This window comes from Salmo salar, chromosome ssa19, assembly GCF_905237065.1.
Source record: "Salmo salar chromosome ssa19, Ssal_v3.1, whole genome shotgun sequence".
NCBI lineage: Eukaryota > Metazoa > Chordata > Actinopteri > Salmoniformes > Salmonidae > Salmo > Salmo salar.
Window position 1 is genome coordinate 25,474,387 of NC_059460.1, and position 72,089 is coordinate 25,546,475.

At 43.4% G+C, this 72,089-nt stretch overlaps 1 protein-coding gene and 1 long non-coding RNA gene across 2 annotated transcripts; both read right to left on the minus strand.

Annotated features, from left to right (window-relative positions):
- Positions 1-264: 264 nt before the first annotated feature.
- LOC106578630 (coagulation factor XIII A chain) lies at positions 265-36,957 on the minus strand. Its single transcript, XM_014157638.2, has 12 exons — positions 36,690-36,957; positions 33,750-33,862; positions 33,499-33,606; positions 32,856-33,027; positions 15,356-15,503; positions 14,589-14,698; positions 8,125-8,213; positions 7,777-7,939; positions 6,795-7,073; positions 6,193-6,353; positions 3,235-3,371; positions 265-3,090 (listed from the first exon to the last, which is right to left on the minus strand). The coding sequence occupies exons 1-12, from the start codon at positions 36,955-36,957 to the stop codon at positions 2,949-2,951; spliced, it is 1,890 nt and encodes a 629-aa protein (XP_014013113.2). The 3' UTR covers positions 265-2,948.
- Positions 36,958-38,922: 1,965 nt separating this feature from the next.
- LOC123723990 (uncharacterized) lies at positions 38,923-45,660 on the minus strand. Its single transcript, XR_006760697.1, has 3 exons — positions 45,597-45,660; positions 42,588-42,773; positions 38,923-39,089 (listed from the first exon to the last, which is right to left on the minus strand). It is a non-coding gene; the product is annotated as an uncharacterized lncRNA (long non-coding RNA).
- Between the last annotated feature and the right edge of the window lie 26,429 nt (positions 45,661-72,089).

The following is a 72,089-nucleotide window of genomic DNA, read 5'->3' on the forward strand; positions in this document are numbered from 1 at the left end:
GTGGTTAATATGGAACCTGTGTCTAGTTATGGTCTGAATGTTTTTTAGCACTATGTGCAAGGTTGTTTTTTATTTTGGTCATGAAAAGGTTTGTTTGTAAGGTGTTTTAGAATTTTTTTATGAAATGGGACCAGTGAACATAACAATGATATTGGCAGTTAAGGGTGGCCTGTTCACTTTATCCCACTCCATCTGGAAATGTTTTAAAATACTAAATGATACAAAAAAATACAATGGTGTGACAACAGTATTGATTTTGAAAATGATTTTATTGTTAATCAAAAGCAGTGAACAGCTGAAATGTTATAAACAGTTAATGGCAGTGAATTAAAAGATTTGGTTTGATGCAAAGCCAAAAATGATGGTTTTCCAATATTACTGGTTATACAAAAAACTATCAGACAAAATAACTGAGGAATGGTGCCCATATATGGCTTTTACATTGTGATTTTTGCTTTTTTTACGTTATACAATTAAATTATTTATATAAGGATAATAGGTGGGTGATGTGCAACGTTTTGGCAACCAAAATCCCAGTCTAAAGAAACATTTTTCACGTTGTTTCCCAAACACACATAGCTTCTTTAAATGCAGTACCTTTTCTGCTTGATTAAAATCTACTGCAGATAACACTGGACCGTTGATTAGATTGAAGGTCATGATTGTATGAGAAATTTAGAGTCAGCAAAGGTTTGTAAGATCGAAAATAACAGAAACCGAATCTGAGTCGGCTGACTCAAAACCAAATGTAATCCCTGAGATATAAATGTAATATAATTAGAATGCATAAAAAACTCTATCCATCATATTCATGTGAATCATAACTTTTTAACGATTTTCATCCATGAGAGTCTTTGGTAACACTAGTGAAGGGTTAATTTTTATGAAAAAACTATGTCAACAACTGCAAGTTTACACAGGATGTTTAGAGTTGACATGCAAGTGATGATACTGTGACATATCAAAGAAGTCACAGCGGTCTAAGGCACTGCATCTCAGTGCAAGAGGCGTCACTACAGTCCCTGGTTCGTATCCAGACTGTATCACATCTGGCCGGGATTGGGAGTCCCATAGGGCGGCGCACAATTGGCCCAGCGTCGTCCGGGTTTGGCCGGGGTAGGCCGTCAGTGTAAATAAAAATGTGTTCTTAACTAACTTGCATAGTTAAATAAAGTCAGATTGCAGTTCTACTGATTATGAATGTGGCATTTATGGCTAATGAATGTGTGATGAAGTCCTTATGTAGGTGCCCTTCAACTTTAAGTCTCACCAATGCCTGAAAATTCATTGATTTGATTGATATTTGGCGATGCAGAACAAATAAAAAGATAAACTTATTGCGGTTTGGCCCTGCCTCTTCTGCCCAATTCCAAATCCACTCCTAGCCCCTAGCTCTAGGCATTTCTGTAAAAAATCTTATCGGTGTAAGCAATCCCTTACAGAAAAATCACATACATTTCACATGTGATAACATCTGTTTCACATGTGATCTTATGTGAAGTTAACAGGAGAACATGTGACAACATGTAAAAGCAACATCTGATAACATGAAACTACACATGTGAAAACATGATCTCGTGAAATAAATGTGACAACATGGGGATGCAAAATGTCTACGTATGATACCATGAAACTACACATTTGAGAGTTATATTTTCCTATGTGAACGTTTTCACACATGAAAAATAAATTCCACATGTGAGGTGAAAACATGTTATTCTCCTCATATGTGAAAAGGTGGTGTTAACATGTGAACTTTAAATTGAATACATGTGAACATGTGGTTTCATATGTGAACAACTGACCTCAAGTCTCTTTTTTTTGTGATTTTTCTTTTGTGAAAATGTGAACATTTCAGCTCAACATGTGAAAAAATATATTTCATATGTCAAAATGCGATTTTGCATGTCTTATTGTGTAAGGGAATCAAATGATATGTGGGTTTTAAAGTAAATGGTACACTATTCAGCTAAAATAGTGCACCAAATATTTCATCAATGATAACATGATTATTTTTGACATGATCACTTAGTAGTGACTTTTCAATATGACCCCACCTGGGATTAGAATTTACAACTTCTGGGTTACGCTGATCTTTCTGCTGCCCATCAAAGTCTATAGCATTCCTATACACATTCATTACCTATAATACATGTCTGCACTTAGCAAAAGAGTGCCATCTGCACTTCTATTTTATTTAATCTGATTATTCTCTCACCATAGATTTCATACAGTTATTTCAGAATAAGTATTGTTTTCTGAATAGTTGTCTACTGTTTGTGGAGGATATTACTCTGTTTTAATGTTACTCCTGAATCACTATGATAAATATAATAGTTTTTTATAATCGTGTATTTTTAACAAAGCTGATATTTATTTTACTTAAACCCAAAGTGTAGGAATACAGGTTCAATTTGTAATTGACACCGACTTGATGGTGTAGCAGGAAGGTCGGGATGCCGTGAACCAAGGAGTTTGTGAGTTTAAAACCCAGCTGTGCACATGTTGAATAATAATTACTGCATAAATAAACATACACAATGTAATCATGCATGTCAAATATGTATGTTGAAAACACTGTATGTTAAAAGCACTGTTTGTGTGTATCCTAACGACTCAATTTTGTTTGCAGGGCATCATCTGTGGAATCTCATTTGAAAAATATTCACGTGAAAGGTTGTGATCACATGTAAAATACACATGTAAACTTCAGTGTTCCAAAAAAACATGGTTTCATATGATTTCCCAGGAGGAAATTTCACCTGTGAATCATGTGTTTTTTCCGTAAGCGGTATGTTATTTGCTGAACCTCACCCTCTCATAGGCTAGATGGAATTGCTTATCCAGCAATCAAATCCTTTCAAATCTACACAAGAGCCTCTATTCGTCCATGGTTCTCCGGTCGATGGCAGGCGATTAGCAGGTGGGAAGGGCTTCCTGGGCAATGCTCAGGCCTGGACGTCGATGGCCCAATTGCCTTGCACATTCCCAAGGACCGAGCAGTCCAGGACAGCATAGATCATTGTATTCCCAGACCTCGTAGGGACACAGGACTCCATCCAGGTGATGGAGGTCCCGGTAGCGATCTCACTACAAACACACACACACAAAAACTCAAACACACAGATTGGCATACTAAACAGACTACATTGGATCTGTTTTTGTGAATGTGAGACTAATGTAAGTGTGAACATCATCCCTGATGTGAGGTCTTAGAGTTTTAAATCCTCTTACCTGTACAACTTTTCCCGGTATGAGATGAAATTAGGCCCTTGCATGGCCATCCTCACATCACGCAGGCTGAATGGGAACAGGTTGGTGAACTCCACCTTGACAAATACCTCCTGGTTCACCTTCGCTGGTCCACTTATCTGTTCAAATAGAGATAGTCCATTCACAACAATCTATGGTGATATAAGAAATGATAATAATCTAGGGATTATCAACTGCCCTGCGTTGGGAGCATGAATGTTTTTCGGAATGGCTGCTTGATCAAAGGCGAGGAGAGATGCAGCACTCCAGCAGCACAAATAAGGCTTTCATTCGGTACACTACTACATTAGTTCTTGGGGAAAAACGAAATATGTTTCACATATACTTTTACGGAACACTTTAAAGCAGGGGTGTCAAACGTCCGGCCCACGGGCCGGATCAGGCCCGCAAAAGGGTTTAATCCGGCCCGCGAGATGATTTTGTAAAGTATAAAAATGAGCTGCAATTTTTCAATAAAAGAAACTGCTGTTCCAATTGCGTCCACTGGATGGCAAAATAGCAATTGTGTTAAGCAAGCAAACTGTTTATACCGGAGCAGAGCAAGTAGGTCAAGCAAGTGCAGCCAGTCCAGATAAGCTACTTTGTTTTGCCCGCGATATTTATTACGGCTTCTACTTTTAACATTATGTGCTTTGGCACCCTCATTGCCCCAATATGTCTCTGTCAAAAAAGAGAAAAGTGGACGCAGAGTGCAGAGTGTTCCAAGAAAAATGGTCATCCTCCTATTTATTCACGGAATTGAATGGGAAAGCTGTATGTTTGGTGTGTTCACAGCATGTTGCAGTGCGGAAAGAGTATAACCTTCGTCGCCACTATGTGAGTCTTCATGCCGACAAATATGACAACTTTCAAGGACAGCGGAGAAGAGAGAAGGTGAATGAACTGTTGGCGGGTCTGAAGAAACAGCAGTCTGTGTTTACTCACAGCCGAGACATCAGTGACGCTGCAGTGAAAGCTAGCTACCTCATTGCTAATGAAATCGCAGTGGCTTCAAAACCATTTAGTGAGGGTGAATTTGTAAAAACATGCATGATGAAGACAGCGGAGATTGTGTGCCCTGAAAAGCGCCAGGCTTTTGCAAATATCAGCCTGACAAGAAACACAGTTGCAGACAGGATTTCCGATCTTTCAGTGGATTTGGACAGCCAGTTGGTGCCGATGACAGATACAACGACAGCAGCTGATATTTTCACCGCACTCGTCGGCACGCTGGACAGGGTCGGAGTGGACTGGTCCCGCGCTGTCAGCCTGGCTACAGATGGTGCGCCCTCAATGATCGGGAAAAAAGCAGGCGTTGTGACAAAGTTCAGAGAGAAAGTGCAATCTGCAAATGGAGGACGTGATTTTTGGACTTTTCACTGTATTTTGCACCAGGAGGCTTTGTGTTGCAAGTCATTAAAGATGGATAACGTCATGAAGGTGGTCATCCAAACTGTTAATTTCATCCAATCCAGAAGCCTGAATCACCGTCAGTTTGACAGCCTTCTCAGAGAGAAAGACCACATCTATGGCCTGCCATACCACACTGAGGTAAGATGGTTAAGCCGAGGTGCTGTGCTTAGGCGTTTCTTTGATTTACGAGAAGAAATTGAACAGTTCATGGAAGAAAAGGGCAAACCAGTGTTAGAATTTCATTCCGCAGAATGGATGCAGGACCTTGCATTTATGGTGGATGTTACAGAGCACCTGAATAACTTGAACAAACAGCTGCAAGGGTGCAACAAAGTCGTCACGCAGTATTATGACAGCATACGTTCTTTCAAGTTGAAGCTGTCATTGTGGGAGACGCAACTCGCCGGTGGTGATGCAGCTCACTTCCCCTGTCTGAAAAATGTGTGCGCGACCCATCATGTGGCAGACATGAAGCGGTTCAAAGATAAAATAACGGGACTGTTACGGGAGTTTGAGCAACGCTTTCAGATTTTTGGTGAACTGGAGAAAGACTTCAACGTTTTTTGCTCGCCATTCACCGTGAATCCCTCTGATCTGCCCGTCAGCATCCAACTTGAAATAACAGACTTGCAGTGTGACTCGGATATGAAGGGCAAATTTTCCGCAGCTGGCTTGGACACATTTTATCAGAATCTCTTGCCAGGTTACCCCAACTTGACAGCCCTCGCTGCAAAACTGTTGTGCATGTTTGGAACCACATATCTTTGTGAGCAAGTTTTCTCTGTAATGAGCATAAATTAAAAAAAAGCTGCGCTCAAGGCTCACGCACAAGCACTTGAATCACATCCTGAAGTTGGCTGCCACTCAGGATGTGACGCCTGATATTGATGCGCTGGTGAAAGCTAAAAGATGCCAGGTATCAGGAGTCAAATAAACTATGCAACCCCACTTAAAGTGCTGCATGAGACACCCTGATATAGTTCTGTGATCTGTGATATACTTCTGTGAATCACTCAGCCATTGTGTGTTTGTGTGTTCTTTTTCTTTAGAATTTTCAAATAAACTTGAGGTGTTTTATGATTAATAGTGATGTTGTGCTTGTACTATTGTGGACACACTGTCCTCAGGCTCCAACTTTATGTTTTATGTTGATCGTAGTAAAACAAAGCAAACAATCTGAAGTTGTTGTTTTTAAGTTATATATACCATGATTTTACCGGTCCGGCCCACTTGGGAATAGATTGTCCTCCATGTGGCCCCTGAGCTAAAATGAGTTTGACAACCCTGCTTTAAAGGATAGTTCCCTCAAATTACAAAATGACAGTTTTCCTTACCATGTCAGCAGTCTATGGACAATGTCAGAGGGCAATCCATGATTTGGTTTTGTGTACCTGGTCACTGTCACCAAATTACTGCTGACAGGGTAAGGAAACCAAGATGCCATTTTTTTATTTGGGCGAACTATCCCTTTAAAGGACTAAGGAAATACATCATATTAAAGAGGACTAATGAAACTTCCAGACCCACCGCAAAGGCCAGCTCGGGGCCTTTCAGGTTCACTATCTGCATTGCCGTCATGTCCTGGTTGTTCTCCAAGCTCTTGGCCGTCACCACGAAGCGGAGGTTGGATTGGGAACCCAGCCGGGGCATGTAGTTCTGGGCTAGCACGACCACCTGTATCCTCGACGCTGTTGGTTTTAGGGAGACAGAATTTTGACAACGAAACAAATTCAATCAACAACAGGAGCGTATCTTTGGCAGAACCTAACTTTTATAATTATTACCTGATAATTAATATTTGGATTATTTGGGATTCACTGTTACTTACCATTTGGTACCAGGTTGTTACCTGTAAAGTCTTTTGAGGTAAGTGCTAGAGAGTATCCCATCGTTACCTCACAATCTCTTACAATACAATACATACACATATACCTGCTGAAACAGGACGATACCATGAAGCTGTAAAAAGGACTGCAAAGCATTTTCTATAAGCAGTTGAGGATTTAATTTCAGAGGAAGGGTCTGAATGCTATGCAGGACAATCATACAAAGTTGTGATACATGGAGACAAGCCCAAAAAGACCTACAGTACAGTACGTATGTAAAGGGTCACCCTGGTTTCTACTCACTCTCCATGGGGTTCAGAGTGACGTCAAAGGTCTCCTGCTTGAACTGAGCCCTTTGGATGTTGGTGTAGTAGATCGTGGAGCCGACCAGGAGGCCATGGATGGTGCGTGTGTCTTCACTCAGGTTCCTGAAGACCACAGCCATCTGGAAGTTCTGGCCAATCTTCACACGCTCCTGCGGGATCTCCAGCATCATCTCCACACCCTGCTCGTCGTCATATTGCACATGCGTCTTGTAGGTTCTCTCAGCACTCTTCATGGTCTCTTCATCTTTACTACTGCCTGTGTGTGTGTGGGGAGTTGGAGGGGAATAGAGTTAACATGGGACTGGTGGCCTAGGGTGGTCTAGTGATCTAAACCGCTCTCTTCGGAACACATATATCGCTGTAGAAAGGAGTGGGACTTTAAGGAGTGGGACTGCCCCACTCCTTAAAAAAACAAACATGGGACTGATATGAAACTCATTGGCAATTTTATTTCACCTATAGGAATATACTGTATATATTGTACAGCCCAGGACCTCCACATTTGGCTTCTTCTGAGGCCAGCCACCCTGACAGCAGATGAAACTGAGGAGCATTTCTGTCTGTAATAAAGCTCTTTTGTGGAAAAACTCATTCTGATTGGCTGGGCCTGGCTCCCCAGTGGGTGGGCCCAGGTGCCCGAATGGGTGGGCCTATGCCCTCCCAGGCCCACCCATGGCTGCACTCCTGCCCAGTAATTTGAAATCAATAGATTAGGGCTAAATACATTTATTTAAGTTGACTGATTTCCTTATATGAACTGTAACTCAATAAAATCTTTGAAATTGTTGCATGTTGCGTTTATATTTGAAGTAATTTGAAAAGCAGTAATAGCAAAGTCATTTCTATACTTCATTCTTGTTGCATTAGTTTCATGAGACACTTTGCAAACTGCCAATAACAAACTTTAAACGAGCAGTTGCACCCTTGCCAGCCTACTCCATTGTCCAGGTGCCACATACCTTCTGGGTATTTGTACGTCTCTGTAATGTCCATTGGCTTATAATTGTTTCCACCAATGGACTTCGTCACGAGTTTCTTGCCGACATAAGTTGTGTCTACGTTTAGTAACTCAGTTTTCCCAGTTTTTGAATTTAGCTTGTATTTGTAAACGTCACTATTCACCTGAGGTTAAAAGAAAGAGATATATGTGAATATTATGATTGATTTTAATTAGATAAAATGTATTGCAAGTTATAAAGCATAACTGTGTTATGCTTCATAATGGCATGGAGTAAAGATGAAGGCATTATGGCTGAACATTCAACAAAATGTTACTGGTCAAGCATAAAGAAAACGTATTGTTTTACCTCAGCAAACACAAACGGGCCATCAAATTGATAGCCGAGCATTCCTTCCTTGATGGCTTTGACAGAGCATGGTCCACAGCGGAAATATCCTGCAAAAACAATATCAACAACCCATGACCCTGTCTGTTTGACTTTTAAAAGGATAGTTCACGTTTCAAAAATGTTTGCTTATTTTCGACTTCCCTAGGGTGCTGTTATTTCATCCAAACTGTTTTGATATTTTGTTAGCTGGTTATTTAGCATTGTCTAGAATATATTGGCTAGCATTTTTGGAGAATACAGCAATGCAATTGGAAGCGGATTGTATTAATTATCAGGGCAGTGCTACATTTTCAAGATGCAATGAATGCTTTTCAGAGCCATTTTATAAATTTTAAGAATTGCCTGTACAATTGTGGCCTAATATATTGGCACCCTTGCACTTTTTGAAAATAATTCCCAATTTCTTCTAAAATGAGTTTAAATTGAAAAAACTATTTGGTGAAATGACATGGACAAAATTATTATCACCCAAGAGCTAATATCTGGTTGCAGAGGCTTTGGCCAGATAACTGCCAACAAATGCTTCCTGTGGACATCAATGAGCTTGCTGCACCTTTTATTGGATCCCTAAAACTGCTGCAAACTGCTCCAATTCTGCGATATTTTAGGGATGCCTTCCACCAACTGCTGTTTTCAATTCTCGCCATAGCTTTTTGATGGGATTCAGATCTGGACTCAACACTGGCCACTCCCAAATAGTCCAGCTTTTCTTATTGAACCATTCCTGGATGCTTTCTGATGTGTGTTTTGGGTTGTTGTCCTGCTGGATAACCCAAATCCTTTGACGGAGACTCATTTTTTGGACACTGATGACTCACAAATGTCTCTAGCAGAGGCGATGCTGTAATTCCGTGTTATCATATTTATCTGCAATCTGTAGGGCTGATAATTTTAGTTATAATTTTGCATAGTAATGCATCTTAATCCCTTTTTCCATCAGTCACAATCCCTACAGCCCACAGACAAGTTTTTCCTTTTCATGACTCATCTTTCACTAGGTCTGAAGTAGAGGGATCTGGCCCACAGATTCAACATCCGCCAGCGGACTGTGCGCTGCATCGTGACAACATTGGGCAACTTTCTTAACCTGTTGGGGCTCGGGGGCAGTATTGAGACATTTTGAAAAAAATATGTGCCCATTTTTAACTGCCTCCTACACCAACTCAGAAGCTAGGATATGCATATTATTAACACATTCGGATAGAAAACACTCTGAATTTTCTAAAACAGTTTGAATGGTGTCTGTAAGTATAACAAAACTCATATTGCAGGCAAAAACCTGTGAAAAATAGATAAAAAAAAAAATGTGAATTTTGTGACTGTACTATTTAGTGTCATTGTTTTATAGATACCATAGTGAGAAAGGATTCATTTCGCAACACCTACGGCTTCCACTAGATGTCAACGATCTTTATAAAGTTGTTTGAAGCGTCTATGATAAACAGAGAGCAAATTAGAATCCAAGGAAGCGTGAGTTTGTCATCATTGTTTATCTAGACATAGGATAGGTAGTGTGAAAATATTACTGATGTTTAACGTTAAAAATGGACCAAAAGATTAATGCTAAACAACATTTGACATGTTTGAACGAACGTAAATAGATTATTTACTAGGTTTTTTTAGCTTTTCGGCGTGATTTTACACTCCCCCCACCACGTTTTGTGGGAGCATAATGAACGCTAAGTACTTGGTGTTATTTGGACATAAATTATGAACTTTGTCAAAAGAAACCACATTTGTTCCGGACCTGGGATGCCTTCCGGACCTGGGATGCCTGCCTTCTGATGGAGATAATCAAAGGTAAGGGGATATTTACAATGTTATTATCGATATTAGATGATGCTAACTGTATAGCATAGCTTATTGTTCTTAGCATAGCACCCCGTTTATTGCAAAATGTGATTTCCCAGTAAAGTTATTTTGAGATCTGGCCATTCGGTAGCAATTACGAGATGATAATATATTATTCTTTGAATGACAATATTATAATTTACCAATGTTTTCGAATAGTAATTTTGTTATGTTCACCGGAAGCATTTCAGAGAAGAAAAAATCTGAATTTCACGCTACTGTAAAATGCTGTTTTTGGATATAAATATGAACTTGATGGAACAAAAAATGCATGTATTGTATAACATAATGTCCTAGGAGTGTCATCTGATGGAGATTGACAAAGGTTAGTGCATAATTCTAGCTGGTTTCTGCTTTTGGTGACGCCTGACCTTGAATTGAAAATGGATGTTTGTACTTTTGTGGCTATGTACTGTCCTAACATAATCTAACTTTATGCTTTTGCCGTAAAGCCTCTTTGAAAATCGAACAATGTGGTTAGATTAAGGAGATGTTTATCTTTTAAATTGTGTAAAATAGTTGATTGTTTGAGAAATTGAAATTATTAGATTTTTGATGTTTTGAATTTCCAGCCTTGTTAGCAATCCCGACTCGGGGTTCATTGCTAACCTGTAGCCCCAACAGGTTTTAAGACATTTCTTTGTTTCAGCCCTATATGGAGGCTCTGTCTGTGAGAAGGAGATCCTGAAGCAGTCTGACATTGTTTCTCTGCTGAAACCAGCGATGGCCATAATGGTGGACAAAGGTTTCCTTTTGGATGACTGTGTGCCCTGTAATGTCTACAGACCAGCTTTCCTCTGAAAGAGAGCACAGACGCCAGCAGCAGAAGTCAGGGAGACGCAATACATCTCGGCTGATGGTCCCTGTGTAGCAGCTGATTTGCAGAGAGAAGGAGCACAAGCTGTTAGACACTGTCATCCCTCTCACCATCACTGGAAGCATCAACCAGCTCTACACCTCCCTCGTCGTCAACTACCAGAATGGGCCCCTGGTCAAAGCATGGGCAAAGGACTAGCGGTGCTGTCAATTTCAATACTATTAGACTGGTAACTGATTTCCTGGTTTTGTGCAATCTTTCATAATCATTTTTTAAATGTATTTTATTTCACCTTTATTTTACGAGGTAAGCTAGTTGAGAACAAGTTCTCATTCACAACTTCGACCTGGCCAAGATAAAGCAAAGCAGTGCGACACAAACAACAACACAGAGTTACACATGGAATAAACAAGCGTACATTCAATAACACTTTAGGAAATAATAACATCTGCTGAAATAATCACAGATATGGTGAAGACGTACAAAATGTGTTTAATCTTTTAAGATTAAAAATCATTAGAGAGAAACAACAAGAACTGGGACTATTACATAATGCTCATTCGGGAGCTAACATGGCTGCCATAGAATATTGTAGTGTTATGTGAAGGCTATGTATAATGCAGAAACCTCAATGTCCCAACTCTAAACACATGGCTCTGGACATAGCGTGTTTTGGTATGCAACAAGTGTGTTGGATATCTTGTTTTGCAACAAAACACATTCTAAAGCACATCTAAAGTAACTGTTTTAAAAGTATGAGAACAGCCATAAACATAGAAAGGGCCAAAGAACATTCATTTCAGATGAAAAAATACAAATGTGGAAAAATATACAGTGGGGTCCATAATTATTGGCACCCTTGAAAAAGATGAGCAAAAATACTGCATAAAATAAATTATTCTAATGCAAATACTGAGCTACTGTATATTGTTTAAAAATACATATATATTATACTAATACAATTGCTCAGAGAAAGAGAAAAAACGAGCTCTATTTTCATGTCATCTGACCATACAGTAGCACCACCTAGAGTTTAATAAATGGCATTGGCACATGGATTGGAACCAGTTGTCACGTCCTGACCAGTAAAAGGGGTTATTTGTTATTGTAGTTTGGTCAGGGCGTGGCAGGGGGTGTTTGTTTTGTGTGCTTCGGGGTTTGTGGTTTATGTTCTATGTTATCTATTTCTATGTGTTTATCTAGTTTTCTATTTCTATGTTGGGTTTTGGCAATGACCTCTAATTAGAGGCAGCTGGCTGTCGTTGTCTCTAATTGGAGGCCATATTTAGTTGGGTTTGTTTTCTCTAGTGTTTGCAGGTGGTTGTTTCTAGTGCAGTCTGTGCACCTTACTGGAATGTTTTTGTCGTTTGTTTATTTTGATTAAGTGTTTTTCTTTAATAAAATAAGAAAATGAGCACTTTACCCACTGCGTTTTGGTCCCCCTTCAACGATGCTTATGACACCAGTGCTATGGTCAGATGACATGAAAATGAAGCTCTTTGGCCACGCACACCAGTGGTGGGCTTGGTGTTGAAAAACAGAAGCATATGCATAAAAGTAGCTCATACCTATGGTAAAATAAGGTGGTGGACTTTTGATGTTTTGGGACTATTTTGCTTCCACTGGTCCTGGGGCCTTTAAGGTTAATGGCATCATGGACTTTACCAAGTACCAGGATATTTTATCCAAAAACCTGGTTGCTTCTGCCATGAGGCTAACACTTGGCCGCAAGTGGATCTTCCAGCAAGACAATAACCCCAAGCACTAATCAAAATCCACAAACAAATGGTTAATTGAGTACCTGGGGCCTTTGAATTGAAGAGTGCAGTCCATAAGCGCAGATGAAAGATATCAAGGATCTGGAGAGATTCTTTATGGAGGAATGGTGGTCTAAGATCACTCCCAACAAGTTTGTTCTCCAATCTCATAAAACATTGAAGAAAAAGGCTCAGTGGCGTTATCCTCGCAATGGTAGGGTGCTGGACTATTGAAAACAGGGATGCCAATAATTTTTACCCTTATCTTTTTTAGATTGTTTTGTATTACTTGTTAAATCAAATCTCTTTTGCTGAGCAATTGTATTAGTATAAAACAATGTAATGTTTTTGCATACAATATAGCTCAGTATTTGTATTTATTTAGCCTAGCAGTTATCAAGGGTGCAAATTATCATGGAACACAATGTATCTTAAATGGCTGCGTTTTCATGAATTTGATTATGCAATTTTGAAGCCCATTTTAACCTGTTGGGGATAGGGTGCAGTATTTGCACGGCCGGATAAAAAACGTACCCGATTTAATCTGGTTACTACTCCTGCTCAGTAACTAGAATATGCATATAATTGTTTGATTTGGATAGAAAACACCCTAAAGTTTCTAAAACTGTTTGAATGGTGTCTGTGAGTATAACAGAACTCATATGGCAGGCCAAAACCTGAGAAGATTCCAAACAGGAAGCGCCCTCTCTGACCATTTCTTGGCCTTCTTTGTCATCTCTATCCAAAACAAAGGATCTCTGCTGTAACGTGACACTTTCTAAGGCTCCCATAGGCTCTCAGAAGGCGCCAGAACGTTGAATGATGACTCTGCAGTTACTGGCTGAAAAACAGTAGCGCATTTGGTAAGTGGTCGATCTGAGAACAATGAGACTGGTGCGCGCGTGCACGTGAAGAGTCCATTTTCTTCTTTGAGTCTTTGAACGAAAACAACTTCTCCCGGTCTGAATATTATCACTATTTTTCGAGAAAAATCGCATAAAAATTGATTTTAAACAGCGTTTGACATGCTTCGAAGTACGGTAATGGAATATTTTGAAATTTTTTGTCACGAAACGCGCCGGGCGCGTCACCCTTCGTTACCCTTCGGATAGTGTCTTGAACGCACGAACAAAACGTCGCTATTTGTATATAACTATGGATTATTTGGAACCAAACCAACATTTGTTATTGAAGTAGAAGTCCTGGGAGTGCATTCTGACGAAGAACAGCAAAGGTAATCAAATTTTTCTTATAGTAAATCTGAGTTTGGTGAGTGCCAAACTTGGTGGGTGTCAAAATAGCTAGCCTGTGATGGCGAGCTATCTACTCAGAATATTGCAAAATGTGCTTTCACCGAAAAGCTATTTTAAAATCGGATACCGCGATTGCATAAAGGAGTTCTGTATCTATAATTCTTAAAATAATTGTTATGTTTTTTGTGAACGTTTATCGTGAGTAATTTAATAAATTCACCGGAAGTGTTCGGTGGGAATGCTAGTCACATGCTAGTCACATGCTAATGTAAAAAGCTGGTTTTTGATATAAATATGAACTTGATTGAACAAAACATGCATGTATTGTATAACATAATGTCCTAGGAGTGTCATCTGATGAAGATCATCAAAGGTTAGTCCTGCATTTAGCTGTGGTTTTGAATTTTGTGACATTATATGCTAGCTTGAAAAATGGGTGTCCGATTATTTCTAGCTGGGTACTCTGCTGACATAATCTAATGTTTTGTTTTCGTTGAAATCAGACAGTGTGGTTAGATTAAAGAGAGTCTTGTCTTTAAAATTGTGTAAAATAGTCATATGTTTGAGAAATTGAAGTAATAGCATTTCTAAGGTATTTGAATATCGCGCCACGGGATTCCACTGGCTGTTGACTAGGGTGGGACGCAAACGTCCCACCTAGCCCAGAGAGGCTAAGCATACAAAATGTGTATACGGAAGGGAAAATTAGGTCTCTCTCTCCCATCATCCTAATTTCTCTCTTACCATCACTGTTTTCCTGGGGGGTGGAATCCACAACCTGCCAGCCACCTAAGTCCTGGTCTGCAAGGAGGTCAAGTCTGGACAAGTAAGCCTCGTTCCAGCAGTGATAGGTCCTGTGGAGACAATGCACACCTCTCAATAACATTATCTGGCATCCTGCACCCGTCAGGAACACTATCTGGCATCCTGCACCCATCAGGAACACTATCTGGCATCCTGCACTGCTCAGGTACACAATCTGTCATCCTTCACCACTCAGGTACACTGTCTGGCATCCTGCACTGCTCAGGTACACAATCTGTCATCCTTCACCACTCAGGTACACTGTCTGGCATCCTGCACCACTCAGGTACACTGTCTGGCATCCTGCACCACTCAGGTACACTGTCTGGCATCCTGCACCACTCAGGTACATTATCTGGCATCCAGCACCACTAAGGTACACTGTCTGGCATCCTGCACCACTCAGGTACACTGTCTGGCATCCTGCACCATTCAGGTACACTATCTGGCATCCTGCACCACTCATGAACACTATCTGGCATCCTTCACCACTCAGGAACACTGTCTGGGATCCTGCACAACAATTTTCTTCCTGGAGCACGACACAATCATATAAAGATAACAGGGACATTACTCCATTTCACCCCCCACCATGCTATGACTAAACTGTTTTTACAGTACGTACATTGAAAGATAGAATTATAGAAACCTACGTTCTGGGATTTCATTTTCATTCAATACAAATTGATATGCAGAAATATAACTACCAGATTGAGTCTCTGGTAAGGCGCTCGTTCAGTTCAAGCTGATTTCCCACTGAGTTGAAGATGAGATCTGTGATTATGTTCCCTGAGTTGTCGTGGGCGGAGTTGAAGTTGGTGATCACCCTGGCAGGGATGCCCAGACACCGCAGGACTGGGGCAGGGGAGGGGACACCATTAAAGAGGCTAGGCAACACTTCAAAATAAGCATATATTAATTAACATGCAATTGTTAACATTAATAAATGTTTAACTAATACATTAAATGTATTCAATCAATTGATTAGAGTAGATGTACGGATATAACTTTCAGAAGTGTGTTTTATTTGCACAGCATCGGGCCTTGTCTGAGGAAACTGCTACCTATTTTTTTCTGTCAATGGGACTAGTCAACTTAATTACACATTTTCTACATCTCATGCATACCTAGAAAGTGGCCTATGCTCCAGACTAGTCAGAAAACCGGGATTTGTGTATTGAGCTATGGCTTAGCATTAGCATCTATGGTAGTGGCTGTCGGTGCCATTTAAGATGATTTAGGATGATTTTTTTTTTTGATGAGCATGGCCTTATTTCTATTACAGCATACTGGATGACTGTCATTCATATTCCATTCACCAAGCTCAATGTAACAGTGGTAGGTTTAGGCTACTACATGATACAAAAATGTTCCCTGTACCCATCATGAGGTTCCTACAACCTAGCCTATGAATGAAAGTTTGCAACATAGGTGCACAGGTCGGGAGAATTTTGAGTAATCAAGGTGACAGACAGTGACACATTCAATACCGCCTTGCACACTCAGCATCTATCTGATCTAGGGTGTTATATGTTTAGCCCCGTTGTGTTCCGTTTCAGAAATGTTTCTCAACAGAATCAGCGGAATGAATACACCTCTTATCACACGCAAACAGTTCACTCTCATAGCAGCCACATAAAAACAGCATGATCACTTTGCTCGTTGTATATATAATACATTCTCGTAACTATCTACACGCTCTCCTCCTCTCACCTTTTCCCTTCCCTTGTGGACTCCAGTGCATAACACATCAGCTGTCTGTGACCAGGTGAAAAAACCTTTCCAAGCCAAACTAAATCACGACCGCTAACCACTATACACAGCCTACATATTGTAGTTGTCATGTCATAGTCAGCTAGAACTAATAGAACTAACACATTAGTAAACCCGCTACAATCGTGCAGTACAGTGTACAGTCAGAAAGCAGTTTAGCAGTTACACCAGAGGGCTCCGGTGGCAATAAATTAATAAAACCAAAAGAGTTCCAGTGTTGGATAGCCATAGCCAACTAGCTAACATAGCATCCCTCTCTGTTTGAGCCGGGTGTATGAGTAGGCTAAACTAGCTAGCTGCATTTGCTAGCCAAGGGAAGGTGAAAGTAAAGAAACAATACAACCAAATATAGCTATATATCTCTCTCTCTCATTCTTGCTTCTTCTTAAGATTGGAAGAAATGAATTTGTTCAAAACTATTCAACTACTGTTTTTCTCTCTCTGAGTCAACTACCCGCCACATTAGCACTGCAGTGCTAGCTAGCTGTAGCTTATGCTTTTAGTACTAGATTCATTCTGTGATCTTTTGATTGGGTGGACAACATGCCTGTTCATGATGCAAGACCTCTGATAGGTTGGAGGACGTTCTCCAGATGTTATCATTATTACTGTGTAAGTCTATGGAAGGAGGTGAAAACCATGAGCCTCCTAGATTTTGCATTGATGTCAATGTACCCAGAGGAGGACAGAAGCTAGATGTGCCATGGTGCTACCCTACAGAGTGCTGCTGAGGCTACTGTCGACTTTCATTGCAAAACAGTGTTTTAATCAATTATTTGGTGATTTTAATATATTTAGTGTAGCTTTACCTAAAAATTATAACGTTTTTAACCTAAAAAAATTAAAAATTAAATTCACTGAGGATGGTCCTCCCCTTCCTCCTCTGAGGAGCCTCCACTGATCTATGGGTACAAAACAATGGGAATGGTAGGACTCTTGTTAGCTTGTTCTAATCTAGATAGCACACATGCTAACCATCTCAAAATAACTAAGGGACTGACTCTGAGAAATCAAATTGACTCTGTAGGATGCAAACATAGCACTATTGTAATTAGTTAGTTTGTATCAAAGAATTCCAATCTTCTTTAATATATATCTGAATCCATTCACACAGTCAGTTACAGTAGATGAGATGAATTACAGAGTTGAGAATGGGAGTGCACAGCTGTGGTGTGATAGTCACGTCTGATGCAAGATCTGAAACATATATTACATTTAAGCTAGCATAGGTTTTGTCTCTCTCTGCATTATGTAAGCAGTTGCAAATCAACAATTATTTTACTGTTGAAATTATGTGCCTATACAAAGGGGATTTATATGCCTTTATATGCCTCTGTTCAAGGAATTATATAACTAATTACCCTATCACAGATCATATAATTTTGTACAGCTACCAGTGATATGCACTCCACTGGAAAGTAAGTAAGAAAGTAAGCTAGCTAGTAAGTACAATGCCTATAGAAAGTCTACACCCCTTGACATTTCTTCATATTTTGCTGCTTTAAAAATACATCTAAAAAGGATTCAATTTGATTTTTTTCCTACAGATCTGCACAATCACAACAACACATTTTCAAACTGAAAGAAGTTATAACATTTTCCAAATTAAGAAAAAATACAAAAACTGAAATATCATAACTGGATAAATCTCCCCCGCTGAGTTAATACCTGATGGAAGCACCTTTGGCAGACTTTACAGCTCTGAATCATTTTCATTAAGATTCTACCAACTTTGCACAACTCTTAGAGCAACATATATCCATTGTTTTTGTCAAAATGACTCTGGCTCAGTAAATTTGGTAGGGGATCATTGATGGACAGAAATATTTAAACCTTGCCTCTGATTTTTTTTTAAATCAGATGTAAATCTGGACTGAGACTAGACCACTCAGGAACACTCAACACCTCCTGGAAAGTCATTCTGGTGTCTTTTGCTTAACATTTTTTAATTGTCCCGCAGAAAAATAACACTGAACATCAGCAGCACTGCCCCCTCAAGAGTCTGAGCCTGCCTTGCAGGGTTGGTCCAACAAAGCCAAAAACCCTGGATGGGTGCGCATAATATACAAAGAATTTCTCAAAGCTGCTAATGAGAACCTTGATAACCTTGTAGCTAGCCGGTGGGAATTTCAGTGGGGTGCCCCCACCTGGTAGTGGCAGTGGTTGCAACAATAACTGCAGTAACTCATGGGGAGGGCGTCACATTCGGACAATCAGAGAGGTGGCAAAATATTGTGGCCCTGGTGGCACAAAATAATCAAAAGGTCTGACTGCATAGAGATGCTTGGGAAAATGGTCACAACGGGGGACCACCGAGTGTTTCAGGGTAGGGGGGTGTATCTAAGCTCCATCAGCTAGGACTTGACGTTGGTTAATCAAATCTCCCCATTCTTGCTCAATTTTGCATGCCTTATTAAACAGCTACAACTGTATATGCATTTTAACATCAAGTCTTCTCTTGAGTTGGGCTCGGGATGGAACAACTGTTGAACATCTGAGCTTCAAATCAAATCAAATTTTATTGTGTCACGGCCGCCGTCGTGAATGGACCAAGGCGCAGCGGGTTGAGTGCTCATCTTTAACTTTTATTGAACACTAAACAAAAACAAGAAACCGAACGACAGCTAGACAGTTTTGCAGGCTACACACACAGCAATGCAAAATCAACTTCCCACACCAGACAGGTGGAAAAAGGGCTACCTAAGTATGGCTCCCAATCAGCGACAACAATGTACAGCTGTCCCTGATTGAGAGCCATACCAGGCCAAAACACAGAAATACAAAACATAGATAGGGAACAAAAAATTTAGAAAATATAGAACATACATCAAAACACACAAAACAAACACACCCCTGCCACGTTCTGACCAAACTACAATAACAAAATGACCCCTTTACTGGTCAGGACGTGACATATTGGTCACATACACATGGCTAGCTGATGTTAATGCGAGTGTAGCGAAATGCTTGTGCTTCTAGTTCCGACCGTGCAGTAATATCTAACAAGTAATCTAATAATTTCACAACAGCTAGCTTATACACACGCAAGTGTAAATGAATGAATAAGAATATGTACATAAAAATATATGGATGAGCGATGGCCGAACGGCATAGGCAAGATGTACAGTATATACATATGAGATGAGTAATGTAGGGTATGTAAACATTATATAAAGTGGCATTGTTCAAAGTGACTAGTGATAAATTTATTACATCCAATTTTTAATTATTAAAATGGCTAGAGATTTGAGTCAGTATGTTGGCAGCAGCCACTCAATGTTAGTTATGGCTGTTTACCTGTCTGATGGCCTTGAGATAGAAGCTGTTTTTCAGTCTCTCGGTCCCAGCTTTGATGCACTTGTACTGACCTCGCCTTCTGGATGATAGCGGCGTGAACAAGCAGTGGCTCGGGTGGTTGTTGTCCTTGATGATCTTTTTGGACTTCCTGTGACATCGGGTGGTGCAGGTGTCCTGGAGGGCAGGTAGTTTGCCCCCGGTGATGCGTTGTGCAGACCTCACCAGAGCCTCACCCTCTGGAGAGCCTTGTGGTTGTGGGTGGAGCAGTTGCCGTACCAGGCAGTGTTACAGTCCGACAGAATGCTCTCGATTGTGCATCTGTAAAGAATGAAGAGGCGCTGTTGTGCCTTCTTCACCACGCTGTCTGTGTGGGTGGACCATTTCAGTTTGTCCATGATGTGTACGCTGAGGAACTTAAAAATGTACACCTTCTCCACTACTGTCCCGTCGATGTGGATAGGGGGGTGCTCCCTCTACTGTTTCCAGAAGTCCACGATCATCTCCTTTGTTTTGTTGACGTTGAGTGTGAGGTTATTTTCCTGACACCACACTCCAAGGGCCCTCACTTCCTCCCTGTAGGCCGTCTCGTCGTTGTTGGTAATCAAGCATACCACTGTAGTGTCGTCTGCAAACATGATGATTGAGTTGGAGGCGTGCATGGCCACTCAGTCATGGGTGAACAGGGAGTACAGGAGAGGGTTGAGAATGCACCCTTGTGGGGCCCCAGTGTTGAGGATCAGTGGGGTGAAGATGTTGTTTCCTACCCTCACCACCTGTGGGTTGGCCAGTCATAAAGTCCAGGACCCAGTTGCACAGGGTGGGGTCGAGACCCAGGGTTTCGAGGTTAATGACGAGTTTGGAGGGTACAATGGTGTTAAATGCTGAGCTGTAATCGATGAACAGCATTTTTACATAGATATTCCTCTTGTCCAGATGGGTTAGGGCAGCGTGCAGTGTGATGGCGATTGCGTCGTCTGTGAACCTGTTGGGGCGGTAAGCAAATTGGAGAGGGTCTAGGGTGTCAGGTAGGATGGAGGTGATATGATCCTTGACTAGTCTCTCAAAGCACTTCATGATGACGGAAGTGAGTGCTACGAGGCGATAGTCATTTAGCTCAGTTACTTTAGCTTTCTTGGGAACAGGAACAATGGTGGCCCTCTTGAAGCATGTGGGAACAGCAGACTGGGATAGGGATTGATTGAATATGTCGTAAACACACCAGCCAGCTGGTCTGTGCATGCTCTGAGGACGCGGCTAGGGATGCCGCCTGGGCCGGCAGCCTTGCGAGGGTTAACACGTTTAAATGTTTTACTCACGTTGGCTGCGGTGAAGAAGAGCCCGCAGGTTTTGGTAGCGGGCCATGTCAGTGGCACTGTATTGTCCTCAAAGTGAGCAAAGAAGTGGTTGTTTGTGGGAAGTGTGTGTGTATCCCACATCTGTTGCCATGGGGTAATGATGTTAGGGACAATACAGGATGAATCACAATAATTGCTTGGCAAAAATGTATATTTTGTACTGCCAAGCCTGGTTTTAGGTAACAATCCTTCATATTTATTTAACCTTTATTTAACTAGGCAAGTCAGTTAAGAACAAATTCTTATTTACAATGACCCCGGCGACGCTTGGCAAATTGTGCGCTACTCTGTGGGACTCCTCGTCACGGCCAGATGTGATTCAAACCTGGGACTGTAGTGACACCTCTTGCACTGAGATGCAGTGCCTTAGACCGCTGCGCCACTCGGGAGCCCAGTATGAACCAGCAACATTACTACGCATATCAGTCGTTAATTTAGGAAATTAAGATATGAAAGATTTTTATAAATATACATATTGTTTTTAAATAACTGTATAGAATACAATCGAGGTGATGGCGTTGGAAATGTATTTGGCAGTTAATCTGCTTCTGTTCTGTGGGTAGCACTGTGTGCTCTGTTTAAAGGATGGGTCTCAATCTCTCAAAGTACCTAGGATACAAGTGGACTGGGGTGGTCTGCCAGTCACTGGGACCACAATCCAACCTGGGATGGGGGGAGGTTTTAGCGGGTGGAATAGTGGAGAACAACTGGAGGTTTACTCAGTCACAGCGCAAATACAATGGTACAGCTACAGTGCATTCGGAAAGTATTCAGACCCATTCACTTTTTACACATTTTGTTACGTTACGGCCTTATTCTGAAATTGATTAAATAGTTATTTTTCTCTCATCAAACTACACAAATACCCCATTATGACCCCAAAAAATAATGACATTTTTGCAAATGTATTAAAAATAAAAAACATTTACATGTGTATTCAGACCCTTTACTCAGTAATTTGTTTGAAACATCTTTGGCAGCGATTACAGCCTTGAGTCTTCTTGGGTATGACGCTACAAGTATAGCACACCTGTATTTGGGCAGTTTCTACCATTCTTCTCTGCAGATCCTCTCAAGCTCTGTCAAGTTGAATGGGTAGTGTCGCTGAACAGCTATTTTCAGGTCTATCGAAAGATGTTTGATTGGGTTCAAGTCTGGGCTCTGGCTGGGCCACTCAAGGTCATTCAGAAACTTGTCCAACAGGACAACTACCTTAAGCACACAGCCAAGACAACTCAGGAGTGGCTTCGGGACAAGTCTCTGTATGTCCTTGAGTGGCCCAGCCAGAGCCTGGAATTGAACCCGATCGAACATCTCTGGTGAGACCTGAAAATAGCTGTGCAGCGACGCTCCTCATCTGAGTAAGTACTGAGTAAAGGGTCTGAATACTTATGTAAATCTTTTTATTTTTTTATGTTATACATTTGCTAAGATTTCAAAAAAATAGTTTTTGCTTTGTCATTATGGGGTATTGTTTGTAGATTGATAAGGGGAAAAAACGATGTAATCCATTTTAGAATAAGGCTGTAACGTAACAAAATGTGGAAAAAGTCAAGGGGTCTGAATACTTTCAGAATTAACTGTATTGGAACTAGTGGATATATGGAAACATAAATATCCTGACCTAGTGAGATAAACATAGCTGAGGCTCAATCAAGTTAGTCGTCTTGACTACTTTCTTATGGCATTCTCACTGGCAAAGTTTTAAAAAGTGTTGATAGGGGACAGAATATGGTCGGACTAGGGCTGTTACAGTGACCATATTACTGCCACACCGGTGGTCATGAGTCAAGATGGCAGTCAAATTCCAGGTGACCGTTTAGTCACGGTAATTAGGCTTCTCCAAGCTCTGATGCTGCTGATGGTCATTAGTAGCCTACCAAACTTTCTAACTGCCTGGTACTCAGCACTCTATTGTCCCTCTAATCACTCTAACATCAATGCAAATGTGATCGAAAATCTACTCAAACACTTCATGGGAGCCCATGAGCTCAAGTTGCGCAACATTTCTATAGGCTATACAATTGCATGAGAAAACAAAGGAGGATCCCATCAACTTTCTATAGGCTAGGGCCTAGCCGCTAGGCCTACTATGTTTTCCTAATATTAAGCACATTGCTTCTATTTATAACAGGAGTATAGCCTACCTGGCTGGCATGAAAATGAACCATGGGAAATGTGTCCTCATTACACTATTTAAGTGCATTTCTTCCCGATGCACCTGTTTCGAGAGTGGTGCATAATAGTGATCCATTCTACATCAAAACAAATTTCACACATATATAACTTAGTATATGTAAAGACAAGATTAAATCAAGAATAGTGTTATGGGTGACAATATTAGCCTAGCGCTTTTGAATGACATATTATCCCTTGTGAAAGATGCCCAGATTTTTTTCACATTTTCAAATCATAGTCGCACATGTCATGTAGCCTAGCCCATAGGCCTATATGTTTCCATAAGGTTTGTATCACAACTAAAGTGGCCAAATGACTTCTTAAAATGAAGGACATCAATCAGCTTTACAAGAGTTGTAAAGCCTAACTGGCATACATACACAGGCGTGAGTTTCACATTTGGAGAAGATCATTTTTATCCCACAACTGTCCCAGACTATGTTTGGAATATTTATTTCTCGCACAGAATAGAATGGGTCAACTTTTGTACTATGGGGGATAGTACTGTAGATTGACATAGGCTAGTGCTTTTGCTATTCATTAGGCCTACTCATCCTGTTTGCTGGCGAAAACGTAAATGTTGACAGTTCTTCCAATATCTTCTATATGCGCCTCGGAATTGGAGCGCGCAGTTCCATCCCCGATGTGTCTGTCTACACTTGTAGCCTGTGAGAAAGAACCGGTCACGTGACGGAGAGCCATGTGAGTGAGCGGTGCTTCGACCACTGGCCGTATAAGGCATTGATTTTTTTAGGGGGCATTATACCCATACAACTGATGCAGCCGGGAAATTTGAGGAATTATCAAGTGCTGGGGAAATTGTGAATGAGAGATTGCTGAAGTGTAAAATCTGCTCCAAAATCTAAGCAGAGCTCATGCCTTTCATGCTACTTTTCTCAAATCATCATTAGAGTCGCATCATGCAGCCTTACAATGTATTAAAAATCAAAACATATAGCCAAACATTTCTATCACAACTAAAGTTGCATAAATCACTCTAAATGAAGCAACTAGAAGTATCTGTTTCTTTGTTAAGTGCTCAACAAAGAATAGCCGCATGTGCGCACTCCCTCAAATCTTGGAGAAAATATCCTTTCTATTTTATTCAGCTATGTGCCTTTAGAAACCATGCAATTCCATATTCATCTATAAAACAAAAACAATGTAGGTCAAAATAAGGAAATAGAGGGACAGATATATACCAATAAAAACTGTACCATAGAGGCACAGAATATGTTTGAGGAAAAACAAAAATAAATGGAGGGACATATTCCAGAAAGATCAAGTGTAATATTATAAAAATAATAAAGCAAACTGGATGGAATATGAGGGGAAAATGCACCAAATAATTTATCATCAACATAGAAATGCTACCAAAAATAATTTACTGAAACTTGTTACAAATAAGTCACCCATGATTCACCAAACAATATTTTGAAAGAGGCGGCAAAGTACTTTAAGCATAAGTTTTCACTTGTCTCCTCCATCTCCACTAACCAACGTTTTTTCTATTAATATTGTCAAATTAACAGCTGTACAGAAAGACTCATGTGAAGGCCAAATTACAGAGGAGGAACTTCTTGGTGCAATTAAAACATTTAAGTCAAGGAAAACCCCAGGGCTGGATGGCATACCAAACCTTTTTTGATGTACTCAGAGGACCGTTATTAGCATGTTTTATCCAGTCCTTTAAAAATGGTAGATTATCAGATACTTAACAAGAAGGTCTGATTTCATTATTACTGAGGCAGAACCCAAGTGGTAAATATATAAAGATCCAGTCCATTAAAAAAATTGGAGGCCCCTTACACTTAAGTTTTGTGATGAAAAATTCTAGCAAAATGCGAAGCGCACAAAATAAAAAAATGTATTGCTGGATATTATTCATCCTAATCAGACAGCTTTTTTACATGGATGATACATTGGAGATAATATAACACAAATACTGGAAACAATAGAACACTATGAAAAATCTGGGAAACCAGGCCTGGTATTCATAGCTCATTTTGAAAAGGCTTTTGATAAAGTATGACTGGAATTTATATATAAATGCCTGGAATATTTCAATTTTGGAGAATCTCTTACACAATGGGTTAAAGTTGTGTATAGTAACCCTACATGTAAAATATTAAATGGCTACTTCTCAGTATTAACCTGTCAAATGGAGTAAAACAAGATTGTTGTCACAAAAAATGTCGTACTCGTCACAGAAAATGTCGTACTGGAGAGAAGAGGACCAAGGCGCAAAATGAAAAATGGAAGTTTTCGGATTTTCGAGGAATTTGTATTTCACGCCACGCCCATCATTGGATATTGGAGCAGGTGTTCCGCTAGCGGAACGTCTAGATGTAAGTTAACCAATAACCCCTAAACAATAAGGGAGGGAAGGGAGGGTGGCTGCCGTCACCGACGGCACTGTGCTACACCCTCCCTCCCCAACCCACCTATCCTGGAGGTGGCTCAGGTGCAGGACATGGACCTCGCTCCACCTTCGGCGTCGCCCACTTTGGTGGCGCCGATAGCTGCGCCGGGCAGACGGGCCACTCGGGCTGGGCCGGAGGACAGGAGGGCCCCTCGGGCTGGGCCGGAGGACAGGAGGGCCCCTCGGGCTGGGCCGGAGGACAGGAGGGCCCCTCGGGCTGGGCCGGAGGACAGGAGGGCCCCTCGGGCTGGGCCGGAGGACAGGAGGGGCACTCGGGCCACTCTAGCGGCTCTGGGCAGTCGGGCCGCTCTGGCGGCTCCGGGCAGTCGGGCCGCTCTGGCGGCTCCGGGCAGTCGGGCCACTCTGGCGGCTCCGGCTCCGGGCAGTCGGGCCGCTCTGGCGGCTCCGGGCAGTCGGGCCGCTCTGGCAGCTCCGGGCAGTCGGGCCGCTCTGGCAGCTCCGGGCAGTCGGGCCGCTCTGGCAGCTCCGGGCAGTCGGGCCGCTCTGGCGGCTCCTGACTAGCGGGCGGCTCTGGCGGCTCTTGACTAGCGGGCGGATCTGGCGGCTCCTGACTGGCGGGCAGCTCTGGTGACTTACGACTGGCGGGCAGCTCTGGTGACTTACGACTGGCGGGCAGCTCTGGCGACTTACGACTGGCGGGCAGCTCTGGCGACTTACGACTGGTGGGCAGCTCTGGCGACTTACGACTGGCGGGCAGCTCTGGTGACTTACGACTGGCGGGCAGCTCTGGCGACTTACGACTGGCGGGCGGCTCTGGCGACTTACGACTGGCGGGCAGCTCTGGCGACTTACGACTGGCGGGCGGCTCGGGCGACTTACGACTGGCGGGCGGCTCTGGCGACTTACGACTGGCGGGCAGCTCTGGTGACTTACGACTGGCGGGCAGCTCTGGTGACTGTTGACTGGCGAGGCTGGGCTGACGCACTAGACGCCTGATGCGTGGGGCTGGTACTGGATGTGCCAGCCTGGAGACACGCACCTCAGGGCTAGTGCGGGGAGCTAGCCTGGGGCTCCATCCTTGCCCCGTCAAACAGCCCTTGTGCCCCCCCAAAACAAATTATTGGGGCTGCCTCTCGGGTTCCCTTCGCTCCCTTAACTTGTCCTCCCAGGTCCATCCTTCCTCCTCGTTCGTCCGCTGCTTGGTCCTTTGGTGGTGGGTAGTTCTGTCATAAAAAATGTCGTACTCGTCACAGAAAATGTCGTACTGGAGAGAAGAGGACCAAGGCGCAGCGGGTATGTGAATACTCATGGTTTTAATTTTTTAAAAAGGAGTAAAGTATTCACCGACAAAACAATAAAAATGACAACAGCAACAGTTTTACAGGCTCTACAAACGCAGTGCAAAAACAACTACCCACAACCCCAAAGAAAAACACACACACCTATATAGGACTTCCAATCAAAGGCAACTCAACACACCTGCCTTCAATTGGAAGTCCCAATCACCAACAAACATTCACACACACAAAACTGCCACGTCCTGACCCCAAAACTAACACAATAGCTCCATCTGCTGGTCAGGACGTGACAATTGTCCACTATCGGCATATCTATTTGTTATGGCCATCGAAATGTTAGCTATTAAAATCAGTTCCAACAATAATACAAATAATAACAATAATATCAAGGGGCTAGAAATCCAGGGCTTAAAAACAAAGATGACATTGTACGCTGATGATTCATGTTTTCTTTTAAAGCAGTGGTTCTTAACCTTGTTGGAGGTACTGACCCCCACCAGTTTCATATGCGCATTCACCGAACCCTTCTTAATTGGAAACATAAAATTCAAAACATAGGTATATATTTTACTGGTGCACAAAATGAACCGTGCATCAACATCAGTGTTCAAAGAACAAAACCATTAAAACATGATTTTCACACAAAAACAAAAACATAATAATGTATATTTACTGCAAATCAGTGTGACTTCTGCTGTTGCCTTTCAGAGACCAGTTCAGAAATGCGCGGCTTCACCTTGGCAAGTGCCACTCTCATGTCATTTTCGCAACAAAGTCTGTTCCTTTTCTTCGTTTTTATGTCCAGCATCCTCGAAAAGGATTGCTCGCAAAGATATGTTGTAACAAACGGTATGAAAATCTCCAGAGCTTTCTTAGCAATAACAGGGTACGTTACCATTTGTTGACACCAAAACGTTGAGAGCGTTGTTGTTCTGAAGAGTTGCTGTTGAACCTGGCTCTGCTGAATTTCAATGATTTCATCGAGGTATTCATCATTGACATCTGTTGTCTCAACACTAAACGTGAACGGCTGTCTCACCCATGCTGGATATGACTCTCTTGTAGGGAAGTATCCGTCGAGAGACTTTGCAAGCTCATCTAAGTGCGTGGCAATTGCTTGTTTCAGTTCCGCGGGTACTGAAATGTCTCTGATTCCAGATACATCTTCGATCTTACTTACACAGTCGTCCAGCAGGGGAAAGTTTGCGAAGTTATCGTTCTCTGTTCGTCGTTTCCATAACGGTAGCTTTTTTTGAAAAGCCTTCAGGTTTTCTTCCGCTTCGATGATGTTGACTCCACCGCCCTGCATCTGTTGATTGAGATGATTGAGAGCTGCGAAGATATCAGCCATGTACGCTAAAATGAGAATGAACTCAGAATTTTTTAAGCAATCTGCATGACGATGTTGGTGCTCTTGCAAAAACAGGGCTAATTCCACACGCACGGCAAAAACACGATTCAGCACCTGTCCCCGGGATAACCACCGAACGTTAGAATGGTACAGAAGTACCTCGAATTCAGAGCCCATTTCTTTACACAGCTCACTGAAGATGCGGTGCCTCAGAGCACTCTTTCGCACATAGTTCACACATTCCACTACAATTTTTAATACTTCTGCCAGTTTTGGAGGCAAGGTTTTTGTTGCCAACGCATGCCTGTGCAGAATACAATGCATAACAATGATGTGTGGTGCATCGGCTTTCACTAGCGCACCAAAACCAGACTTTCTTCCCAGCATGACTGGAGCTCCGTCCGAACAAACTGCTAAACCATATCCCACGAAAGATTGTTGTCTTTGAAGAAGTCATCCACAAGTTTCTTCACATCGGCTGCCTTAGTTGTTGTCGTAAGAGGCTTACAAAATAAAAAATCTTCCTTTATCATGTTGTCTTTCACATAGCGCACAAATACAGCAAGCTGGCTTAGATTGGAAACGTCTGTGGTCTCGTCGAGTTGAAGGCTGAATTTTGCCGGGCTTGAAATCAGATCTGCAACTACTTGAGCCAAGATGTCTTTGCTCATGTCCTCTATTCTGTCGCTAATGGTGTCATTTGAAAGAGGAATTTTGGATAACTTAACTTCAGCCGCTTTTCCCAGCATGATATTCGTCATCTTCAACACAGCTGGTTTTATGAGTGTTTCACCAATGGTGTGTGGTTTGCCCTGCTTTGCGATCAGGTAAGCAACTTCGTACGATGCTGTGAGGATCGGTACAAAGCCGAGAACAGGCAGAGTAGCCTTTTCATCGAATCTGGCTCTCTTCACCTTGAATTCAGCGAGCGTTGTGTTCTTGTATTGTCCATCTCCATGCAGCTTAAGGAAGTGTTCTCTTAGTTTTGCCGGTGCTAGACTAGAATTGCTCAACTTGGCATTGCAAATCATGCAGTTAGGACGCTGACTCTCATCACGTTCCGTTATACATGTGAATCCATATTGTACATATTCGTCCGACCACTTTCTTTTTTTGCTCGACATAGTTAGTATGAAGGGATTAAAATATTAAGAAAGAAATCACACGACGTACCATCCCGACAGTCACAATTCGACTACTGAGCGCGCCAAATTCCCTGCAGCACAGATAGGCCAAGCGATGTTGCGTGATCACCTGCAGCCAATGATGGCCAAGCGGGGCGTGTCATCACGAATCATATGAGTCGGGTGTGTGTCTTGACCTCCGCCGAACCCCTGAGACTGACTCACCGAAACCCTGGGGTTCGATCGAACCCAGGTTAAGAACCACTGTTTTAAAGCCACAATTTGGCTCACTCCACAGCCTTAGGATCTAGATAATTTTCCTAACCTCTCTTGATTACAACCAAATGATGATTAGTGTACTGTACTATATTACTTATTTGATCACACAAATGTTTTACTTTTATATTATTGTGTAGTTTACCAATAAAATGGTCTGACGGTAAAGTGGACATACTCAGTATTCATATCCCGAAAGAAACGAGTAAGCTGAGAGTCGGGAAGCAAGTTCAGGGAGTGAGAGTTTTAATAAATAAAATAATGAACACGAAACACAAACAACGCACCAACATGGAAAAAAGAATCAATAACACCTGATGAAAGAACCAAGGGGAGTGACAGATATAGGCTAGATAATCAAAGAGGTGATGGAGTCCAAGTGAGTGTCATGAGGCGCTGGTGCGCGAAACAATGGTGACAGGTGTGCTGGATAATCAGCAGCCTGATGACCTGGAGGCCGGAGAGGGAGTATACATGACATCACTACAAAAAATCTTAATAGAAAGTTAGCAAAAATAGATAAGATCTTGCTACCATGGAAAGGAAAATACCTGTCTATTTGTGGAAAAATCACTGTGATTAACTCTTTATTCATATCCCAGTTTACCTATTTGCTTATGACCTTGCCTTCACCAAGTGACTTGTTTTTTTAATTATAGGGCAAGCCAGACAAAGTTGAACAGGTATATTTATATAATGAATATGAATTCAGAGGACATAAATTATTCAATATTAAACTAAAGGCTTCAGTCATACAAAAGTTACAGTATACTTAAATCCATACTGATTCTCTGGCAGATTAGTAAAAATGTCTCTTGTGTTGAAGAATGGCCTTTTTCCCTTTATTCAGATTGCAACCTCTCACTTTCAGTTATTTGAAAATGAAATAATCTCCAAAATATTGCTATTTTTAAAACAAGCCATAGAAAGTTGTTAGCAATTTCAGTTTAATCCACCAGAAAAGACAGAACAAATATTACAGCAAATATTGTGGTTAAACTCAAATATGCTAATAGATTTTTTTTTTAAATTGAAAAAATGTTTAGAAACGGTATAATCTTTGTAAATAATATCATAAATAGGACTGGTGGAGGTATGTCACACATGCAGCTAACAAAAATATATGGAAATGTCTGCTCTTCAAAAAATCACAACCAACTAATTGCAGCATTACCGCAAAAATGGAAGAGGTAAGTGGAAGGGGGAGATAGTAAGGAACTTGTCTGTTGACCCTCAATTAAAGACCTGAATTGGTTAAGAAAAATGGTGATAAATAAAAAAGTATATCAATTTCATTTAGAGTTGTGTCATATAGATTGCAAAATAGTTGAAAAGAGATTTTTGATGTACCGATTCCATGGCATATGGTTTATGAGTTGATACACAAACGATGCTGGATTCTAAACTTAGAGTTTTTAAATTTAAATTATTATACAACATTTTTTCAACCAATTGTCACACCCTGATCGGTTTCACCTGTCTTTGTGATTGTCTCCACCCCCCTCCAGGTGTCACCCCATTATCCCTGTTGTTGCCAGTTCGTCTTGTTTGTTCATGTCAACCAGAGTTTTGTGTTTCAGCGCCAGCTTTTATAAGTCTCTCTTTTCTCACCCTCCTGGTTTTGACCCTTGCCTGTCCTGACTCCAAGCCCGTCTGCCTGACCACTCTGCCTGCCTGCCTGCCGACCTGTACCTTTGCCCCCCTCTGGATTACCGATCTCTGCCTTACCCTGATCCTGCCTGCCGGTACCGTTGCCCAGCCTCTGGCTTACTGACCCCTGCCTGTCTTGACCTGTCTTTTGCCTGCCCCTGTTGGAATATTAAACTATTCTTTATTCTACGTGATCTGCGTCTAGGTTTTACCTTCATACCTGATACCAATATAATGTTATACTGTATATATGGGATACAACCATCCCAGATTTACATATTTTGATGCAAAGAGACAGAATAACTAAATCATTTGTTTTGGTATTGTCCATATGTAGCTTGTTTTTGGTTGCAGGTTCAGGAATGGCTGAAGAATTGCTAATTCTGCAAATAGCACTGTTGGGTGATTTTTTAAAAGCCATAGTCAGTCCATCAATAACATACTCTTAGCAAAAATGTTTATCTTTAATTTACAATCTGTAGAAACTATGAGAATAGAAACGATCGGAACTTTAGTGAAACAGCACAGTTGAAAAATATTTCGCAAATTGAAATCAAAACTGGATGGTCTTCAGAGATAGATGGGAGGGGTTGAGGGTTGCTGAAGGATGGTATTAAAAACAAACTTTAATGTCTGCTTCCAACTCACACTCTCAAACACATAGATCCCCTGAACGCAGCTCACTCTCCTTATCCCAACCACCTGAATTCTGATCACCTGCTCACACACCTGTATGTCATTTACACACACTATTTAGATCAGTTCCTTGCACCGCATCATTGTGAGGTATTGTTTTTTTTTCTTCCACATTCTATTCAGAGTTCTGGTTTTGTCCATATTAGCCCTCCCGTGTATATTCGTTTTTGGTCAGCCTCATTAATTAAGTTTTTTTGCCTATCAGATATCCTATCAACAATATCTTGCCTGATCTCCCAGGATACGTCATTAGCCTTTTCCCCTGCCTGTACTGTTACATTTTTGGATTCCCTGTGTATGACCTTCTACCTGTCCCTGAAACATGCTGCCTGCCTCCTCCTGTGGTCCTGTACTAAAGAAACACCTGCTGCACCCTGCGCTTGAAACCAGCTCTCTGTCTCCCATCATACTCATTACACAATGAAAAGAGAACTATTTTAAAATATACTGTATCTGTAAAATGTATGTATAAGCTGGAAGTAGAAGCCTAAGTGTTGTTGTCCATTAGTTTACTCCAATTAAGGGAGGGTGGTAGGGTTAAGGGAAAATAATAAAGGAAAATATATTTTAAAAGATATATATTGGAGATTCCAAAATGATGCAGACAACTATATTGATGGAAACCACAATCCATCTGCAATATTAAAGCTGATCTACCCACTAAAAAAAGGCAACCTTAGTTGAAAACTGCAGTTTATAACTGGATGGGCCTGTTTTCTATTGACCATCAATCCCCCAGTGCAAATCACAGGTAATTTGGAAGACACATGACCTATGTTGTGAGGTGGACATTGAAAATGAAAAGGGAATTTGATCAGGCACTCACAGGTGTTGAGCGTCCCGGCGTAGACCCAGCACTGGGCGTAGCTGACGGGCCCTTTGTTGACGTACTGGAGCAGGATCTGGTCACTGCCAATCCAGAAGGTTGGTGCAGTGCCAAGGGAGTAGTCATCGCTCCAGTTGCCCACCAAGACTCCGCGGTCATCCTGGGAGTTCATCTGGTTCCACAAGGAATGGAAAAATATGTAGAAAAAGAACCCAAAGAGATTAGTGCACCAGGTATACGGATAGGTTAGTTTGAAATGAAATGTTCAAAGTAAGTTGATAAAAGCATGAAAAGGGAAATTGAGTGTTTAATTAAGGCCAGGTACCAGGGAAATTGTTTTCCTTTATTCATATCACAGTTAACTTTTACCAGTTGAATGTAGACACAAATCTACACTTTTTTCAAACTTTTTCCTAAAATATTATAGAAAAAGAATCAAATGAGACAATATCTCATTCAATATGTACTGTATATATATATAGTATCTACTGCAAAACACATTCTGTGGATGTAGACTGAAGTTCAGGTTAAATGCTTGGTATGTCTTGTGGTTGTAAAAGCACTTGGCTCTTCTTAGTGCTTATACTAGGGTTCATTTTGGAATTTGTGTAGTGTGCTTATGTTATCTGCAAATATCACTCACCATTGCAGAGCCTATCCTGCAGACTTTGACAGCATTGCCTCTGTTTACTAGAGGCATGTGTGAGTCATCCAAGATTTGGAAACAGGCATCAAGAATCCCTGCCACAAACTACAAGAGAGAAATATAGCCTCCAGCCTCAAAAAAAGAACAATAATGACACAACTGTAAATGTGTGTGTAGAGTATACAGTATATTAAGGTATTTGATAAGTGTGTGTGCGTGGGGCATGTGTGTGTGGTCTTTTACTGTACCTGACCATAATACCATTGCCTTCCATCACCTGATTCCTCCTCGTGTATGTAGCCATTTTCATTCATCACATACTCCTGCCTGTCTTCCTCATTGGGCATGTACACTTCGTCATCTAAAGAAATCAGAAATAAATTGCAGCCTCATTACCAGAATCTGGTCATCTGTTACTTTAGATGTGACTTGTAAGAATTGTAAGGATGAGAATTGGATGTTCATCATTGATTTCTAATGCCTGACCTGTGTCTATAAATTCATTTGTGTCACGTGAACTAATTTTGACTGTGGTCGCATGTCCTGGAATGAAGTCACGTCCTGTTGAGCTCCGTATGCTGTCTGGTGTCCAAGTCTTAGCGTTCACACAGCTGATGTACCACTATCTGAAGCCTCCTAATGGCACATTACATTGGTGGCAGCTGTGTTTTTGAGTGTTTTTAACGTCTGTGGAACCTGTCTTCTGAAGTTATCGCTGGATTTAAGTGACGTGACCGCGCTAGGCTGCATGCATGCTAGCCAGGCCTACTCTAGCCCTGTGGAGCAAGCATACGAAGAGAAGCATGGGCAGCTTTCTCTGCACTATCATCTCCCTCACTGCTAGCTTACTGGATGGGCGAACAGTGAGTACTAAACTGTCCACATGTCTGAAATGTCATTACCAACTAAATACATTTCATCCAGACTTTTACACATATTGGACCTGTCTTTTGCTTTGAGGACGTGATGGGAATGGGGCTTCTCCCGCCATTCTGGACGGGTTCAAGCCGTGGATACTACAACTTGGATGCGACAACAATTCTAATTACTTGGCTGCATGGAGGCACGCTCGAGTGGGAGAACTCTGCTCTCCGACCGGCTGGTTATCCATATGGGATGGAAGGAGCTGATTGGGAGAACTATGCTACCGGCTACTGTTTGTGTGAGTGACTTTTGAATGAATGTGAAACCGAAGGAGGCCTTGGTGATGCGTTTCCCATATGACTGTAGACCGCGCCTGATCCTCGTGGATTTTGATGGTTTGGTGAAGAAAAAAAATTAAAAGAGTAAATATTGACTGAATGTTAATTTACACTGGTGTATCGACTATTGACATTTTGTATTTTGTCAGTAGAATTTTGCATTTAACTGTGGAGCTTTAACAAAAAGAAAAGTAACTCCATGTTTTTCTTTTGGTAATCAAAACATGCTTTTCATGTAGGCTACAGTATCTCATGACTGTCAGATTTTATCATGAATCAATGAATGAAACATTGAATTGTTCGCCAAATGTTTTGTTCCTAAACAAGTATAGTGTATTTTTTTTCAATTTATGAAACAACATTTCTTAGTGGGAGTGGGACGAATGTTAGGATGAGAATTGATGTTCATCATTTAATAGTCCAAGTATTAGCTTTCATATATCCACTCTCCTCCAAACGGCGTGTTAAAGCATGTTAAAAATGACACATGCATTGGGGCAGTGAATTCCCTGGGATGTTACTGAGCGGTCCCATAGCTGTCTGACACTTATTTAGTCAGTGTTCATTTTAATGATGTCCCTTACAGAAAAACCAACATGAATTACACTTGATAACATGTGTTTCTCATGTGATTGCATGTGATCTTATGTTAAGTTAATGTGATAACTTGTGGCCAAATATAAAAGTAACATGTGATAACATGAAACTTCACTTGTGAAAACATTATACCATGTGAAATAAATGTGACAACATGGGGATGCAAAATTTCAACATACGAAAATGCTAATTTTATTTTCAAGTGAAAGTTTTTTACACGTGAAAAGGCAGTTCCACATGTGAGAGTTAGAATCTTCAATTCACGTGACGTGAAAAAATGTAATTTTTCTCACATGTGAAAATGTGATGATAACGTGAACTCTAGGTGGTGCAGTGTTTTCATTTGCAGTTTCACATATGGCGTCTCTTTTTTTTTTACATGTGAACATTTCAGCTAAACATGTGAAAACAGCTATTTCACAAGTGAAAATGAAATTTCACACGTTTAAAAAAAATAGGGGAATGAAACGATATGGGGGTTTCAAAGTAAGTGGTACGATGTTCAGCTAAAATAGTGTAAAACGTCTAATCAATGATAATATGATTCCATTTGACATGATCACTTAGTACTGACTTTTCAATATGACCCCACCTGGGATTTCAACTCACAACCAATGGATTTGGGGTACGCTGATCAATCTGATGCGCTGCAAAGTCTTTACTGAAGCGTTCCTCTACACTTTCATTACCTATAATACATCTCTGATTACATATTCTCTGATTATTGATGATGTGAGGGGTTTTCTGTGTAGTTGTCTTATGTTGGTGGGGCATATTATTATTGTAAATATAATATTTTTTCTCAAGTGTTTTTTATTAATTTGACAAAGCTGAGATTGAATTTACTCAAGTCCAAATTGTGGGAATACAGGTTAAATCAGCCATTGACACAGACGTGGTGGCGTAGCAGGAATATTGGAATGCCTTCAACTAAGAGGTTGCGAGTTCATATCCCAGGTGAGGATATGTTGAATAATAATTACCGTATAAACATACACAATGTAATCATATGTGAAAGTGTCAATTATTTACATTTTATGTTAAAAGCACTGTTTGTGTATTTATCCTAACGTCACATTTTTGTTTGCAGAGGCATCATCTGTGAAATCTCGTGTAAAATATTAACGTGAAAATTTGAATCCACATGTGAAAGGTTATGGGATCACGTAAAAATCCACATGTGAAACTTCATGTGAAATATCATCACGTTAAGTGTTCCAAAAACACAATTTCACATGATTTAACATTGAATGTCACAAGTTAATTCATGTGATTTACCACATGTGAAATCATTCGTTTTTCCCCATAAGGGGTGTATAATGCATATGTTTTATCTTATCTTAAGCAGTCCTCAGAAGACAAACAAAAATCCACAAAGATTCCACTCACTGGACGCCCAGGCGTTGAACAGCAGGTAGAAGTCTGTTCCAGAGTCCTTTTGTGTCCTTGAGATTCCATTGTAACCGATGACCGCCACATTCGTGTAGTACTTTCCGATGATGGCATCCGCAGAAGGGGTGATGCCCACCACGCACTCATCCCCTTGTTCCTGTATCATGCGGCCGGTCCAATTCCCAGTTTGTGAGCCATCAAAGGCGATGATGATCTTTGTGCCATTCAACACGTAGGTATCGATACCTGAGGGAGACGGTGACATGACAGCAGAAACGTCAAAACATGTAGACACTCATGTTTCCACTGTACTCTTAGTATTCAATATGACGTTATGTGGTAACAATCGATACTTTCTGGTACATTCTTCAAATAATTAACCTCAGTTGGTAACAAATGGTACCAAGTAGCTACTGTTTAAATGAGTATTGAAGAAACAAAGCATGTAAATCATAAGTTATTACTGTGCAATTACTGTGTTACCATGACATTTATTTTATAAATACCTGGTAATTTTCTGTAATGTAAAATAAAGTGCTACCAAAAAACTGTTGCGTTAACAACACATCAACCAACACAAGTCAAGGTCTGCTCAATATCACAACATTACAGAAGATACTGTTGGCGGTAGTCTGTGCAGCGCGACTGCAATAAAGGTGATATGGAATGCAACAAACCATCAGTAGTGGAAAAAGTACTCAATTGTCATACTTGCGTAAAAATACAAATTAAATGCTATTCATCAAATTCCTTTCATTATACAAACAAGACGGCAGGATTTTCTTGTTTTTTAAATTTACGGACAACCAGGGGCATACCTCCAACTCTCACACATCATGTACAAATGCAGTATTTGTGTTTAGTGAGTCCATCAGATCAGAGGCAGTAGGTATGGCAACACATTGCATTGATAGGTGTGTGAAATTGACCATATTTCTGTCCCGCCTGAGCATTCGAAATGTAACGAGTAATTTTGTCTGTCAGGGAAAATGTATGGAGTAAAAAGTACCTATTTTCTTTAGGAATGTAGTGGAGTAAAAGTAAAAAGTTGTCAAAAATATAAATAGTAAAGTACAGCTACTCAAAAAAAAAGTGCAGATGGACTACTAGGGTACTACTAGTGCCTCACAATTATCACGCAACAACTCTCTCAAATCCAATAAATGTAGGCTAAAGGATATGTAGTGTAATATTGTGCTCTCTGCTTAGTTTTTTTATGCCCTATTCTCAAAACCTTTTGAACACAGTAAACTAAGAATTTCACAGCAGATGTAAGAGGACAACACCATATTCGGGGAGATAAAAATATATTGAGCATGAAAGCCTTTTCAAGGCATAAGTGAAAGGTAAGTCGTTTGAAGATAAAAAAAAAAATGGTGTCATACTTCTTAAGCAGTCACTTTGCTGTCCTTAAAGCTTTGTTTGTACTTAGTTGACATATTGCAGTTTTGTAGCTGACACTAAAGGACCTAGGGCGTGATACAATCCGTATCGTGGAAGTTCCGTTTTATAGAGCGATTTAATTTTAAAGGCAATGTTCCTGCATTTGTGTAGACTGCATTCACAGTAAACGCTGCCATATCAATCGGAAATTACCTTCAAATTTCAATCGCTCTATACCTCGGAACTTCCGCAATAAAGATTGAATCGAGCACACAAATATATTTTCATCAATTCCCCTGTGAGTATGATGTAAGCATTCAGTATAATGTGTGAGAGAGACCCTGGACACGTCCCTATTCTACACCCTTCTTCTGAAGTGTGCACTTGCACACTCTGTCATGGATTCAACAATAGTGGAAACTCCCTAAATCCATGATGGGAAGTGTGCAAGTGCAAGTGCACACTTGGGGAGAAGTCTGGAGAATCGGGAGGCACCCCAAGGTTACTATCAACAGATGTTACAGCTGTTTAGATGGGAATATGTCAATAATCTGTTTTTCTTTCAACTTGGCACTTTTATTAATTAGTGTTTCTGATTGGCTACAGAGGCTAAACACAGATGACAGAGAGGAGACATGGAGAGGAAGAATTTTAGTATTGAGATGCAACTTCACCTCTATCACACCAACCCCTCCCATTAAAACTATTACCAAATGGTGAATACTGTTTTTCATATATCACCCTCAGTGAAGTCAAGCAATGCATGTAATGACATTTTTAACCAGCAGAAAGGAATTTACAGTACATTGGTGGAAATATGTAAAATCTTACCAATGTAAAACTCAATCTGGAATTTGTCACTGGGATTTACAGGCTGGTTGAACTGGAGGGTCATCTGAAACTCTTGAGCCCTACGGACGATGAGAATGTTGTTTTTGCCTTCGTACAAGTGACAGTGGTGGTCGCTCTTGTTCTCATTTTGCATCATGTCCACTCTCACACATTCCAGGGTGGCTGCAAATAAGGAGATCACAAGCTAAATAATGATGTTTAAATAACCAGGTAACAAATGTAAAATATTTTGGATTAAACTTGTTGGGTAAAAAGGGTGCTTTTCAGGATGTCAGGTCTGAGTGTGAAGTCAAAATGGGAACAAGGATGTCTGCTGACCACCTCGGCCGAGCAAAGTTGGCACACAATAAACCTGTGGGCCTATACAGCAAATTCTCCATTGATAAAAAAATAATAAATTAACACTGAGTGTTCAATCAAAACTGAAACAGTTGAGTCTGTGGACCTATAGACACCAGAACAGTGTTAAATTAATACACTGCTTAGTGTAAAGCCTTATTCAAACATTTCCCAGAGTGCCTTACTTTTCAAGTAAATTGTAGATGTACCACCCATGACTGTATTTGTTAGTGACAGAGACATGATTGTTGCATTCATCCATTTTATATCCTAAATGTAGAAGAAAGGGTTCTAAAAGCTTTTTTTGTGATAGGGTTCTACCAACTACTTTTAACATCCTAAGAACAGTTTTTGGAAGGAAGGGTTCTTTGGAAGGCCAGAAGGATTCTACATTGAACTATATATGATATTAACCAGCATGCTTGATTGCAGTAATATTGTCAGAATTGTTTGTTTTTCTATCACGTGTTTTTGCATACATATTGATTGGTTGATACATTTTATGCTACACAAAGATAAATTACATACAGTTTTCTAAACTAATCCAATCTGTTAGTAATTTAATTTATTTCACCCGTTACTGAGATGGTTGTTCCAGTTTAGGTGATTGAGGAAGACAGTTTTAGGAAGAACCTTTAGATGATAAAATGGTTATTGGTAGAACCCTTCATAGGGGGTTCAAGGTAGAACCATATACAGGGGCTCTTTGAAAAACCCTATATAGAGGGTTCTAGATAGAACCCTCTGCAACGTATTCAGTCCAGCACCAAAAAGGGTCACCCTATGGGGACAAACCGAAGAACCCTGTATGGTTCTACTTAGCACCTTTTTTTTAAAGTGAGATCCTAAGTGAATGTTATTTATTTATTTAATATTATATAACACAATACCATATGTTCTTCCTAAGGCCTTATTTTGAGGAACTAGTTTCACCCTAATACAGCTATTGATGTAACGTTTGATACCGAAGCTCAGAGGCAAGTGTCAAAACCGCTAAGCAGTTTACTTCGAAGCAGTGTGCACTCTCTGTCACTTTATCAGAAGCATGTGATCAATGAGGTCCAAAGCTTTGTTTTGTCGAACAACCACCTGATTGGTTTGTTATTAGTTTCGGTAGAAGACAAAAAGACTACCTTGCGCAAACGCTATGGCAGCGTTTCCCAAACTCGGTCCTAGGGACCTCAAGGGGTGCACATTTTGGTTTTTGCCTCAGCACCACACATGATTCAAATAATCAAAGCATGATGACGATGATGAATTCATTATTTGAATCAGCTGGGTAGTGCTAAGGCAAATAACTAAACGTGCACCCCTTGGGCTCCCTAGGACTGAGTTTGGGAAGTCATCAATAATTTCCCAGCATGCTCTATTGCAGGTAGATCTGCAACCTACACTCATTCTGAATGTAGGTTGTAGGTGAATACAAATAATTAACTGTTGCTTATACATCACTTTGCTAGCCAGCATAATGTGACTTGCAGGAAGGGTTGCAAAATTCTGGTAACTTTCCCAAAACTCCCAGGTTTTCCAGAAACCCTGGTTGGAAGTTTCCTGGAAACAGAAAATCCCAAATCCTTCAAAAAACACATTTTGAAAACCTACTTGCAGGCCTGGTGTGGCCTGAGGTATGGACTGGGATACAATAATGCAGTTATAACTAAAGGTGGTACAAAGGATGACTTTACAGTGTACCACTACAGTGACAAGTGTTTGTACCCCTTTAGGAACAAATCTAAATCTGAAACTCATGGTTTACAGTAGTGATGGGAAAACAAAGCTTCTTGAAGCATTGAGGCTTTCCTGCCAATTGTGTCAAAAATACGTTCATTACTAGATGCTTTCATCAACACAGTGTAGGCTAGTGGCGCCATAGCGCGTGCTCACTGTAGCCATGTCAGGTGGTTGTTCGACAAAACAAAGCTTCAGACTTCATTGATCACATTTTTCTGCTAAAATGATACAGGCATCGACAAACTGCTCCTAAGTTAACTGTATCAAACGTAACATAATTAGTTCACAGGCCATATCAAACATGAAAATCACATTTTGCAAGGTTATGTGTAATTCCTATTAGAATAGAGACCTGCGGGGATAGCCATCTTCAAAAAAATGTATCACCCGCAAACAGTACTCAGAATTACTGGAAGAATTGACAAAATGTAATCACAAGACTATGTAAACCATCTAAATTGGAACAACTATTTCAGTAACGGGTACATGAAATCCAAGTGATATTGGACTAGTTTAGAAAATGTTTGCCATTTGTCATTTATATTTGAGTAGCATTTGAGTAACATAAGATTAATTCATTAATTCATGAATTAATCAATCATCTACAAACATAGATACTGAAACAAACAATTGAAAAAGTCTACCTGCATTAAAGCATGCTGGGAAATATAACAATGATGTGCATGGTTATGAGTTTCAGGCCCCTGTATTAGGATAAAACTAGGTGCTCAAAATAAAGCCTTTGCTTTTTATATATATATATATTTTTTTAATGGTAAAATATTCGCTTAGGATCTCACTTGGTGGATGAATGCAGCAACCATCTATCTGTCACTCACCATCTATCTGGCTCCCGAGTGGCGCAGCAGTCGAAGGCACTGCATCTCAGTGCTAGACTGGTTTGATTCCAGGCTGTTTCACAACCGGCCATGATTGGGAGTCCCATAGGGCGGTGCACAATTGGCCCAGCGTCGTCCAGGTTAGGGTTGGGTGGGGGTAGGCTGTCAATGTAAATAAGTATTTGTTCTTAATTAACTGACTTGCCTAGTTAAATAAAGGTTAAATAAAAAATAAAAAAAAATGCTGTCATGGGTGGTAACTCTACAGTTACTCGGAAGGCAAGGGACTCTGGGAAATATTTGAATAAGACTTTACACTAAGCAGTTTCTTAATTTAACACTTTTCCGGTGTCAGTATGGGTCCACAGACTCAATGGTTTCAGTGTTGATTTAACACTCAGTGTTAATTTCTCTTTTTTTAACACTGAGGAATTTGCTGTGTAATGTGTGTTAATCTCATTTATCATAGACAGCCAAGGACTGGGGTAAGAAATTGTGATTATTTTTGCGTATTTTAATCTGATTACATATGATTAATCACTTACTTACTGATTACAGAGAATTAACTAGTTCTCTCTCTTTTTTCTCTCTCGCACACTCGCACACACACACACACACACACACACACACACACACACACACACACACACACACACACACACACACACACACACACACACACACACACACACACACACACACACGAACATGAACACACACACTCACAACACTTATTCTATTTATCTTGTACCATCACTGGAGGGGCCACGGGGAATTGCCACAGCCTCCGCAAAGGGCTCAAACTTGGGAAGTTGGTGGTCTTCTTGCTCAGCATTGGAGCTACAGATGGGACTTTTAAGGCGCCCAAGGAACTTGGACCCGGAACAGTGTGCAGAGGAAGACATGTTGAAAGCAGGGGTCAACCGTTTTCGCTGTTCTGTAGATAAAAAAAGTGGTCAAGGAGATATGTACTGTATTTACAAGCAGAAAATGCTTGTATCTATGATAACTGCATAACATATTGCAACCAGGGCCGCACCCAGGACCCCGGGAATGTTTTTGAAACTAATCAATCGAAACTCAGTCGGGTTCTCAACTTCAAATCAAATCGAATTTTATGTAGACTAACAGTGAAGTGCTTACTCACAGGAACTTTGCTGTTGAGAGTTAGGATATCAGAATTCACAAGGTGCAATTTCAAAACTTGGTAGTGCATCAATTAACCCATGTCAGTTAAAATATTTTAGATTGGTATATTAGTCTACTGCTAGGTAAATTTGTAGTAATCCTGGCCAAATTACCGACCAGGCTGTGCCCAGAGTACCTGACCTCTAGGGGGCCCCCATTGATTGTGTTAGTCACTCTCATATTTAGATATCATATTAACATGGCATAAGTCATGGAAAAAACTAAATCTGTGAAATATACACAAGAGTACTCAAAATGCATTGAAATATTTCAGGATGGACAATAATCTGGAACCACTGGTACCACATCAATATTCATGAGCTAACATGATACATCATTGATTTGATTGTTATAAACAGCTAGGTTTCCATCCAATTGGCGACAGATTTTCATAGGAATAGTCTTAAATCTGCATAAAAACCATATGTTGCGTTATATAGCATATGTGCCCACTCTGATCTTGGCACATGCGCTCTAGCCAACAGCTTGCAGTTAAAGTGCAGGTAAAGCCTACATGATGATATTATTATGGACACAACAGCAAGATCATCATTTATTTCATCTCTAGCCTAATAAACGGCAAGCTTTCACAAGTTGTAGTGGGAGGACATTACAATATAAGGTACTAGGAGGTAACTAGCCCCCTGGGGTAACTGCCCTCCCTGTAATTCACATTAAGACCGCAAGATGTCACCAAATGATTTACTCATCACTGTCCCTGGCTGCCTCTGCTCTTACTCAACAAAACTTTTTTAGATATTTCAACAAAACGATTTTGTGGTAAATTGATAAAATTGTTTTACATTTTGAAAAATCAATATTTGCATATAAAGCTGTTTCCACCGCCGTTTTTCACATAATTCATTTTACAGACACCAACAGATCCCACCCTGCTAGGTCTAGCGTATTTTGTTTTGTCGTTAAAGAATGACAAATAAACTACACACATCCAAAGATTGCACTTTACATTAATGTATTAATTTATAAAATGTTTATAAGTAGTTACATTAACTGTTCCTTATTCGTTTTTACATATTTTATACATTTGTAATAAACAGTTATAACACAAAGGTTGACATTTTGTGATTATTATTTTGGTGCTTGGCAAATAGTGATCTTGTGGGCCAATTGCAACGAACCCGCGTACTAACACCAGGTAATATTTCATTAAACCGCACAGCTGATCTCAATTGCAACCATCATTGGACACCGATTTATCACTCACTAAAGCGGATCTTTTAGTCCTAATTGGTGGCAACGTTTTTCAAGACTATTTAGTCCTCTGGTGAGTATTATCATCAGAACAAATTAATCTATTTTTTGAACAGACTAAGGGCGATTTATCTATTTGACAATTGTTCCATACAACTCAAATAACGTTTTTCCTCATTTACCATGGTACATTTACTGTGGAAATGTATCCCACATGTCATTTCCAAGTTACGTAATCCATTAATTAAAGTTTATCTTTAAAAAGTGTAGTAATTTCTAATTAAGACCAGGGGGAAATATCCCTGCACTTTAAACATTTGAAATGTGTAACTAAATCAAGTAATAGCGATGAGTTATATAATCTATCATTTTTACCAAATTAAAATGCAGACTAATAAAGTTATTTCAAATGAAACACGTATTATTTTGCCATTTGAGATGAAACGTTTGAATAAAGTAGTGTCCTACTACTCCTATATACGTATTTTACATTGATCAGCCTTACGGTTTTCGATGCTCCTGATAGGTTGATATTTCATTGGAGGCGGGAATAGAGCGCATAGACAAGGAAAGTTGCAGCTGTCTGGTATCAACGTAAGATCAGCTAAATCACTGGTTTATTCATGTGGGTTTTTCGTTGCAATCAAGTTTATTTTAGCATGCAGGTGCATGTAATCTCCTGTTACTGTAGTATCAGTTTAAGAAAACCAGCACTTAACACAGTGTGAACGGAACATGTGAAGTTCCGTGTCTTCGTTCCAATCCAGCCTGCAGTGATACTGATTATAATGTTATTATTGCCAGCCAGAGTGGCATAGGCTCAGTATTCAGGAAATAAATAAATGTGCTTTAACCGTTTGCTATATTTATTAAACATTATTGGATCGATAAACGAATGCTTAACAGTTTATAAGCTCTTTATGAATCCTTTATACATCCTCTGTAACATAAAACTTTATGTGAAGTGTTACTCTTCTGAAAGAAGATAGACTGTTATGGAAATCATGATGGAGAGCTTGAACACAGCATGTCAATATCGTGAATGGCAAATATTGATATTTCTCTCCTTCAAGAATATGCAATCAAGTTGTTCAAGTGAACCAGCTACATGATGTTTTGATCCAGCTACATAACAAAAATGCATATCCAGCCATACATCTTTGGTCGCAAATTAGATTTACAAGCAAATTTCAGTCATAAAATAGGGCCAGTTTCCCAGACAGCATTTAAGCATAGTCCTTGACTAAAAAGCATGCTTAATGAGGAATTTCCTTTGACATATATTTTTTGTCCAGAACTAGACTTAATCTGTGTCCAGGAAACCGACCCACAAAATATTAAGAAGAGAATTCCTACTCACCTTCAAAATCTCAGGTAGAGATGCAGTTGGAGGAAGAGTCACGCCAACAGATGTCAAGTGAATGTCGCCCATGTGTTTATATAGACCATAGAGTTCCCCTTCCAAAACCTGCCCCTGTCAGTGCCCACTCTCATCCTGTGTCATTTAGGGGAAGTCCAAGTAAAAAGTTGCTGACAGGAGATTTTTGAGATGAGGTTGTTCTGACAATGAAAACTTTTTTGAATTCATAATTCTGTCTTTTATAAGATTTTTTCTCACTTAAAATATAAATAAATTATCAATAGTATGGAGGTCACAATGGACATGAATTGAACTGAATAAACCTTGTTAGGTTACACTTTATTTGGATAGTCCCATCAAGATGATCTACAGATCCTCAAACTGCCAACTGCAAATGATATACAACAGCTTACTCCAGTTATGGCTAGGTTTAGGGTTAGAGATAGCAGGGTTAAGGTTAGGGTTAGTGGATAGTTAGTTGAAATATTGACAATTAGTTGAACACCTACAGTACTAAACATCTACAAACCATCTATTTGGGACTATTTAAATAATTACCAATTATTAAGCTCTATGATTAACCAATGAATCAATGTAAATGCACAAACATAGATATTGAAACAAAGCAATAGAGCATGCTGGGAAATGTCATAATGAAGGGTGTGATATTGGTTCAAAGTGATCTGTATGTGTTTTTTTTTTTAAATGATAACATATTTGCCTACGATCTCACTTGGTGAAGTTCATAGGACCAGACATTGATAAATGCAACAACCATGTCTCTGTACTAACAAAAACAGGCATAGGTGGTAACTCTGTAATTTGCTCAAAAGGTAAGGCACTCTGGGAAATATTTGTTAAGAACAAATTCTTACTTTCAATGATGGCCAAGGAACAGTGGGTTAACTGCCTTGTTCAGGAGCAGAACAACAGATTTGTATCTTGTCGGCTCGGGGATTCAAACTTGCAACCTTTCAGTTACTAGTCCAACACTCTAACCACTAGGCTACGCTGCCGCCGATATGGGTTGACAGATTCAACACTTTCAGTGTTGATTTAACACTCAGTGTTCATTTCTTTTTTTAACACTGGAGAATATGCTGTGTAGGTTTTGGGTTACTAGTAGATAGAGCAAATTGTATCCTAATCTCTCATATTGATCATTTTGAACGATTTAAAGAAAAAACAGCACTTGGGGCCAGAGTTAGGGGAGCGAGGGTCCCTTACAGGAAAAACACATGATTTCACATATGGAAAATCTTAGCTTTATATAATACACTCAAGAAAAAATATATTTATCATAGTGATTCAGGAGTAACATTAAAACAGAATAATATCCGCAACAAACAGTAGACAACTATTGATAAAACCTTCAAATTGCTGAAATAAGTAAATTAAATCACTAAAATAGCAGTGCAGATGGCACTCTTTTGCTAAACGCAGATATGTATTATAGGTAATGAGGACTTCTGTGAATGGTACAGACTTTGTGGCACAGCAGAAAGATCAGCATAATTCTAATGCAGAGGCTGTGTGTTCAAATCGCAGTTGGGGTCATATAGAAATGTCATTACTAAGTAGTCATACTGTCATTGATTAAATATTTTGACACTATTTTAGCTGAACAGTTGCTAAATGTATTTTTTACGCTATTTTAGCTGAACAGTTGCTGAATCCATTTTTGGATGTATGAATGAAATATATCTACCCATGGATTCTTGAAGAATATTACTTATAAATGCCTCATGAGCTTAGTTCAACTGTCATACCCCATCAGAACCAAAGATGAGAATGGGTAGCCAGGCAAGGCTACATATGAACATTGCAGATACATGTACCAACAAAAAAATCAATGGGTGTGTTTGTATTACAAAGACAAAACATGTTCTGTTGTAAATACAGTAGGCTATCATATTGATTAGCTTAAAGACATGTCTACACTTTACCTAGCAAATTAAAATAAGTTGTGTGTAGACTACAACCACAGATATTGTAGAACAAGGAGCATAAACATATTCGGTTCAATTTCAGCTGTCCCAGAACTGGCATGGCATTCTATTGTATTTATATGATCTATTCTAAGGATTTGTCTGTCTAACCACACACTGACATGTACAGCTCTCTGGGGGAGGTTCTGTCTGTCTAACCACACACTGACATGTACAGCTCTCTGGGTGAGGTTCTGTCTGTCTAACCACACACTGAACTGACATGCACAGCTCTATGGGTGAGGTTCTGTCTGTCTAACCACACACTGACATGTACAGCTCTCTGGGGGAGGTTCTGTCTGTCTAACCACACACTGACATGTACAGCTCTCTGGGTGAGGATCTGTCGTCTAACCACACACTGACATGTACAGCTCTCTGGGTGAGGTTCTGTCTGTCTAACCACACACTGACATGTACAGCTCTCTGGGTGAGGTTATGTCTGTCTAACCACACACTGACATGTACAGCTCTCTGGGTGAGGTTCTGCCTGTCTAACCACACACTGAATTGACATGTACAGCTCTCTGGGTGAGGTTTTGTCTGTCTAACCACACACTGACATGTACAGCTGTCTGGGTGAGGTTATGTCTGTCTAACCACACACACTGACATGTACAGCTCTCTGGGTGAGGTTCTAGTGTCTAACCACACACTGACATGTACAGCTCTCTGGGTGAGGTTCTGTCTGTCTAACCACACACTGACATGTACAGCTCTCTGGGTGAGGTTTTGTCTGTCTAACCACACACTGACATGTACAGCTCTCTGGGTGAGGTTCCGTCTGTCTAACCACACACTGACATGTACAGCTCTCTGGGTGAGGTTATGTCTGTCTAACCACACACTGACATGTACAGCTCTCTGGGTGAGGTTCTGTCTGTCTAACTACACACTGACATGTACAGCTCTCTGGGTGAGGTTCTGTCTGTCTAACCACACACTGACATGTACAGCTCTCTGGGTGAGGTTCCGTCTGTCTAACCACACACTGACATGTACAGCTCTCTGGGTGAGGTTATGTCTGTCTAACCACACACTGACATGTACAGCTCTCTGGGTGAGGTTCTGTCTGTCTAACTACACACTGACATGTACAGCTCTCTGGGTGAGGTTCTGTCTGTCTAACCACACACTGACATGTACAGCTCTCTGGGTGAGGTTCTACTTAACCACACACTGACATGTACAGCTCTCTGGGTGAGGTTATGTCTGTCTAACCACACACTGACATGTACAGCTCTCTGGGTGAGGTTCTGTCTGTCTAACTACACACTGACATGTACAGCTCTCTGGGTGAGGTTCTGTCTGTCTAACCACACACTGACATGTACAGCTCTCTGGGTGAGGTTCTACTTAACCACACACTGACATGTACAGCTCTCTGGGTGAGGTTCTGTCTGTCTAACCACACACTGACATGTACAGCTCCATGGGTGAGGTTATGTCTGTCTAACCACACACTGACATGTACAGCTCTCTGGGTGAGGTTCTGTCTGTCTAACCACACACTGACATGTACAGCTCTCTGGGTGAGGTTCTGTCTGTCTAACCACACACTGACATGTACAGCTCTCTGGGTGAGGTTCTGTCTGTCTAACCACACACTGACATGTACAGCTCTCTGGGTGAGGTTGTGTCTGTCTAACCACACACCGACATGTACAGCTCTCTGGGTGAGTTTCTGTCTGTCTAACCACACACCGACATGTACAGCTCTCTGGGTGAGTTTCTGTCTGTCTAACCACACACTGACATGTACAGCTCTCTGGGTGAGGTTCTGGCTGTCTAACCACACACTGACATGTACAGCTCTCTGGGTGAGGTTCTGTCTGTCTAACCACACACTGACATGTACAGCTCTCTGGGTGAGGTTCCGTCTGTCTAACCACACACTGACATGTACAGCTCTCTGGGTGAGGTTATGTCTGTCTAACCACACACTGACATGTACAGCTCTCTGGGTGAGGTTCTGTCTGTCTAACTACACACTGACATGTACAGCTCTCTGGGTGAGGTTCTGTCTGTCTAACCACACACTGACATGTACAGCTCTCTGGGTGAGGTTCTACTTAACCACACACTGACATGTACAGCTCTCTGGGTGAGGTTATGTCTGTCTAACCACACACTGACATGTACAGCTCTCTGGGTGAGGTTCTGTCTGTCTAACTACACACTGACATGTACAGCTCTCTGGGTGAGGTTCTGTCTGTCTAACCACACACTGACATGTACAGCTCTCTGGGTGAGGTTCTACTTAACCACACACTGACATGTACAGCTCTCTGGGTGAGGTTCTGTCTGTCTAACCACACACTGACATGTACAGCTCCATGGGTGAGGTTATGTCTGTCTAACCACACACTGACATGTACAGCTCTCTGGGTGAGGTTCTGTCTGTCTAACCACACACTGACATGTACAGCTCTCTGGGTGAGGTTCTGTCTGTCTAACCACACACTGACATGTACAGCTCTCTGGGTGAGGTTCTGTCTGTCTAACCACACACTGACATGTACAGCTCTCTGGGTGAGGTTGTGTCTGTCTAACCACACACCGACATGTACAGCTCTCTGGGTGAGTTTCTGTCTGTCTAACCACACACCGACATGTACAGCTCTCTGGGTGAGTTTCTGTCTGTCTAACCACACACTGACATGTACAGCTCTCTGGGTGAGGTTCTGGCTGTCTAACCACACACTGACATGTACAGCTCTCTGGGTGAGGTTCTGTCTGTCTAACCGCACACTGACATGTACAGCTCTCTGGGTGAGGTTCTGTCTGTCTAACCGCACACTGACATGTACAGCTCTCTGGGTGAGGTTCTGTCTGTCTAACCACACACTGAACTGACATGTACAGCTCTCTGGGTGAGATTCTGTCTGTCTAAGCACACACTGACATGTACAGCTCTCTGGGTGAGGTTCTGTCTGTCTAACCACACACTGACATGTACAGCTCTCTGGGTGAGGTTCTGTCTGTCTAACCACACACTGACATGTTCCGCTCTCTGGGTGAGGTTCTGTCTGTCTAACACACTGACATGTACAGCTCTCTGGGTGAGGTTCTGTCTGTCTAACCACACACTGACATGTACAGCTCTCTGGGTGAGGTTCTGTCTGTCTAACCACACACTGAACTGACATGTACAGCTCTCTGGGTGAGGTTCCAGTGTCTAACCACACACTGACATGTACAGCTCTCTGGCTGAGGTTCTGTCTTTCTAACCACACACTGACATGTACAGCTCTCTGGGTGAGGTTCTGTCTGTCTAATTACACACTGACATGTACAGCTCTCTGGGTGAGGTTTTGTCTGTCTAACCACACACTGACATGTACAGGTCTTTGGCTGAGGTTCTGTCTGTGTAACCACACACTGACATGTACAGCTCTCTGGGTGAGGTTCTGTCTGTCTAACCACATACTGACATGTACAGCTCTATGGGTGAGGTTATGTCTGTCTAACCACACACTGACATGTACAGCTCTCTGGGTGAGGTTCTGTCTGTCTAACCACACACTGACATGTTCCGCTCTCTGGGTGAGGTTCTGTCTGTCTAATACACTGACATGTACAGCTCTCTGGGTGAGGTTCTGTCTGTCTAACCACACACTGACATGTACAGCTCTCTGGGTGAGTTTCTGTCTGTCTAACCACACACTGAACTGACATGTACAGCTCTCTGGGTGAGGTTCCAGTGTCTAACCACACACTGACATGTACAGCTCTCTGGCTGAGGTTCTGTCTTTCTAACCACACACTGACATGTACAGCTCTCTGGGTGAGGTTCTGTCTGTCTAATTACACACTGACATGTACAGCTCTCTGGGTGAGGTTTTGTCTGTCTAACCACACACTGACATGTACAGCTCTCTGGGTGAGGTTCTGTCTGTCTAACCACACACTGACATGTACAGCTCTCTGGGTGAGGTTCTGTCTGTCTAACCACACACTGACATGTACAGCTCTCTGGGTGAGGTTCTGTCTGTCTAACCACACACTGACATGTACAGCTCTCTGGGTGAGGTTCTGTCTGTCTAACCACACACTGACATGTACAGCTCTCTGGGTGAGGTTCTGTCTGTCTAACCACACACTGACATGTACAGCTCTCTGGGTGAGGTTCTGTCTGTGTAAACACACACTGACATGTACAGCTCTCTGGGTGTGGTTCTGTCTGTCTAACCACACACTGAACTGACATGTACAGCTCTCTGGGTGAGGTTCCAGTGTCTAACCACACACTGACATGTACAGCTCTCTGGCTGAGGTTCTGTCTGTCTAACCACAAACTGACATGTACAGCTCTCTGGGTGAGGTTCTGTCTGTCTAACCACACACTGACATGTACAGCTCTCTGGGTGAGGTTCTGTCTGTCTAACCACACACTGACATGTACAGCTCTCTGGGTGAGGTTCTGTCTGTCTAACCACACACTGACATGTACAGCTCTCTGGGTGAGGTTCTGTCTGTCTAACCACACACTGACATGTACAGCTCTCTGGGTGAGGTTATGTCTGTCTAACCACACACTGACATGTACAGCTCTCTGGGTGAGGTTCTGTCTGTCTAACCACACACTGACATGTACAGCTCTCTGGGTGAGGTTCAGTCTGTCTAACCACACACCGACATGTACAGCTCTCTGGGTGAGTTTCTGTCTGTCTAACCACACACCGACATGTACAGCTCTAAGGGTGAGGTTCTGGCTGTCTAACCACACACTGACATGTACAGCTCTCTGGGTGAGGTTCTGTCTGTCTAACCGCACACTGACATGTACAGCTCTCTGGGTGAGGTTCTGTCTGTCTAACCGCACACTGACATGTACAGCTCTCTGGGTGAGGTTCTGTCTGTCTAACCACACACTGAACTGACATGTACAGCTCTCTGGGTGAGATTCTGTCTGTCTAACCACACACTGACATGTACAGCTCTCTGGGTGAGGTTCTGTCTGTCTAACCACACACTGACATGTTCAGCTCTCTGGGTGAGGTTCTGTCTGTCTAACCACACACTGACATGTACAGCTCTTTGGGTGAGGTTCTGTCTGTGTAAACACACACTGACATGTACAGCTCTCTGGGTGTGGTTCTGTCTGTCTAACCACACACTGAACTGACATGTACAGCTCTCTGGGTGAGGTTCCAGTGTCTAACCACACACTGACATGTACAGCTCTCTGGCTGAGGTTCTGTCTGTCTAACCACAAACTGACATGTACAGCTCTCTGGGTGAGGTTCTGTCTGTCTAACCACACACTGACATGTACAGCTCTCTGGGTGAGGTTCTGTCTGTCTAACCACACACTGACATGTTCCGCTCTCTGGGTGAGGTTCTGTCTGTCTAATACACTGACATGTACAGCTCTCTGGGTGAGGTTCTGTCTGTCTAACCACACACTGACATGTACAGCTCTCTGGGTGAGTTTCTGTCTGTCTAACCACACACTGAACTGACATGTACAGCTCTCTGGGTGAGGTTCCAGTGTCTAACCACACACTGACATGTACAGCTCTCTGGCTGAGGTTCTGTCTTTCTAACCACACACTGACATGTACAGCTCTCTGGGTGAGGTTCTGTCTGTCTAATTACACACTGACATGTACAGCTCTCTGGGTGAGGTTTTGTCTGTCTAACCACACACTGACATGTACAGCTCTCTGGGTGAGGTTCTGTCTGTCTAACCACACACTGACATGTACAGCTCTCTGGGTGAGGTTCTGTCTGTCTAACCACACACTGACATGTACAGCTCTCTGGGTGAGGTTCTGTCTGTCTAACCACACACTGACATGTACAGCTCTCTGGGTGAGGTTCTGTCTGTCTAACCACACACTGACATGTACAGCTCTCTGGGTGAGGTTCTGTCTGTCTAACCACACACTGACATGTACAGCTCTCTGGGTGAGGTTCTGTCTGTCTAACCACACACCGACATGTACAGCTCTGTGGGTGAGTTTCTGTCTGTCTAACCACACACCGACATGTACAGCTCTCTGGGTGAGGTTCTGGCTGTCTAACCACACACTGACATGTACAGCTCTCTGGGTGAGGTTCTGTCTGTCTAACCGCACACTGACATGTACAGCTCTCTGGGTGAGATTCTGTCTGTCTAACCGCACACTGACATGTACAGCTCTCTGGGTGAGGTTCTGTCTGTCTAACCACACACTGAACTGACATGTACAGCTCTCTGGGTGAGATTCTGTCTGTATAACCACACACTGACATGTACAGCTCTCTGGGTGAGGTTCTGTCTGTCTAACCACACACTGACATGTTCAGCTCTCTGGGTGAGGTTCTGTCTGTCTAACCACACACTGACATGTACAGCTCTCTGGGTGAGGTTCTGTCTGTGTAAACACACACTGACATGTACAGCTCTCTGGGTGTGGTTCTGTCTGTCTAACCACACACTGAACTGACATGTACAGCTCTCTGGGTGAGGTTCCAGTGTCTAACCACACACTGACATGTACAGCTCTCTGGCTGAGGTTCTGTCTGTCTAACCACAAACTGACATGTACAGCTCTCTGGGTGAGGTTCTGTCTGTCTAACCACACACTGACATGTACAGCTCTCTGGGTGAGGTTTTGTCTGTCTAACCACACACTGACATGTACAGCTCTCTGGGTGAGGTTCTGTCTGTCTAAACGCACACCGACATGTACAGCTCTCTGGGTGAGGTTCCGTCTGTCTAACCACACACTGACATGTACAGCTCTCTGGGTGAGGTTCTGTCTGTCTAACCACACACTGACATGTACAGCTCTCTGGGTGAGGTTATGTCTGTCTAACCACACACTGACATGTACAGCTCTCTGGGTGAGGTTCTGTCTGTCTAACCACACACTGACATGTACATCTCTCTGGGTGAGGTTCTGTCTGTCTAACCACACACTGACATGTACAGCTCTCTGGGTGAGGTTCTACTTCACCACACACTGACATGTACAGCTCTCTGGGTGAGGTTCTGTCTGTCTAACCACACACTGACATGTACAGCTCTATGGGTGAGGTTATGTCTGTCTAACCACACACTGACATGTACAGCTCTCTGGGTGAGGTTCTGTCTGTCTAACCACACACTGACATGTACAGCTCTCTGGGTGAGGTTCTGTCTGTCTAACCACACACTGACATGTACAGCTCTCTGGGTGAGGTTGTGTCTGTCTAAACACACACTGACATGTACAGCTCTCTGGGTGAGTTTCTGTCTGTCTAACCACACACCAACATGTACAGCTCTCTGGGTGAGTTTCTGTCTGTCTAACCACACACTGACATGTACAGCTCTCTGGGTGAGGTTCTGGCTGTCTAACCACACACTGACATGTACAGCTCTCTGGGTGAGGTTCTGTCTGTCTAACCGCACACTGACATGTACAGCTCTCTGGGTGAGGTTCTGTCTGTCTAACCGCACACTGACATGTACAGCTCTCTGGGTGAGGTTCTGTTTGTCTAACCACACACTGAACTGACATGTACAGCTCTCTGGGTGAGATTCTGTCTGTCTAAGCACACACTGACATGTACAGCTCTCTGGGTGAGGTTCTGTCTGTCTAACCACACACTGACATGTACTGCTCTCTGGGTGAGGTTCTGTCTGTCTAACCACACACTGACATGTTCCGCTCTCTGGGTGAGGTTCTGTCTGTCTAACACACTGACATGTACAGCTCTCTGGGTGAGGTTCTGTCTGTCTTACCACACACTGACATGTACAGCTCTCTGAGTGAGGTTCTGTCTTTCTAACCACACACTGACATGTACAGCTCTCTGGGTGAGGTTCTGTCTGTCTAACCACACACTGAACTGACATGTACAGCTCTCTGGGTGAGGTTCTGTCTGTCTAACCACACACTGACATGTACAGCTCTCTGGGTGAGGTTATGTCTGTCTAACCACACACTGACATGTACAGCTCTCTGGGTGAGGTTCTGTCTGTCTAACCACACACTGACATGTACAGCTCTCTGGGTGAGGTTCTGTCTGTCTAACCACACACTGACATGTACAGCTCTCTGGGTGAGGTTCTGTCTGTCTAACCACACACCGACATGTACAGCTCTCTGGGTGAGTTTCTGTCTGTCTAACCACACACCGACATGTACAGCTCTCTGGGTGAGGTTCTGGCTGTCTAACCACACACTGACATGTACAGCTCTCTGGGTGAGGTTCTGTCTGTCTAACCGCACACTGACATGTACAGCTCTCTGGGTGAGGTTCTGTCTGTCTAACCGCACACTGACATGTACAGCTCTCTGGGTGAGGTTCGGTCTGTCTAACCACACACTGAACTGACATGTACAGCTCTCTGGGTGAGATTCTGTCTGTCTAACCACACACTGACATGTACAGCTCTCTGGCTGAGGTTCTGTCTGTCTAACCACAAACTGACATGTACAGCTCTCTGGGTGAGGTTCTGTCTGTCTAACCACACACTGACATGTACAGCTCTCTGGGTGAGGTTCTGTCTGTCTAACCACACACTGACATGTTCCGCTCTCTGGGTGAGGTTCTGTCTGTCTAATACACTGACATGTACAGCTCTCTGGGTGAGGTTCTGTCTGTCTAACCACACACTGACATGTACAGCTCTCTGGGTGAGTTTCTGTCTGTCTAACCACACACTGAACTGACATGTACAGCTCTCTGGGTGAGGTTCCAGTGTCTAACCACACACTGACATGTACAGCTCTCTGGCTGAGGTTCTGTCTTTCTAACCACACACTGACATGTACAGCTCTCTGGGTGAGGTTCTGTCTGTCTAATTACACACTGACATGTACAGCTCTCTGGGTGAGGTTTTGTCTGTCTAACCACACACTGACATGTACAGCTCTCTGGGTGAGGTTCTGTCTGTCTAACCACACACTGACATGTACAGCTCTCTGGGTGAGGTTCTGTCTGTCTAACCACACACTGACATGTACAGCTCTCTGGGTGAGGTTCTGTCTGTCTAACCACACACTGACATGTACAGCTCTGTGGGTGAGTTTCTGTCTGTCTAACCACACACCGACATGTACAGCTCTCTGGGTGAGGTTCTGGCTGTCTAACCACACACTGACATGTACAGCTCTCTGGGTGAGGTTCTGTCTGTCTAACCGCACACTGACATGTACAGCTCTCTGGGTGAGATTCTGTCTGTCTAACCGCACACTGACATGTACAGCTCTCTGGGTGAGGTTCTGTCTGTCTAACCACACACTGAACTGACATGTACAGCTCTCTGGGTGAGATTCTGTCTGTATAACCACACACTGACATGTACAGCTCTCTGGGTGAGGTTCTGTCTGTCTAACCACACACTGACATGTTCAGCTCTCTGGGTGAGGTTCTGTCTGTCTAACCACACACTGACATGTACAGCTCTCTGGGTGAGGTTCTGTCTGTGTAAACACACACTGACATGTACAGCTCTCTGGGTGTGGTTCTGTCTGTCTAACCACACACTGAACTGACATGTACAGCTCTCTGGGTGAGGTTCCAGTGTCTAACCACACACTGACATGTACAGCTCTCTGGCTGAGGTTCTGTCTGTCTAACCACAAACTGACATGTACAGCTCTCTGGGTGAGGTTCTGTCTGTCTAACCACACACTGACATGTACAGCTCTCTGGGTGAGGTTTTGTCTGTCTAACCACACACTGACATGTACAGCTCTCTGGGTGAGGTTCTGTCTGTCTAAACGCACACCGACATGTACAGCTCTCTGGGTGAGGTTCCGTCTGTCTAACCACACACTGACATGTACAGCTCTCTGGGTGAGGTTCTGTCTGTCTAACCACACACTGACATGTACAGCTCTCTGGGTGAGGTTATGTCTGTCTAACCACACACTGACATGTACAGCTCTCTGGGTGAGGTTCTGTCTGTCTAACCACACACTGACATGTACATCTCTCTGGGTGAGGTTCTGTCTGTCTAACCACACACTGACATGTACAGCTCTCTGGGTGAGGTTCTACTTCACCACACACTGACATGTACAGCTCTCTGGGTGAGGTTCTGTCTGTCTAACCACACACTGACATGTACAGCTCTATGGGTGAGGTTATGTCTGTCTAACCACACACTGACATGTACAGCTCTCTGGGTGAGGTTCTGTCTGTCTAACCACACACTGACATGTACAGCTCTCTGGGTGAGGTTCTGTCTGTCTAACCACACACTGACATGTACAGCTCTCTGGGTGAGGTTGTGTCTGTCTAAACACACACTGACATGTACAGCTCTCTGGGTGAGTTTCTGTCTGTCTAACCACACACCAACATGTACAGCTCTCTGGGTGAGTTTCTGTCTGTCTAACCACACACTGACATGTACAGCTCTCTGGGTGAGGTTCTGGCTGTCTAACCACACACTGACATGTACAGCTCTCTGGGTGAGGTTCTGTCTGTCTAACCGCACACTGACATGTACAGCTCTCTGGGTGAGGTTCTGTCTGTCTAACCGCACACTGACATGTACAGCTCTCTGGGTGAGGTTCTGTTTGTCTAACCACACACTGAACTGACATGTACAGCTCTCTGGGTGAGATTCTGTCTGTCTAAGCACACACTGACATGTACAGCTCTCTGGGTGAGGTTCTGTCTGTCTAACCACACACTGACATGTACTGCTCTCTGGGTGAGGTTCTGTCTGTCTAACCACACACTGACATGTTCCGCTCTCTGGGTGAGGTTCTGTCTGTCTAACACACTGACATGTACAGCTCTCTGGGTGAGGTTCTGTCTGTCTTACCACACACTGACATGTACAGCTCTCTGAGTGAGGTTCTGTCTTTCTAACCACACACTGACATGTACAGCTCTCTGGGTGAGGTTCTGTCTGTCTAACCACACACTGAACTGACATGTACAGCTCTCTGGGTGAGGTTCTGTCTGTCTAACCACACACTGACATGTACAGCTCTCTGGGTGAGGTTATGTCTGTCTAACCACACACTGACATGTACAGCTCTCTGGGTGAGGTTCTGTCTGTCTAACCACACACTGACATGTACAGCTCTCTGGGTGAGGTTCTGTCTGTCTAACCACACACTGACATGTACAGCTCTCTGGGTGAGGTTCTGTCTGTCTAACCACACACCGACATGTACAGCTCTCTGGGTGAGTTTCTGTCTGTCTAACCACACACCGACATGTACAGCTCTCTGGGTGAGGTTCTGGCTGTCTAACCACACACTGACATGTACAGCTCTCTGGGTGAGGTTCTGTCTGTCTAACCGCACACTGACATGTACAGCTCTCTGGGTGAGGTTCTGTCTGTCTAACCGCACACTGACATGTACAGCTCTCTGGGTGAGGTTCGGTCTGTCTAACCACACACTGAACTGACATGTACAGCTCTCTGGGTGAGATTCTGTCTGTCTAACCACACACTGACATGTACAGCTCTCTGGCTGAGGTTCTGTCTGTCTAACCACAAACTGACATGTACAGCTCTCTGGGTGAGGTTCTGTCTGTCTAACCACACACTGACATGTACAGCTCTCTGGGTGAGGTTTTGTCTGTCTAACCACACACTGACATGTACAGCTCTCTGGGTGAGGTTCTGTCTGTCTAAACGCACACCGACATGTACAGCTCTCTGGGTGAGGTTCCGTCTGTCTAACCACACACTGACATGTACAGCTCTCTGGGTGAGGTTCTGTCTGTCTAACCACACACTGACATGTACAGCTCTCTGGGTGAGGTTATGTCTGTCTAACCACACACTGACATGTACAGCTCTCTGGGTGAGGTTCTGTCTGTCTAACCACACACTGACATGTACATCTCTCTGGGTGAGGTTCTGTCTGTCTAACCACACACTGACATGTACAGCTCTCTGGGTGAGGTTCTACTTAACCACACACTGACATGTACAGCTCTCTGGGTGAGGTTCTGTCTGTCTAACCACACACTGACATGTACAGCTCTATGGGTGAGGTTATGTCTGTCTAACCACAGACTGACATGTACAGCTCTCTGGGTGAGGTTCTGTCTGTCTAACCACACACTGACATGTACAGCTCTCTGGGTGAGGTTCTGTCTGTCTAACCACACACTGACATGTACAGCTCTCTGGGTGAGGTTGTGTCTGTCTAACCACACACTGACATGTACAGCTCTCTGGGTGAGTTTCTGTCTGTCTAACCACACACCGACATGTACAGCTCTCTGGGTGAGTTTCTGTCTGTCTAACCACACACTGACATGTACAGCTCTCTGGGTGAGGTTCTGGCTGTCTAACCACACACTGACATGTACAGCTCTCTGGGTGAGGTTCTGTCTGTCTAACCGCACACTGACATGTACAGCTCTCTGGGTGAGGTTCTGTCTGTCTAACCGCACACTGACATGTACAGCTCTCTGGGTGAGGTTCTGTTTGTCTAACCACACACTGAACTGACATGTACAGCTCTCTGGGTGAGATTCTGTCTGTCTAAGCACACACTGACATGTACAGCTCTCTGGGTGAGGTTCTGTCTGTCTAACCACACACTGACATGTACTGCTCTCTGGGTGAGGTTCTGTCTGTCTAACCACACACTGACATGTTCCGCTCTCTGGGTGAGGTTCTGTCTGTCTAACACACTGACATGTACAGCTCTCTGGGTGAGGTTCTGTCTGTCTTACCACACACTGACATGTACAGCTCTCTGAGTGAGGTTCTGTCTTTCTAACCACACACTGACATGTACAGCTCTCTGGGTGAGGTTCTGTCTGTCTAACCACACACTGAACTGACATGTACAGCTCTCTGGGTGAGGTTCTGTCTGTCTAACCACACACTGACATGTACAGCTCTCTGGGTGAGGTTATGTCTGTCTAACCGCACACTGACATGTACAGCTCTCTGGGTGAGGTTCTGTCTGTCTAACCGCACACTGACATGTACAGCTCTCTGGGTGAGGTTCTGTCTGTCTAACCGCACACTGACATGTACAGCTCTCTGGGTGAGGTTCTGTTTGTCTAACCACACACTGAACTGACATGTACAGCTCTCTGGGTGAGATTCTGTCTGTCTAAGCACACACTGACATGTACAGCTCTCTGGGTGAGGTTCTGTCTGTCTAACCACACACTGACATGTACTGCTCTCTGGGTGAGGTTTTGTCTGTCTAACCACACACTGACATGTTCCGCTCTCTGGGTGAGGTTCTGTCTGTCTAACACACTGACATGTACAGCTCTCTGGGTGAGGTTCTGTCTGTCTTACCACACACTGACATGTACAGCTCTCTGAGTGAGGTTCTGTCTTTCTAACCACACACTGACATGTACAGCTCTCTGGGTGAGGTTCTGTCTGTCTAACCACACACTGAACTGACATGTACAGCTCTCTGGGTGAGGTTCTGTCTGTCTAACCACACACTGACATGTACAGCTCTCTGGGTGAGGTTATGTCTGTCTAACCACACACTGACATGTACAGCTCTCTGGGTGAGGTTCTGTCTGTCTAACCACACACTGACATGTACAGCTCTCTGGGTGAGGTTCTGTCTGTCTAACCACACACTGACATGTACAGCTCTCTGGGTGAGGTTCTGTCTGTCTAACCACACACCGACATGTACAGCTCTCTGGGTGAGTTTCTGTCTGTCTAACCACACACCGACATGTACAGCTCTCTGGGTGAGGTTCTGGCTGTCTAACCACACACTGACATGTACAGCTCTCTGGGTGAGGTTCTGTCTGTCTAACCGCACACTGACATGTACAGCTCTCTGGGTGAGGTTCTGTCTGTCTAACCGCACACTGACATGTACAGCTCTCTGGGTGAGGTTCTGTCTGTCTAACCACACACTGAACTGACATGTACAGCTCTCTGGGTGAGATTCTGTCTGTCTAACCACACACTGACATGTACAGCTCTCTGGGTGAGGTTCTGTCTGTCTAACCACACACTGACATGTTCAGCTCTCTGGGTGAGGTTCTGTCTGTCTAACCACACACTGACATGTACAGCTCTCTGGGTGAGGTTCTGTCTGTGTAAACACACACTGACATGTACAGCTCTCTGGGTGTGGTTCTGTCTGTCTAACCACACACTGAACTGACATGTACAGCTCTCTGGGTGAGGTTCCAGTGTCTAACCACACACTGACATGTACAGCTCTCTGGCTGAGGTTCTGTCTTTCTAACCACACACTGACATGTACAGCTCTCTGGGTGAGGTTTTGTCTGTCTAACCACACACTGACATGTACAGCTCTCTGGGTGACGTTCTGTCTGTCTAACCACACACTGACATGTACAGCTCTCTGGGTGAGGTTCTGTCTGTCTAACCACACACTGACATGTACAGCTCTCTGGGTGAGGTTCTGTCTGTCTAACCACACACTGACATGTACAGCTCTCTGGGTGAGGTTCTGTCTGTCTAACCACACACTGACATGTACAGCTCTCTGGGTGAGGTTCTGTCTGTCTAACCACACACCGACATGTACAGCTCTCTGGGTGAGTTTCTGTCTGTCTAACCACACACCGACATGTACAGCTCTCTGGGTGAGGTTCTGGCTGTCTAACCACACACCGACATGTACAGCTCTTTGGGTGAGGTTCTGTCTGTCTAACCGCACACTGACATGTACAGCTCTCTGGGTGAGGTTCTGTCTGTCTAACCGCACACTGACATGTACAGCTCTCTGGGTGAGGTTCTGTCTGTCTAACCACACACTGAACTGACATGTACAGCTCTCTGGGTGAGATTCTGTCTGTATAACCACACACTGACATGTACAGCTCTCTGGGTGAGGTTCTGTCTGTCTAACCACACACTGACATGTTCAGCTCTCTGGGTGAGGTTCTGTCTGTCTAACCACACACTGACATGTACAGCTCTCTGGGTGAGGTTCTGTCTGTGTAAACACACACTGACATGTACAGCTCTCTGGGTGTGGTTCTGTCTGTCTAACCACACACTGAACTGACATGTACAGCTCTCTGGGTGAGGTTCCAGTGTCTAACCACACACTGACATGTACAGCTCTCTGGCTGAGGTTATCTCTGTCTAACCACAAACTGACATGTACAGCTCTCTGGGTGAGGTTCTGTCTGTCTAACCACACACTGACATGTACAGCTCTCTGGGTGAGGTTTTGTCTGTCTAACCACACACTGACATGTACAGCTCTCTGGGTGAGGTTCTGTCTGTCTAACCGCACACCGACATGTACAGCTCTCTGGGTGAGTTTCTGTCTGTCTAACCACACACTGACATGTACAGCTCTCTGGGTGAGGTTCTGGCTGTCTAACCACACACTGACATGTACAGCTCTCTGGGTGAGGTTCTGTCTGTCTAACCGCACACTGACATGTACAGCTCTCTGGGTGAGGTTCTGTCGGTCTAACCGCACACTGACATGTACAGCTCTCTGGGTGAGGTTCTGTCTGTCTAACCACACACTGAACTGACATGTATAGCTCTCTGGGTGAGATTCTGTTTGTCTAAGCACACACTGACATGTACAGCTCTCTGGGTGAGGTTCTGTCTGTCTAACCACACACTGACATGTACAGCTCTCTGGGTGAGGTTCTGTCTGTCTAACCACACACTGACATGTTCCGCTCTCTGTGTGAGGTTCTGTCTGTCTAACACACTGACATGTACAGCTCTCTGGGTGAGGTTCTGTCTGTCTAACCACACACTGACATGTACAGCTCTCTGGGTGAGGTTCTGTCTGTCTAATCACACACTGAACTGACATGTACAGCTCTCTGGGTGAGGTTCCAGTGTCTAACCACACACTGACATGTACAGCTCTCTGGGTGAGGTTCTGTCTGTGTAAACACACACTGACATGTACAGCTCTCTGGGTGTGGTTCTGTCTGTCTAACCACACACTGAACTGACATGTACAGCTCTCTGGGTGAGGTTCCAGTGTCTAACCACACACTGACATGTACAGCTCTCTGGCTGAGGTTCTGTCTGTCTAACCACAAACTGACATGTACAGCTCTCTGGGTGAGGTTCTGTCTGTCTAACCACACACTGACATGTACAGCTCTCTGGGTGAGGTTCTGTCTGTCTAACCACACACTGACATGTACAGCTCTCTGGGTGAGGTTCTGTCTGTCTAACCACACACTGAACTGACATGTACAGCTCTCTGGGTGAGGTTCCAGTGTCTAACCACACACTGACATGTACAGCTCTCTGGCTGAGGTTCTGTCTTTCTAACCACACACTGACATGTACAGCTCTCTGGGTGAGGTTCTGTCTGTCTAACCACACACTGACATGTACAGCTCTCTGGGTGAGGTTCTGTCTGTCTAACCACACACTGACATGTACAGCTCTCTGGGTGAGGTTCTGTCTGTCTAACCACACACTGACATGTACAGCTCTCTGGGTGAGGTTCTGTCTGTCTAACCACACACTGACATGTACAGCTCTCTGGGTGAGGTTCTGTCTGTCTAACCACACACTGACATGTACAGCTCTCTGGGTGAGGTTCTGTCTGTCTAACCACACACCGACATGTACAGCTCTCTGGGTGAGTTTCTGTCTGCCTAACCACACACCGACATGTACAGCTCTCTGGGTGAGGTTCTGGCTGTCTAACCACACACTGACATGTACAGCTCTCTGGGTGAGGTTCTGTCTGTCTAACCGCACACTGACATGTACAGCTCTCTGGGTGAGGTTCTGTCTGTCTAACCGCACACTGACATGTACAGCTCTCTGGGTGAGGTTCTGTCTGTCTAACCACACACTGAACTGACATGTACAGCTCTCTGGGTGAGATTCTGTCTGTCTAACCACACACTGACATGTACAGCTCTCTGGGTGAGGTTCTGTCTGTCTAACCACACACTGACATGTTCAGCTCTCTGGGTGAGGTTCTGTCTGTCTAACCACACACTGACATGTACAGCTCTCTGGGTGAGGTTCTGTCTGTGTAAACACACACTGACATGTACAGCTCTCTGGGTTTTGTTCTGTCTGTCTAACCACACACTGAACTGACATGTACAGCTCTCTGGGTGAGGTTCCAGTGTCTAACCACACACTGACATGTACAGCTCTCTGGCTGAGGTTCTGTCTGTCTAACCACAAACTGACATGTACAGCTCTCTGGGTGAGGTTCTGTCTGTCTAACCACACACTGACATGTACAGCTCTCTGGGTGAGGTTCTGTCTGTCTAACCACACATTTACATGTTCCGCTCTCTGGGTGAGGTTCTGTCTGTCTAACACACTGACATGTACAGCTCTCTTGGTGAGGTTCTGTCTGTCTAACCACACACTGACATGTACAGCGCTCTGGGTGAGGTTCTGTCTGTCTAACCACACACTGAACTGACATGTACTGCTCTCTGGGTGAGGTTCCAGTGTCTAACCACACACTGACATGTACAGCTCTCTGGCTGAGGTTCTGTCTTTCTAACCACACACTGACATGTACAGCTCTCTGGGTGAGGTTTTGTCTGTCTAACCACACACTGACATGTACAGCTCTCTGGGTGAGGTTCTTTCTGTCTAACCACACACTGACATGTACAGCTCTCTGGGTGAGGTTCTGTCTGTCTAACCACACACTGACATGTACAGCTCTCTGGGTGAGGTTCTGTCTGTCTAACCACACACTGACATGTACAGCTCTCTGGGTGAGGTTATGTCTGTCTAACCACACACTGACATGTACAGCTCTCTGGGTGAGGTTCTGTCTGTCTAACCACACACTGACATGTACAGCTCTCTGGGTGAGGTTCTGTCTGTCTAACCACACACTGACATGTACAGCTCTCTGGGTGAGGTTCTGTCTGTCTAACCACACACCGACATGTACAGCTCTCTGGGTGAGTTTCTGTCTGTCTAACCACACACCGACATGTACAGCTCTCTGGGTGAGGTTCTGGCTGTCTAACCACACACTGACATGTACAGCTCTCTGGGTGAGGTTCTGTCTGTCTAACCGCACACTGACATGTACAGCTCTCTGGGTGAGGTTCTGTCTGTCTAACCGCACACTGACATGTACAGCTCTCTGGGTGAGGTTCTGTCTGTCTAACCACACACTGACATGTACAGGTCTCTGGGTGAGTTTCTGTCTGTCTAACCACACACCGACATGTACAGCTCTCTGGGTGAGGTTCTGGCTGTCTAACCACACACTGACATGTACAGCTCTCTGGGTGAGGTTCTGTCTGTCTAACCGCACACTGACATGTACAGCTCTCTGGGTGAGGTTCTGTCTGTCTAACCGCACACTGACATGTACAGCTCTCTGGGTGAGGTTCTGTCTGTCTAACCACACACTGAACTGACATGTACAGCTCTCTGGGTGAGATTCTGTCTGTCTAACCACACACTGACATGTACAGCTCTCTGGGTGAGGTTCTGTCTGTCTAACCACACACTGACATGTTCAGCTCTCTGGGTGAGGTTCTGTCTGTCTAACCACACACTGACATGTACAGCTCTCTGGGTGAGGTTCTGTCTGTCTAACCACACACTGAACTGACATGTACAGCTCTCTGGGTGAGGTTCCAGTGTCTAACCACACACTGACATGTACAGCTCTCTGGCTGAGGTTCTGTCTTTCTAACCACACACTGACATGTACAGCTCTCTGTGTGAGGTTCTGTCTGTCTAATTACACACTGACATGTACAGCTCTCTGGGTGAGGTTTTGTCTGTCTAACCACACACTGACATGTACAGCTCTCTGGGTGAGGTTCTGTCTGTCTAACGACACACTGACATGTACAGCTCTCTGGGTGAGGTTCTGTCTGTCTAACCACACACTGACATGTACAGCTCTCTGGGTGAGGTTCTGTCTGTCTAACCACACACTGACATGTACAGCTCTCTGGGTGAGGTTATGTCTGTCTAACCACACACTGACATGTACAGCTCTCTGGGTGAGGTTCTGGCTGTCTAACCACACACTGACATGTACAGCTCTCTGGGTGAGGTTCTGTCTGTCTAACCACACACTGAACTGACATGTACAGCTCTCTGGGTGAGATTCTGTCTGTATAACCACACACTGACATGTACAGCTCTCTGGGTGAGGTTCTGTCTGTCTAACCACACACTGACATGTTCAGCTCTCTGGGTGAGGTTCTGTCTGTCTAACCACACACTGACATGTACAGCTCTCTGGGTGAGGTTCTGTCTGTGTAAACACACACTGACATGTACAGCTCTCTGGGTGTGGTTCTGTCTGTCTAACCACACACTGAACTGACATGTACAGCTCTCTGGGTGAGGTTCCAGTGTCTAACCACACACTGACATGTACAGCTCTCTGGCTGAGGTTCTGTCTGTCTAACCACAAACTGACATGTACAGCTCTCTGGGTGAGGTTCTGTCTGTCTAACCACACACTGACATGTACAGCTCTCTGGGTGAGGTTTTGTCTGTCTAACCACACACTGACATGTACAGCTCTCTGGGTGAGGTTCTGTCTGTCTAACCGCACACCGACATGTACAGCTCTCTGGGTGAGGTTCCGTCTGTCTAACCACACACTGACATGTACAGCTCTCTGGGTGAGGTTCTGTCTGTCTAACCACACACTGACATGTACAGCTCTCTGGGTGAGGTTATGTCTGTCTAACCACACACTGACATGTACAGCTCTCTGGGTGAGGTTCTGTCTGTCTAACCACACACTGACATGTACAGCTCTCTGGGTGAGGTTCTGTCTGTCTAACCACACACTGACATGTACAGCTCTCTGGGTGAGGTTCTACTTAACCACACACTGACATGTACAGCTCTCTGGGTGAGGTTCTGTCTGTCTAACCACACACTGACATGTACAGCTCTCTGGGTGAGGTTCTGTCTGTCTAACCACACACTGAACTGACATGTACAGCTCTCTGGGTGAGGTTCCAGTGTCTAACCACACACTGACATGTACAGCTCTCTGGCTGAGGTTCTGTCTTTCTAACCACACACTGACATGTACAGCTCTCTGGGTGAGGTTCTGTCTGTCTAACCACACACTGACATGTACAGCTCTCTGGGTGAGGTTCTGTCTGTCTAACCACACACTGACATGTACAGCTCTCTGGGTGAGGTTATGTCTGTCTAACCACACACTGACATGTACAGCTCTCTGGGTGAGGTTCTGGCTGTCTAACCACACACTGACATGTACAGCTCTCTGGGTGAGGTTCTGTCTGTCTAACCGCACACTGACATGTACAGCTCTCTGGGTGAGGTTCTGTCTGTCTAACCGCACACTGACATGTACAGCTCTCTGGGTGAGGTTCTGTCTGTCTAACCACACACTGAACTGACATGTACAGCTCTCTGGGTGAGATTCTGTCTGTATAACCACACACTGATATGTACAGCTCTCTGGGTGAGGTTCTGTCTGTCTAACCACACACTGACATGTTCAGCTCTCTGGGTGAGGTTCTGTCTGTCTAACCACACACTGACATGTACAGCTCTCTGGGTGAGGTTCTGTCTGTGTAAACACACACTGACATGTACAGCTCTCTGGGTGTGGTTCTGTCTGTCTAACCACACACTGAACTGACATGTACAGCTCTCTGGGTGAGGTTCCAGTGTCTAACCACACACTGACATGTACAGCTCTCTGGCTGAGGTTCTGTCTGTCTAACCACAAACTGACATGTACAGCTCTCTGGGTGAGGTTCTGTCTGTCTAACCACACACTGACATGTACAGCTCTCTGGGTGAGGTTTTGTCTGTCTAACCACACACTGACATGTACAGCTCTCTGGGTGAGGTTCTGTCTGTCTAACCGCACACCGACATGTACAGCTCTCTGGGTGAGGTTCCGTCTGTCTAACCACACACTGACATGTACAGCTCTCTGGGTGAGGTTCTGTCTGTCTAACCACACACTGACATGTACAGCTCTCTGGGTGAGGTTATGTCTGTCTAACCACACACTGACATGTACAGCTCTCTGGGTGAGGTTCTGTCTGTCTAACCACACACTGACATGTACAGCTCTCTGGGTGAGGTTCTGTCTGTCTAACCACACACTGACATGTACAGCTCTCTGGGTGAGGTTCTACTTAACCACACACTGACATGTACAGCTCTCTGGGTGAGGTTCTGTCTGTCTAACCACACACTGACATGTACAGCTCTCTGGGTGAGGTTTTGTCTGTCTAACCACACACTGACATGTACAGCTCTCTGGGTGAGGTTCTTTCTGTCTAACCACACACTGACATTTACAGCTCTCTGGGTGAGGTTCTGTCTGTCTAACCACACACTGACATGTACAGCTCTCTGGGTGAGGTTCTGTCTGTCTAACCACACACTGACATGTACAGCTCTCTGGGTGAGGTTATGTCTGTCTAACCACACACTGACATGTACAGCTCTCTGGGTGAGGTTCTGTCTGTCTAACCACACACTGACATGTACAGCTCTCTGGGTGAGGTTCTGTCTGTCTAACCACACACTGACATGTACAGCTCTCTGGGTGAGGTTCTGTCTGTCTAACCACACACCGACATGTACAGCTCTCTGGGTGAGTTTCTGTCTGTCTAACCACACACCGACATGTACAGCTCTCTGGGTGAGGTTCTGGCTGTCTAACCACACACTGACATGTACAGCTCTCTGGGTGAGGTTCTGTCTGTCTAACCGCACACTGACATGTACAGCTCTCTGGGTGAGGTTCTGTCTGTCTAACCGCACACTGACATGTACAGCTCTCTGGGTGAGGTTCTGTCTGTCTAACCACACACTGACATGTACAGGTCTCTGGGTGAGTTTCTGTCTGTCTAACCACACACCGACATGTACAGCTCTCTGGGTGAGGTTCTGGCTGTCTAACCACACACTGACATGTACAGCTCTCTGGGTGAGGTTCTGTCTGTCTAACCGCACACTGACATGTACAGCTCTCTGGGTGAGGTTCTGTCTGTCTAACCGCACACTGACATGTACAGCTCTCTGGGTGAGGTTCTGTCTGTCTAACCACACACTGAACTGACATGTACAGCTCTCTGGGTGAGATTCTGTCTGTCTAACCACACACTGACATGTACAGCTCTCTGGGTGAGGTTCTGTCTGTCTAACCACACACTGACATGTTCAGCTCTCTGGGTGAGGTTCTGTCTGTCTAACCACACACTGACATGTACAGCTCTCTGGGTGAGGTTCTGTCTGTCTAACCACACACTGAACTGACATGTACAGCTCTCTGGGTGAGGTTCCAGTGTCTAACCACACACTGACATTTACAGCTCTCTGGCTGAGGTTCTGTCTTTCTAACCACACACTGACATGTACAGCTCTCTGTGTGAGGTTCTGTCTGTCTAATTACACACTGACATGTACAGCTCTCTGGGTGAGGTTTTGTCTGTCTAACCACACACTGACATGTACAGCTCTCTGGGTGAGGTTCTGTCTGTCTAACGACACACTGACATGTACAGCTCTCTGGGTGAGGTTCTGTCTGTCTAACCACACACTGACATGTACAGCTCTCTGGGTGAGGTTCTGGCTGTCTAACCACACACTGACATGTACAGCTCTCTGGGTGAGGTTATGTCTGTCTAACCACACACTGACATGTACAGCTCTCTGGGTGAGGTTCTGGCTGTCTAACCACACACTGACATGTACAGCTCTCTGGGTGAGGTTCTGTCTGTCTAACCACACACTGAACTGACATGTACAGCTCTCTGGGTGAGATTCTGTCTGTATAACCACACACTGACATGTACAGCTCTCTGGGTGAGGTTCTGTCTGTCTAACCACACACTGACATGTTCAGCTCTCTGGGTGAGGTTCTGTCTGTCTAACCACACACTGACATGTACAGCTCTCTGGGTGAGGTTCTGTCTGTGTAAACACACACTGACATGTACAGCTCTCTGGGTGTGGTTCTGTCTGTCTAACCACACACTGAACTGACATGTACAGCTCTCTGGGTGAGGTTCCAGTGTCTAACCACACACTGACATGTACAGCTCTCTGGCTGAGGTTCTGTCTGTCTAACCACAAACTGACATGTACAGCTCTCTGGGTGAGGTTCTGTCTGTCTAACCACACACTGACATGTACAGCTCTCTGGGTGAGGTTTTGTCTGTCTAACCACACACTGACATGTACAGCTCTCTGGGTGAGGTTCTGTCTGTCTAACCGCACACCGACATGTACAGCTCTCTGGGTGAGGTTCCGTCTGTCTAACCACACACTGACATGTACAGCTCTCTGGGTGAGGTTCTGTCTGTCTAACCACACACTGACATGTACAGCTCTCTGGGTGAGGTTATGTCTGTCTAACCACACACTGACATGTACAGCTCTCTGGGTGAGGTTCTGTCTGTCTAACCACACACTGACATGTACAGCTCTCTGGGTGAATTTCTGTCTGTCTAACCACACACTGACATGTACAGCTCTCTGGGTGAGGTTCTACTTAACCACACACTGACATGTACAGCTCTCTGGGTGAGGTTCTGTCTGTCTAACCACACACTGACATGTACAGCTCTCTGGGTGAGGTTCTGTCTGTCTAACCACACACTGAACTGACATGTACAGCTCTCTGGGTGAGGTTCCAGTGTCTAACCACACACTGACATGTACAGCTCTCTGGCTGAGGTTCTGTCTTTCTAACCACACACTGACATGTACAGCTCTCTGGGTGAGGTTCTGTCTGTCTAACCACACACTGACATGTACAGCTCTCTGGGTGAGGTTCTGTCTGTCTAACCACACACTGACATGTACAGCTCTCTGGGTGAGGTTATGTCTGTCTAACCACACACTGACATGTACAGCTCTCTGGGTGAGGTTCTGGCTGTCTAACCACACACTGACATGTACAGCTCTCTGGGTGAGGTTCTGTCTGTCTAACCGCACACTGACATGTACAGCTCTCTGGGTGAGGTTCTGTCTGTCTAACCGCACACTGACATGTACAGCTCTCTGGGTGAGGTTCTGTCTGTCTAACCACACACTGAACTGACATGTACAGCTCTCTGGGTGAGATTCTGTCTGTATAACCACACACTGATATGTACAGCTCTCTGGGTGAGGTTCTGTCTGTCTAACCACACACTGACATGTTCAGCTCTCTGGGTGAGGTTCTGTCTGTCTAACCACACACTGACATGTACAGCTCTCTGGGTGAGGTTCTGTCTGTGTAAACACACACTGACATGTACAGCTCTATGGGTGTGGTTCTGTCTGTCTAACCACACACTGAACTGACATGTACAGCTCTCTGGGTGAGGTTCCAGTGTCTAACCACACACTGACATGTACAGCTCTCTGGCTGAGGTTCTGTCTGTCTAACCACAAACTGACATGTACAGCTCTCTGGGTGAGGTTCTGTCTGTCTAACCACACACTGACATGTACAGCTCTCTGGGTGAGGTTTTGTCTGTCTAACCACACACTGACATGTACAGCTCTCTGGGTGAGGTTCTGTCTGTCTAACCGCACACCGACATGTACAGCTCTCTGGGTGAGGTTCCGTCTGTCTAACCACACACTGACATGTACAGCTCTCTGGGTGAGGTTCTGTCTGTCTAACCA

Bases quoted from the DNA above. Each gene is read 5' to 3' on its own strand.
- LOC106578630 (XM_014157638.2), bottom strand. From the start codon at position 36,957: ATGTCACCGTCTCCCTCAGGTATCGATACCTACGTGTTGAATGGCACA. The intron at 7,074-7,776 runs GTATGTGGCACC...ACACACACACAG, and splicing joins GACGTACAAATACCCAGAAG to GCAGTAGTAAAGATGAAGAG. The intron at 3,372-6,192 runs GTGGGTCTGGAA...CTATTTGAACAG, and splicing joins GCCCCGAGCTGGCCTTTGCG to ATAAGTGGACCAGCGAAGGT.